The 72,089-nt window shown below is 35.8% G+C and overlaps 1 protein-coding gene and 1 long non-coding RNA gene across 2 annotated transcripts; one reads left to right on the top strand and one right to left on the bottom strand.

Moving 5' to 3' along the window:
• The first annotated feature begins 25,386 nt into the window (after positions 1-25,386).
• On the top strand, positions 25,387-27,153 carry LOC145122524 (uncharacterized). The gene has a single exon (XM_079058115.1). The coding sequence runs from the start codon at positions 25,387-25,389 to the stop codon at positions 27,151-27,153; it is 1,767 nt and encodes a 588-aa protein (XP_078914241.1).
• Positions 27,154-36,388: 9,235 nt separating this feature from the next.
• LOC145119091 (uncharacterized) lies at positions 36,389-36,915 on the bottom strand. The gene is made up of 2 exons (XR_013713669.1): positions 36,632-36,915; positions 36,389-36,513 (listed from the first exon to the last, which is right to left on the bottom strand). It is a non-coding gene; the product is annotated as an uncharacterized LOC145119091 (long non-coding RNA).
• Between the last annotated feature and the right edge of the window lie 35,174 nt (positions 36,916-72,089).

Here is a 72,089-nt window from a genome sequence, read left to right as displayed (position 1 = left end):
AACAAGGAGAGAAAATTCCTGAAGTCTGGAGAAGGGGGAAGTGAAGCAAAATGGTGTGATAAATGCAAGAAGAAACACTTAGGAAAATATGGCGAAGAGGTGATATGTTTCAAGTGTGGAAAGTCTGGCCATTACGCCAATGAGTGCACATTTAACAAGAAGGTATGCTTCGGATGTAACAAAGAAGGGCATATTTCTAGAGACTGCCCAAAGAAAAACGAAGCAGCAAGGCCAAATGCACCGCCAAAACCAAGGGCATTTCACATGATCCTCGACGAAGCAGATAACAACGCGAGGAATCAATAATGAGGACTTCACATCCGAAGATCAGTTATGTAGTAGCCATAGTATCGTATGATGTAGCCTGTTGGAGGCATAATCTAGGGTGAACTTGAACACCTATGTAATCGTTTCAAGGAATAATATAAAACCTTCGTTTTGCTATCTAATGTGTTAAGTTGTTATGTGATTTTCTTGAATGGTGACTTGGAAAACTGTGAGACAATACTTGGGACGAGTATGAGTAGGTGTGAAAGGTAGTAGATGCATATACTACCGGAAGCACAGGACTCACTCTTGGATCAGGGAAAGTCACAAGGTTACCAAGAAGCTAGTAATTGATTTCATTATTGTTCAAGTATGTCGTTACCATTGTTTCGGTAATGATTAAGAAGATGATTGTTATTTCGACCCTAGTGGTCATATCGAATTGAGTCCGACTAAGACGAGTATGTTACATGGTTCAAAGAACCAAGTCCGATGTAGCATCCGACTTAAGCTAGAAGATTGAAGTGAAAGATAGTCGAAGCATCGCAACCGTTGTTAAGATTAGAAGGTTGTACCTAGAAGTGCTAGATGATAGAATGTGATTATATCACATTAGGACATGAAGGAAGGTATATTCCATTCTGGAATTTGACTCTAAAAGACCTAAGTCTAAGCATTACATCATACGATGAGAGGTCATTAGAACATGACACATCAGTCCATTGTAGTAATAAAGGAACTTATCTTCAGAAGAAGAAGGAGTCTCCAGAGAGATTGTGACTCGAATGTCATAATTTGGAGTCTAACGAGCAGGTACAAAGATCGATTACTGCTTGCAGTCAAGGAGTCCAAGAGTTATATACTCGTTCGAAGCAAACATCAAAGTTACGGTTATTACATAGGATGAAGAGATAACGTATGGATTCATCATGTGAGCCCTGTTTCGTTGATGATTCCGGGACGTAATCATCCTAAGGGGGAGATAATTGTAACGCCCGTAGATCCGGGCTAGTCAATTTAAAGATAATAGGGTCGAAAAGGACTTTTCGACAAAAAGATTATTTAGAATAAATAATCTTAACCAAGTTGTAGAATATGTCTCAAGGTTTCCGTACATATAAAGAACGCCGAAATCCGAGTTATAACGAAGAAGTTATGACCCGTCGAAGTTTTACGGCAAAACCGGCACGGCACCGGGAGACGTAAATAGTGAATTTACGATGGAGCGACTTCTAGCCTTAGCAATCTAAACGAAAGTCATAGAAAACGTGAAACCGAGAGCGTCCATAAAAAGAACGCCCAAATCTGACTTCGTATGAGGAAGTTATGATTTTTCGAAGTTTCGGCTTAGCAGTGTACAGCCCGAAACTCGAATTTTAGTTCGAGTGGTTTTTGGCTTACGCGACCTAAATGAGAGTTGAAGATCTCATTAATAGGAACTCAACTATAAAAAGACAGACAAAAACGGAGTCCGTATGAAGGAGTTACGAATTCTTCGCGGTCATTTAACAGTCTAGTCTCTTCCTACTGTTAAATTTAAGATCGGTCGAGAATTAGCCGACGGAGTCTAAATGAAAGTTGTAAATCTTGATTTTACCTACGCGTGAAAAAATAGAACGTCGAAAACGGAGCTCGTATGCGAGAGTTATGATTTTTCTAAGTCGGGAGGCTGATACGCGAGTTTGGGTGACGTGGCACCACCAGAAAGAGGACACGTGGCACCACCAGAAGGCTGCCACATGCACCAACTCGATGAGTTTGTGTCAAGACTGGGCGAGTCCATTAGATATTTTCACTATAAATAGAGGTGCCGGGTCTTGCCATTTCTTCACACCTCCCAAACTCACTTTCTCTCTCTAGTTTCTCTCTCTAGCCTCCCAAACCCCCTAGCACCCGAAGGAAGCCCCGAGGCTCCCGAAGCCCCGAGAAAAGACCCTTTCGGCTCGGGAACGCTGCTCCGGCGAATCCCGGTTTTGAGAAAAACTTGTTGTAAGTAAGCTACGCCTACCGTATCTTTAGTATAACTTATGTTTCAATATAGTAATGTTATTAGGACCTTATAATAAGTACTTGGGCTATTATTATGGGTTATATAAGTATCGTTTAACGCTTATATAATAGTAATAATAGCTAGTCTATTAATTTGTCTTGGTGAATATTAGACTAAACTCTAGTGGTAATGATACTAGGTTTTGTCCGACGAAAATTGTTTTGAGATAACGAAGTGCTTTCCGAGTACCGAGTCACCACCTAATCAGATGAGTGCATAGTTACTTTCATCTTACACATAGATATGAAGTATTTTATATAAATTACGTGCTATGTGTGTATACTGTCTGAATACTTGTTGTCTATACTGGATGAAACGTTTTATACATGTTTTAAATGATATAAACTGTATATGTATTTTATATCTAAAAAATGTGTTGGGTAAAACATGGGTAGATTAGAGGTGAGATAAATGATGAGCGATGAAAGATGAGATAAATGATGAGCGATGAAAGATGAGATGAATGATGAGCGATGATATATGAGTGATAAAATATGGTGCGAAGCGATGAGCCAAAGCGATGACCTAAGCGATGAGCCAAACGATGACCCAAGTGATGGCCCCGTCATCTAGCAGAGTATGGATGACAACGACGGACTATTCTAGACAGTCTAGTGGAACACTAGCAGGCTCGCAACCTGTAGATGTTGTGAACGATGTGTTCACCCGGTGTACTCTAAAAACCCATTGACAGGTATTACGAGTGGACTCTTAAAAACGATGTTGTCAATAAACGAGATAAACCCTGGTGACTATGCAGACTTTGTGCCGATTCCTTAGGATACTCCTTAGGAATGAATGAACGATGAATAACTGAATCTTAGGGTAGATCCTTAAGAGTAAAGAAGATAATGGGGGATGGGTATTGTTTGATGTTTAACATAATAATTATATTATTGTGGGTTGAAAACCCTATGTACTCACCAGGTTTCCCAACCTGACCCACTCCAGCTTATTTGTATCACAGGTGTCGATATGAAGCTACTTTACACTGAGGGATTTAAAAGAGATGTAGATCACTAGTGTAAATGAATGTAAGTTCTGTTTATGCTTATGTTTCTGTATTGACGATGACACCCCAATGTTTTAAAATGAATAAAAATACATTTCTTCATAAATGCTTTGATAACGTACTTATCAAATTTTACTGGGAACAAATTCCGCAACATTTTTATCAAAAGAAGTACTCTGATTTTTATAAAGCATAAACAAAATCGGTCTTTTCTGGCCGTGAAAATGGGGATGTTACAGTTGGTATCAGAGCATTAGTTTAAGCGAACTAGGAATATGGATTTATTTCTAGACTTAAACTTAGAATGCTAAGCAATGATTGTGAGGAGTGTGTCTAATAAAATTTAGGTAATACACCTGAATAGACACAAGCACTAGCTTATTTAGGGAAAATACCTAACATGCTTTTATGTGATAAATGATTTATGATATGCATTATATGATCGGATCTATGGTCTGTTGCCGACCGGATCTGGAAACTTTATGTGTTCAAGTGTCTAAACGTTTAATTACGGTATTAGAACTGTCATATTACTTTTCGGAGTAATAGGGAGATTTACACATCGATCGTAAATAAAATCTTTCCTATCTTAATTCTCATCATTACACACCGAACGTCTGAATTGGTGTATAGATCGAAATGGCAAGAACCCGAAGTGGAGTCGGGAACGCGAACGGAAACAGGAATCAACCTCCACTGATTGAGCAAATACCTGTTGTGGTAGCCACTCCTGAGCCCATCACAATGGCCGGAGTACAGGCGATGATCCAAATGATGTTGGATCGTCAAATGGAGGAAACCAGACGTTTGCTTCAACAGAATCGAGAGGAAGCTACAATTCCGATCGTACAACCTGAACTGGTCCCCGAACAATCGGAGGAAGGAAACTACACCCGCCTTGTGAGTCAAGCTGAGACTCAAGGAGAACGAAGAAATGGCCCGGAGAGGGGAAACAACAAGGATAGGCGAATGTATAAGAACTTCTTGAGTGCAAAACCAGCGAGTCTTTCCGGAAGCCCGAAGCCGGTTGAGATTATGGACTGGATCTCCGAAATGGAGATGGTGTTTGAGAGTTGTGACTGTAGCGACGGGCAGAAAACCGTCTTTGCAGTCAGACAATTAAAGTCTGGAGTACTAAGCTGGTGGAAGCTACTAGCTAACACAATGCCCAAGGGAGAAGCAAGGAAGATGTCTTGGGAAGATTTCCTGGTGCAACTGAAAATGCAGTACTGCTCTGAGCAGGATCTTCTAGAGATCAACAATGAGTTCCAAAATCTGAAGAAAGGAAGGATGAGTGTCACTAAGTATGCTGCAAGTTTTACAGAGTAGATGAAGCTTGTTCCTTACCTAGTTCCAACTGAGCTCTCCAAGGTCAACAAGTTTGCCCATGGATTACCAGCGGACTTTAGTCCAATGGTCAAGCAAGCAACCACCTTGAAAGCCGCCATCTGGGCTGCTAAGAATGTGGAGACCCAGATAAGAGAGAAGGGTCTGGAGAGAGCTGAAGTTGGCGAGAAAAGGAAGCATGAAGGATCTTCAAGGTCCAACAAGGAGAGAAAATTCCTGAAGTCTGGAGAAGGGGGAAGTGAAGCAAAATGGTGTGATAAATGCAAGAAGAAACACTTAGGAAAATGTGGCGAAGAGGTGATATGTTTCAAGTGTGGAAAGTCTGGCCATTACGCCAATGAGTGCACATTTAACAAGAAGGTATGCTTCGGATGTAACAAAGAAGGGCATATTTCTAGAGACTGCCCAAAGAAAAACGAAGCAGCAAGGCCAAATGCACCGCCAAAACCAAGGGCATTTCACATGATCCTCGACGAAGCAGATAACAACGCGAGGAATCAATAATGAGGACTTCACATCCGAAGATCGAGTTATGTAGTAGCCATAGTATCGTATGATGTAGCCTGTTGGAGGCATAATCTAGGGTGAACTTGAACACCTATGTAATCGTTTCAAGGAATAATATAAAACCTTCGTTTTGCTATCTAATGTGTTAAGTTGTTATGTGATTTTCTTGAATGGTGACTTGGAAAACTGCGAGTGGTTTTTGGCTTAGCAGTGTACAGCCCGAAACTCGAATTTTAGTTCGAGTGGTTTTTGGCTTACGCGACCTAAATGAGAGTTGAAGATCTCATTAATAGGAACTCAACTATAAAAAGACAGACAAAAACGGAGTCCGTATGAAGGAGTTACGAATTCTTCACGGTCATTTAACAGTCTAGTCTCTTCCTACTGTTAAATTTAAGATCGGTCGAGAATTAGCCGACGGAGTCTAAATGAAAGTTGTAAATCTTGATTTTACCTACGCGTGAAAAAATAGAACGTTGAAAACGGAGCTCGTATGCGAGAGTTATGATTTTTCTAAGTCGGGAGGCTGATACGCGAGTTTGGGTGACGTGGCACCACCAGAAAGAGGACACGTGGCACCACCAGAAGGCTGCCACATGCACCAACTCGATGAGTTTGTGTCAAGAGTCGGCGAGTCCATTAGATATTTTCACTATAAATAGAGGTGCCGGGTCTTGCCATTTCTTCACACCTCCCAAACTCACTTTCTCTCTCTAGTTTCTCTCTCTAGCCTCCCAAACCCCCCCCCCCCCCTAAAGACTAGGTAAACCCCCTAGCACCCGAAGGAAGCCCCGAGGCTCCCGAAGCCCCGAGAAAAGACCCTTTCGGCTCGGGAACGCTGCTCCGGCGAATCCCGGTTTTGAGAAAAACTTGTTGTAAGTAAGCTACGCCTACCCTATCTTTAGTATAACTTATGTTTCAATATAGTAATGTTATTAGGACCTTATAATAAGTACTTGGGCTATTATTATGGGTTATATAAGTATCGTTTAACGCTTATATAATAGTAATAATAGCTAGTCTATTAATTTGTCTTGGTGAATATTAGACTAAACTCTAGTGGTAATGATACTAGGTTTTGTCCGAGGAAAATTGTTTTGAGATAACGAAGTGCTTTCCGAGTACCGAGTCACCACCTAATCAGGTGAGTGCATAGTTACTTTCATCTTACACATAGATATGAAGTATTTTATATAAATTACGTGCTATGTGTGTATACTATCTGAATACTTGCTGTCTATGCTGGATGAAACGTTTTATACATGTTTTAAATGATATAAACGGTATATGTATTTTATATCTACAAAATGTGTTGGGTAAAACATGGGTAGATTAGAGGTGAGATAAATGATGAGCGATGAAAGATGAGATAAATGATGAGCGATGAAAGATGAGATTAATGATGAGCGATGATATATGAGTGATAAAATATGGTGCGAAGCGATGAGCCAAATTGATGACCTAAGCGATGACCTAAGCGATGAGCCAAAGCGATGAGCCAAACGATGACCCAAGCGATGGCCCCGTCATCTAGCAGAGTATGGATGACAACCACAGACTATTCTAGACAGTCTAGTGGAACACTAGCAGGCTCGCAACCTGTAGGTGTTGTGAACAATGTGTTCACCCGGTGTACTCTAAAAACCCATTGACAGGTATTACGAGTGGACTCTTAAAAACGATGTTGTCAATAAACGAGATAAACCCTGGTGACTATGCATACTTAGTGCCGATTCCTTAGGATACTCCTTAGGAATGAATGAACGAGGAATAACTGCATCTTAGGGTAGATCCTTAAGAGTAAAGAAGATAATGGGGGATGGGTATTGTTTGATGTTTAACATAATAATTATATTATTGTGGGTTGAAAACCTTATGTACTCACCAGGTTTCCCAACCTGACCCACTCAAGCTTATTTGTATCACAGGCGTCGATATGAAGCTACTTTACACTGTGGGATTTAAAAGAGATGTAGATCACTAGTGTAAATGAATGTAAGTTTTGTTTATGCTTATGTTTCTGTATTGACGATGACACCCCAATGTTTCAAAATGAATAAAAATACATTTCTTCAGAAATGCTTTGATAACGTACTTATCATGTTTTACTGGGAACAAATTCCGCAACATTTTTCTCAAAAGAAGTACTCTGATTTTTATAAAGCATAAACAAAATCGGTCTTTTCTGGCCGTGAAAATGGGGATGTCACAGATACATTCAGAACTGAGACAACTTAGATTCAAATAACACTCGACTTGTAACCACTAATGACTTACCCTCCTTTCATCTTTTAAACCTTATGGCAGAAAGATGCCACCGAAGAAGTCGAACAAAAAAAAACAACGCATCACCACCGCCACCTCCTCAGTATGACTCGGTTGTCTTTCAGGCGGCAGTAACAGCCGCAGTGACTGCTGTCATGACTCAAATCAATGCAAGTGGTACTGGCGGATCGGGTAGTTGAACCAACAACTCTAACCACGGACACAAAAATGAGTGCCCATAAAAAGACTTCATGATTTGTGGACCCAAATCCTTCGATGGAAGTGGGGGAGTCATCGCCCTAATGCGATGGTTCGAAAAGACAGAATTGATTTTTGAGTTATGCGCGTGCCCAGAAGGGAGCAAAGTGAAGTTTGCTGCCTGCACATTCTCTGACAGAGCCCTTACATGGTGGAATAGCCATGTCAAGTCATTGACTCTTCCAATAGCAAACGCAATGGGCTGGGAAAATCTAAAGGAGATGATGCTGGAAGAATACTGCCCAAGGGGAGAAATACAGAAACTAGAGCATGAGTTGTGGAATCTTACCATGGCAGGCTCAGACATAGAAGCCTACACCGATAGATTTAGCGATTTAGCTGCACTATGCCCTGGTATGGTTACCCCGGAGAGAAAGAAGGTAGAGAGATACATTTGGGGACTACCTTCTCCAATCCAAGGAAACGTATTAGCAGTGAAACCTTTTACGTTTGACAGTGCCAAACGCCTGGCTCGAACATTGGTGGACTATGGGATCCGCCAAGGCATAACGGACCCCGTTCCTGAGTCAACCAAAGGAGATGATGACTAACAAAAGTCCGAGAGCGGGAAGAAGAGACAATCAACACAAGAACCCTCCGAGAGACAACAGAGGGGTACGACCTATGTTGCCACGACCCCAACCACTTCAGCACCAGGCAGTCGTTATGATGGAACCCTTCCTAAATGTAATAAGTGTAACTTCCATCATAACGGAAGATGTCAGAAATTGTATTGCGAGAACTGCCTCAGAAAGGGACACACCATTCGTTTCTGTAGGGCACCAGCACGACCAATCTCTCAGGTCCCATTTGAGGAAGTAAGCCAGACCTGCTACGAATGTGGTGAAACGGGACACTACAGGAGAGATTGTCCATTAGCCAGAAACCCTCGTGAAGAGGGAAGAGTGCTAATGATTACTGCAGGAGAGTCAACCCTGGAACCATCTGAGAAAAGCGGTACGTTTCCCAACTAGATCCTATCTACAAGAATTTTTTTTCTCGTCTAAACAAAGCACACAGTTTATGTAGAAACTAAATACTCTTTCTGGTAAGCTATAATGACTTGGTGTAAACATTAGGGCCATATATAATTAAGAACCAATAGACTTAGAGTGCGTGATTCCGCCTTATTTCCTGTTCCTTGTCTGGTTGTGGATTTAGGGCAGAGTCACTCAGTCGACTGTCTTACCAATCTTAATTATATATGACTTGTAGACACCAAGTGATGATAGAGAGACTGGATAGGGATCATAATGTCAAGTATCATTCACTAGATCAATCTTTCAGTTAGTACACCTAATACAGTACAAAACATTCACAGTAGTAATAACAAGGTCAAAACAGAAAGCACTAGAATCGTACACACGCAGATGCACTAATGTTCTAAACAACACACTCCTTCCGAATTAACTTAACACGCGATCCTAAGATGTCATCCCGCTTGGTCTGACTGAGTCTACGCTATACCAAACCAATGTGTCACCAAGGAGACCCTTCGCCTTAAACCGACCGAATAACAAAACTCTCGTCACTCATAACGACAAACTAGATGCGAACCTCTGAAATTGTCTCTCGCTTCAGACCCCCGAAGTAATCATGTGAGGAGTACGGTATCCTCCTATAACCTTCCTTAAGTATTTCCAGCAGATCACTTGGAAGATACCAATTGCGCAGCAAGTCAAGTTTAAGCTCAGAGGCTAGGGACGAATACGGTAATCCTATCAATGTTTCGGGTATGCGCGAGGGTGGTATATAATTAAGATTCTACGGGCTTAGGATGTGTGTTTACGCCCTATCTCCTATTCTTTGTCTGGTTGTGGACCTGGGGCAGAGCCACCCATCCGACCGCCTTATCAATCTTAATTATATACGACTTGTGTACGCAAGCCGACGATAGATGAACTAGGTATAAGTCCTACCATTAACTTCAGGACAAAAGCTGCTCAGGACTACGAATGAACATCCTACCAGTTGGATGAACATAGACGAGCAAGTCAATCGTACACACCCCTCACAGACCAGAACTACAGACACAACAGTGATGAGCCGTTGAAGCACCCAGCGAGGATCTGAATTCACTGAATAACGCGAGGGTTAAATGGAAACAAAGTACCCACCTCTTTTCTTGTCCCTAACCAACGAATCAGAATCTGAATTTCGGGACGAAACTCCCACTATCGGGGGGATGATGTGACAACCCGAAATCTCTAGCTATAAGTCATCTCGACCAATGAAAGTCATATTCGTTTCTGTTACCTTTTAGCCCTGTTAAAGGTCTCCTTGAGAGTTTCTGCGCCTAGGGTAATGTATGAATGAATGCTAGGATGAGTTAGCTCGAGATCGGGAGGCTAGATTCGAACCAGAAAATCACTCACAAAGTGTTCATGGCCGCAAACCTGTTCACGGCCGTGAAACACCTCCTATATATATATATATATATATATATATATATATATATATATATATATATATATATATATATATATATATATATATATATATATATATATATGGGTGACCTCATTTTTCTTCTTATTTCTCCTCCTCCCAACCGTGAACACCCCCATTCTCTCTCAAAAATCTTCGACCGTGAACCCTCCAAAGCTCCAAAAACGTAAGTGTTTCAACCTTAAACATGTTATACTTGAAAGATTACTAGATCCTAGCCTTGATTCTTCATGATTCATCATCATCTTCATGAGCTTGAAGGGATCACGACCGTGAACCGTTCATAGATTCATAGGGCCGTGAACACCTCATGAGGCCGTAAACCTCAAGAGGCCGTGAACTCTATACGGCCGCAAACCCATCCTTGGGTGGCCGTAAACCCCTTCCAAGCTTCCTTTTGTGAGCCTAACACTTCATTTAGGGTGTTTCCTACAATCTTAGGTGGTTTCCTATACTTGTTAGTAGTTATAACCACTAATTGAATACACATACATGTTAATATGTGTTTAATAGGACCGTACTGTGCTCGGGACTTCACTTAGCATACCAAGCACCCTATTTTGTCATTCATCCGAGTCATTCACAGTCAGGTGAGTTCATACCCCTATATTTTCCGAGTTTTTAATGTTTTAAGGGGGGAATACAAGTAAAAGCACAAGTAATCTTGTGTTTAAAAATATAATTTGGTTTATTATATTTTCCCGTCATTAGCATACATTGAACATAGAACTTACATAAATGGTAAACATCGTTACTACTAGACTTGAAATCAGTTTTACAAAAACATGTTGAGATACAAACGTTACAAACACATTTTTCAGAACAAAGGAAACAAACTTATGAATTATGAAATAAAATATATTATTTTATAAGGATTCATGATAATAACAAAAAGAGGTTTTCATAGTATTATTTGTGGATTCGTTGAGAGAACTATAGTGTGAGATACGACTTCTTAGGAACCAGAGTCTCCTGGAGGGAGAGCGTGAGTTTGTGTATAGATCTATACGGGACTGACAATACCGCACCCTGACTATTAGCTACAGTTAACCGAAGGTGACAAACGTCATTTTCAGTTTTTGACGTCCGAAGCACATCGTATTGGTATTCGTCCATCAGCATGGTTATAAGAACTCACAGGGGAAACAACGACTCGCTCACGTAATAATATACCTAACAAACAGATAACAAGGTTAGTAACTATGTGATGACTTAGTATGTACACTAGAGTAATATGAAATTAACATCCTACTTGCAGTGGGATGTGTGATCTCCGCCTCATTTTTTGTTCCTTGTTTGGTTGTGGGCTTAGGGCAGAGTCACCCAATCGACTATCTGTTCGATCTAGATTTCTATAACTCGTATGTACTAAGTGATCACAGGAGGGTATTAACAACACTTTCAGTTTACAGAACATACTATTCATACTGGTGGTAGCCAGGGTATTCATATAAAGGTTTTCATACAAAGGTATTCATATAAAGGTTTTCATACAAAGGTATTCATACAAAGGTTTTCATACAAAGGCTTTCATACAGAACATACTGGTTTTCAAACCGAACAATGCTTAAACAATATAAGTATGGTAGATACTTGTACTCTTCGGTTTGGAACAGATAATTCAATAACTTACACTTAGGGAAATTATGGGATTTTCCAGGGTAAACATTAGTACTCTACAAACAATCGGTTATTCGTTTCATTAATGAACATTCATTGTTAATTCTGTAACTCCTTAGTTTATGCATCCAGGCTATGTATGAAGAATATCCGATAGACCATGGAATGTGTGGTTTCCGCCTCATTTCCTTTTCCTTGTTTGGTTTTGGGCTTAGGGAAGATCCACACAATCAATCGTCTGTTCGATATTGGTTTATACCTAGCTAGTATGAGCTAAGTAGTTATAAAAATAATTGGTTAATCATGCATTCAATTGTTGTGATACTGTACATGACGTCCTCCGCCCCCGAACGTTTCCGCCGTTCCGGTTTGGGGGTGTGACAGATTAATTCCATTAGAACTAAGTCTGAACCGAATATTTCTAATCTCTTGACCAAATTCTTCAAAAGTGGAATTAATATTTCTCCATTGAGGGGAATCAGCCACATGTCTTATTTTTTTCGTCTATTTTACGATCGGCATGCCATCGTATTAATTTTGCATCTTTGGCCTTTGCAAATAAACTCTTTAATCTAGGCACAGTAGGCAAATACCATAATACTTTAGCATGTGGACCATTCTTTTTCACATTATTGGTTTCTTTTGTATGATTATTCTGCTGATATCGTGATGTACCACATGTGATACACTTATCTAGATCTGCACATTGGTTCTATATAACATCCAATCTTTTGGACATGCATGCATTCTTTCGATTTCCATTCCCATTGGACACATTAGTTTTTTCGCTAGATATTTTGAAATAGGTAACTCGTTATCTTCTGGAAGGATATCATTCAAAAGCTATAGAAGATTTGTGAAACTTGTATCACTGCAACCATTGTTTGCTTTTAGGTTAAATAGTTTCAAAACAGCAGATAGTTTGGTATACTTCATACACCCAGTATACAATGGTTTTCCGAGTTGTCAAATAATGTTGAAAATTTTCATAATCCTTTTCAGCGACATTGTCCTCCCAATCATGTAACATTCTAGATAAGTCGTCGTACTTGTCATTATTTGAATCATTGTTATAGTCATTAAACTTTGAAACAGCCTGATTACGATCAACTAATGTCTCCCCATGTCGTGACCAACATATATAATCTCTCATAAACCCACAAATTATTAAATGTTCTTGTATTGTGGCAGAATCAGTGTACATATGACAGTTCTGACAATCTACACAAGGACACGATATGTAGTTTTCTCCTTTATTCACCCGATTTTTCTCTGCGACTTTAAGAAACTGATGCAGTGAACAAACGACCAAAGATCAAAATTGTTGATTCTAGAAGAATACCCAGGATAATCTTGCCCAAACCACATTGATTCTATGAATACTGTGGGATTGGCTTCAAAATTCGGTACATACACACAAAATTTTGAGAGAAAAATGAAAGTTCTTTAAACTGGTCAATCACCATCCAAATTACATTAGAAAGACTTAAATAAGAAGCAAAATTTTAAAAGAAACCCTAAAGAGACATGGGCCAAACACAAACCCAAAAACAAAGTCCAAAAATTATGAAAAAACACAAAAATGTCCATAAGTCCAATTTAGAAAGCGATTTCTGGACTAAAAAACGGGTAAGTCCCCCTCGGAAACTTATCTAGACATGCTTCGAGCTTCGATTTGACTGGTCGTAGGCCCAAAACGGAGATCCGTAGCCAAAGTTAAGGTCGTTTCCGTGAAGCTCCTTTAGTCACAAGATCGCGGGCCTCTAGGAACGCAAATGCCCGACCCTCTATACTAGGGCCCGCATCAGAAACTCATCCAAACATGCCAAATATTCATCGCATGAACGTTTAATTTTATACATCCAGTAACTACGGTTCATCTTTTATTACATAAAAGATTTATGAATAACATGGATGTAGGATAACATATGCATTTAAAGGCATATGTAATGTACATAATACAAAGTTAATCATACAAAAATATAATCGAGTGCTTGAAAGTAATAAAAATACCTTATTTTTATTCGTTAGATAAGATGAAGAATATATTTATTACGATTTAATAATTTTCAATAAGTATTCCTATGATTCTAATATGACGTAGAATAATTTGTTTCATGTAGTGGATACAATGTCACATTATGGTCCTTTTGATGTGGTTTATATGCGTTGAAGAGATAAAAGTTTACAACTTTATGGTTTGTATGGGTTGAAGAGATAAAGTTTGCAACTTTATGGACTTCTCATAGATCTAGGAAGTTGTCATAATTTGGAAACCTTGCTTGAATTCTAGGTTATATTGCATCTTTTGACCTAAATTTGAGAAAGGACATGCATACGATATGCATGTCCATAAAGTTTGCATTTGTAGGGATCATTAGGATCCCTAAAGTCTTTCTGGAAGTTTTGGATTGAAGACTTCATGGAATAAGTACTTAATGGATTGGGTCCATTTACGTATGTTAGGATGGGCCCATTTGTATGTTAGGTTGGGCCCATTTATGTATGTTGGGTTGGGCCCATTTATATGTTGGACTGGGCCCATTTTTATATGTTGGGTTGGGCCTATATATGTATGTTGGGCTTGGCCCATTTATTTGGCGAACTCACTAAGCTTTGTGCTTACAATGTTGTGGTTAACATTTTCAGGTACTTCTAGTTCGAAAGCGAAGGGTCCGGTGTGACCACACAAACATCCTCTTATGATTTCCGCATCGATGAAAACTTTACTCTGATGTTTTTGATACATTTTTATTATGATGGTTTTGAGACACATGATGTATGGTTTTAATGATTTTAAAAATGAAAAAAAATTTATCACTATTTTTGGGTTGTTACAAATTCGTTAAATTTAAAAAAATTAAATATGACTAATATCATAATAAAGTTCGTAAATACCACCAATATCATAACAAAATAGGTTAATATGATTAATACAACAATAATCATTCCCCAAATAGTTTTTATTGAGACAAAATGTCTCAAAGTTTTAAAATTTCATCATTTGCTACTGCTTCACACTTTTTATAGACAGAGGTTGATCGCTAAGCACCTTTTAATCGGTCAGGCCGTGCCTAGGGACTCATCGAGGAATAATCGGGGACTAATCGGGATTTTTACAATAGTATTTTCAACCAACTAGGCAATCATATAATCGGGATAGGGTAAACACCTAAGTCTAGGTTGCTACCCTTAGCCCACTAAGTGTATTCCCATGTTTAATTAATAAGTTGTTAATTCATCATACAAGGAAATTACACATTAATGCTCCCTAAGTAATCATGCATAATTATTATCATCTTTTAAGAGCATATTACTTATCAAGTTACTCATTATATAGACATGCAAATTAGTTATTAGAAGTTAACCACTTTACATCAATACACAATATCATACATATATCACCACATCATCATTGTAGCATATCATCTCACTAGCATGCTTTTTCGTAATCATCATAAAAAATAATTTTAGAAATCATACTAACACTCATCAATCTTAATCAACACAAACACCCTTTCTAACATGAACCTGTCACACCCCTCACTTCAAAATACCATATAATGAAGTGTAGAAAGCAATACATTCAAAACTTCAAGTCACACATAAATACCAACCTTCAAAAAATACAAATCAACTTCAAACATGACATATGCATCCTATAGCATCCTAGGTTCATTCCAATCCCTTTAAGATGTGGAATTGTCTAACAAAGTACTTGGATTTCCACAAGGATTGATTCACCGTTGTCATGAAGATGCTTTATCCCCCTTAAAAACTCGTGAGCACTTGAGATTATCATAACACAAATAATCATATTACTATATGTTTTCAAGTTCACTACTCTCATAAATATATTTTTAGCATTACAATTAGGTGAATGCTTATTTTTATTTAATTTTTAGGATTTCCCAGATTGAGCCATGTTCAATGTTTTGATTATCAAGCAGAATCTACAATTCAAAATAGGATGTTATCTTGAGATTAGGCTCTACAACCTTCACAAAACAAACCAAAAAATCTGCCCAGATTTCAATCTTTTTCCAAAATCACCATAGTTGTGCCTAAACTCAAAAAAATAAACACATCATGCCAATTCCATGACTTCCATACAAAAAATAGGTTAAAAATAGATTAGTAACCATTGGAAATCTTGAGGAATCCTAGGAGAAATTGATTGATGTAGATCCAACTAGAATTTCACCACAAATTCTTTAAAAATACACTTCTTATTCAATTAAATAGTCCATAAAGTTCATATTTAGCCCTCTAAGTATCTTAAAATGACTTTTTAACCCATATACATGATCAAGAATCATTTTATTACACTTTACCCCCTTAACATAACATTAAACTAAGCTAAAGGTTAATTTAAGAAATAAACTTAACGGAAAACTAACCTCGATGACGGAATGGAAAATTTGGGTTGTTACATCTTATCTGATTGGATTAGTTAATAGTCAATCCCAAAATATCTTACAAAGTCGAATGACACTATCATGCTACATCAGGTCCTATGTGTTCCTAAATTGATCAAACACAATCTTATCTTAGTTCTTAAACTACTTCACAACATACATTGTGGGTAATTTTTACTATATGTTTTGTTCCATGCATGGTCCTTTATAGAGAAAAAGATTCATCATTGGAAAAAGAGTTAAAAAAATATTTACATTCAGAATTACAAGATCTTAAACAATACTAGTTTATTAGATTATTCTCTTAACAATTTTCAATCAAGTAATAAAAATGACGTTTCTAATAAGAATGGAAGATGGTTATAGGTCTGGGTTAACCCGTTGGTAACTAGCTACAACTTACCAGCAAATTTGTGGCAAATTCAATGTTAGAAAATACTTTTTTATTCTCTAGTTTTTTCACAAAGTATTTGGGTTTTGGGTAATTGGTGTACAAATATGAACCAATCACCAACAAATTAGATTTTCTCTAGAGAGTTCCTTTCTTGGTGAAAGTTATAAAAGGCAACCATGAGGAGAATGGAGTACCCGAATGAACACATAATCTTTTCTCCTGGATAATACAATTCTCTAACATCTACAGGTAATGAGCCTGCTAGTGTTCCACAATACTGTCTAGAATGGTCAGTAGTCGTCATCTTACTCCCTATGGGTTTTGATAACCAAATACAATCTTATTTTAGAAAAAACAATTTTAACGGCAAACGAAAGACTTTTAAAAATAACTAGTTTATTTTAGATCATTTTAACAAACCACCAACAGGATCTAAATACATGAACTAGAAAGATAATAATAACCGTAGGATGTTTAAGAGATAACCTTTGAAGCCTTTGATCCCGCTTGGAATTGGGGAGTTGATGAAGATAGCAAAAAACTCAAGAATAGAATTTATCTACAATGTATCCACCATCAAGAGTAACACACTTGGAATGCTAGTTCCCATCTTGTATAAAATACTTCTTAAGCCTTAAGTACTTAACACAATTAATCGATAATGGAGAGTCACTTTACATCACAGATACTTACATCTAGTCTTCAAAAGAACCAATATAGAGAGAAGGTGAAAAGATACAATTTTTAGAGAGATAAAACCAAGAAAGAAAAAGACTTGTCTTTTGCAAGAACCACTCCACTTTATATAGTCCCATGAAAGTCAAAAGCTACATAATATAAGAATATAAAGTAATAACTAGACATTAGCAACACGGGGAACTAAAAGATGGAAGGGATGTTGACAAGCAACCTCCCATGTTTCTAGATAGTTTTTGTCCATTGGGTAAAGGAAGAAAAAGACAAAATTATTATCTAGTTACTCTAACTAAATAAAGGTAACTTACTAGTAAATGTAAAATTAACCAAACACTCCAAAATTTTGTACATAACTTATTAAATTATACTATATGATATAATAACCAATTTTATTCTATTTAATTATTATTTTCACAAAAACAATAATTATTCCCTAATTTAAATACAAGAGGTGATTTTATTTATTAATAATCATATTAATAATAAATATTCAAAATGTGTCAACTTGATAAAGGTGTGACCCTATAGGATCATATGTTATTAACAATATCACTCAATAATGATTCTTTAGCATATAGATCCAACAATCTCCCACTTGCACAAGATTCATTACAGATTGACATTGATAGGAGCAGGCGTCTACCAATAGGCTACTGCCCCTAACAACATACAAAGGGTGTCATCTCATCAACAGCCAATTGCAGGAGCTCAAAGTTACAATTGTTAGTAAATGTGTGATATCAGGTATTCCTTTTCTCAGACATCATGTTGAACATGAGATATAGATCGCAATCAATCTCATGTGGTGTTCAACTTTGATTAAGGCCTAGAGGAACACATCCTATCTTGACTACATACGCCCATCATGTAGTTCATTCTATACCCAATGATTTCCCTTATAACTTCCTTTTACAAAACAACATTAAACAATGTCAAAGCACAACAATTCCTACACTGAAATCCCAAATATGTATATCAGGTCGAAGAATACAAAAATACTACCTTAATCAAAACATCACTCATGCCTACGATCCATTAAGCGATTTTGATGTGGGTCAGGTCCAGTACTTATTCTATAATCAAGTACCTATGAATTTTGTTGCAACTCATTGCATTTTCATCTCCTTGAAAAATCAACCAATCCAATCATATTAGTCTTTACTCATTGGTGCGCCCACAACTATGAACGATTATGGATATTTAGAATAACCAAGTTATTCAAGGATTAAACATGTTGATATAGAACACAACAATTATTTAATGGAAGACTATATCCAATATATCAACTCATTACAATATATGTTGCTTGTATTGTTCTAATATCCAAATACCAGATTTCAATCAAATGTATCCACATATAACAACAAGTTCCTATAGTACCAGCGTGACTTTCATTCTTTAGCTAATGAAGGCTAGTAGATTTGACTTAATTGATTTGTATCAACTTAGAATACTAACATTATTTTCAATTTTTGTATACGTAACTTGTATATAGAGAAACAATTAAGAATGTTATAGATGCTTAAATATGACTTAGATACGAATACTTGTGTAACTATAGTTAAAATATACATGGAACCAAAGTCCATGTAACTTTATCCTTCATTTAAATGAGGACACGCTCGATTGTGATTGAGAATCATCTCAATCTATTTGGAAGTTTACCATATGTGTAACAGTTTAAACACAAATTTCTTTCAAATACTATGCAGATTAGGAATATTTCTCTAGTTTTTCGTAAATACTTTAGAATGTTCCTAGAAGTCATTATATGACTTATTCTCAGAGTATTTAGTTGTCATGTTCCAAGCATACGACATATCTGGCTTTTATGCATAATCATGACATATATGATGAATCCAGTTGCAGCATCATATGTAATACAATCATACTATCTAGTTCAAACATTGTATGAGGATTATGTGGCATGCTCAAAATCATGTCATGTGGTATTGACAAGATAAACTCTCTTAGAGTCTTATATCTTAAAATCTTTAAGATCCTTGACAATTAATTCAATGCTACTTAATCTTCAAGTTTCCATGATCTATCTATATAGATCTTTATTCCAAGAATTAGTATGTTAATCACATATAAGACTAGGAATGTTACTGCACTCCCACTAGCTTTATAGAAACATCATAGTCATCTTAATTTATAATTAAATCACACTATGCAATTTTCTTGTAATAAAGAAGATTCTTACTTTGACATGTTATATCTGAAAATATTTTCATCCATATATGTTTTCTTCTTTGAAAAATCACTTACTCTTATATTCTTAATATATCGAGGAAGATTAATCAAGCTCATACTTGATAGTCATGTATGAATGAATCTCTATGTGTTCTATTAGTTTATGATCACCTATTGTGCAGGTTCAACAACTCTTGGAATGAACATGCTAGTTACAAACTATGATGTATTTAGTTTATGTATCTATAGCTCTTAAAGTTCCATATTCCTCGCACGTAGAAAAAGAATTTTCTAAGCATATGTCTTATGGAATGACAATTAGTGGGTTTATAGAAACTTCATCCTAAAAAATCATTTAGGATAGTCTACATAAATGCAATTAGTAGATTCTAGAGTGAGTTAAGCTTATTGTCTAACATAAGCTCCATAACTCTATACCATTTAGATAATGATAGAACATTTCATCCTCAGTCTAATGAAAGTATTTAATCTACTTGTTTGGTTGAAATATATATATTCAATATATAATATGTGCAGTGAGCATAACTCCAAAATTCATATAAAGGAAATAGTTCTTAAAAAAACATCATATAGCAGACTCCAAGGTCTGATTTGTCCTCTTCAAAAACATGTAGTATCGACATTCAACCAGTGGGCAGGTCACCTTATCCCACTAGAGAACACGGAATTTACCTCGAACATCATAAGACAAATCCAAGAGACCAGGTGATCCTGTGCCACAAGAACTGTGCAAATAACGAATGAGTGTTTTTGACGGAATTAGTTGTGAACCGATTCCATAACTTTTAGGATGTTCCAACAAGACTTGGTTTATAAAACTCATTTTCTTTATCACAACGAAACGTTAATGATGGTCTCATTTAGTTGTATTTCAATATTCCCTTTGAAACAATCTGAGCAAATCAAAAGTTTCGAATAAAAGTCTTTAGTGAAATTGATTAAGTATCCATCAGCAAATATATTCATGGATTGAAAAAGATTACATATATCACTTTGTATAATTCTTTCTCAAGTATTTTGTTCTTTAACTACTAACAAATAAAGACCCTTGCGAATCACTTTCCCATATAAATATGATTCACATATATCAAATGAATCAATCACCAAACAATCTTCATGAAAACAACTAAAACAAAAGAACCTGCACGAAAACATCCAACACCACACGAACTCCAAAGATACTAGCAGAAACATCAAGATTAAAGGAAACCCAATATACAAATTTGCATCATATTAAACTAATCAACCGGATCCTCCTCATTCACTTTTCCTCCCTCAAAGTCACAATGCTTGAGAAATAAGCTTTGAGAATTTGCCAAACAACAACAACATCGAAACAAAAAAAACAACAGAAAAAAATAAAGATGCGAAGCAAAACTAGAACAGAAGAAAATAAGACCAAACGAATACAAAACCTGAATCAAATACTTTTGTCAACGAAAATAGAAACGGAAGCTATAACCGGAAAATGAACAAAGAAGTTGAACCGAAACAAGAAGTGCCATAACAATACCAAATAAAATACTATGAAATCTGATCCCAACAATACTGGTAGAAACGGAGGCAGAAATTGCAACTAAATTTACGAAAACTAAGATTCATTCAAACAAGACATCTCTTTGTTTTAAAAATTTAAACCATAAAATTTGATAAATTAATAAGAAAAAAAAACACAAAATTGACTATATGAGGTAGCACAATAACAAAAGAACAAGATTTTTTGAAAAAATAAATAAATAAATAAAACCAAACGAAGCATAACATCTATATTTTTTTGTAACGCTAAGCTTAAATAGAAAAAAGCATTAAAACCCTTAACAAACCATGTTTGTAACAAGAAGGTAAGACCAAAGCATTGTTATTGCTCTTAACATAAAACGACATTCTTAAGTAAAACAAAAACTTTTTTTAATTAAGCTTTTAAATTCAATGAAAAAAGAACATGAATTAAACCAGACGCATTAAGAATAACCAGACCATGAAACTTTCAATGACCAAGGTTTTCAAGAGCTCTAGCAAAATACCAAGACGAACAAAAAATGCTTTATGAACATGCGGTGAAAAATCTACGAAACGGATAAACAACAAACCGAATCAATCCTAGTTGAACCAAGTAGAAATGTGACGCGAGAAACGGCGAAAAAATAAATCGAACAAATGAAGGCATGGAACAGATCAACCCAATATCGAAAACCTAAATCGCGGTGCAAAGAACCCAAACTTGTGTCGCGAAAAACAACAATAATCGAAATAAGAAAAGCAACAACAAACGAACAATTCAAACCATAAGGAATAAAGAAACGAATCAAAAAATCATACAGAATATTGTGTCAAGATTTACAAATTGCAACGAAAATATCGATCAAAAGGTATTTTCATGGGGTGATTTACAGATCACGGTGCGAAAATCAATGAAAAAAACCAAATAAAACCGTAAAGTGACGAAATAACAACAACAATACCCTCAAAATGACAAATTCGAACAAATGAAATCAAAAGAAATAAAGAAACGAATCAGAAAAACAAACTAAACAATCGTAAAAGATAGATCGGACATAACACTGATGCCATGTAAACTAATAAGAATCTACAGAGAAATAATTATAATATACATAGAAAATGGAAAGGGTTACATTGTCGTTGGAAAACTATTTATACAAAGAAAGCTAAATAAGACAATAGATAGGAAAACTATCTGGGCTTTACCAACCTAAAGGGCTAAACTTAACGCTCAATACAAAAAGAACCCAAATAACTTATTATGCTATCATTTTCCATGTCTACCAATAACCTAAATTCAATTTTGCAGACATTCCCTTCAAGATATGACACTTACCTTTCATCATAATCAAGTAGAAAAGTGCTAAGAATTATGATTTGTCGGTAATTCGTCGACACTAGCTTCAATAGGTATTACATTGGAAAAGTCGATAAGAAAAGGCCTTTGAAAGTTCGTTTTCTCATGTCTCCAATAACATAAACAAGTTTCTCCCCACAAATATTTTTCCTGTCAGAACAACATCCGTAAACTTTTAATGGTTTTTCCGATTGATTACCGGTGGAATTGGTTGTGGTAAAATGATGCGTTTTTATTTAGGATCTAAATGTTTCTCAGTGTTGCAAATATCAGCCTAGGCATAGGTCCTCCACCAATGATGTTTATAGGTAACCGGCCTTTCTATTCAGACGTGGTCAAAACTGGTCAAAGTCGGAGATAATCGGATCTAGGCGGACTAGGCACTCTAATCAGTCAACTCAAGTTAATGTAAATCAAAAGCATTTTAAGGTTAAAATTTTCAAAGTGTAACAACTGCTTCTAGGGTTCCTTCTAATCTACCTATTTTATCGTGTATGTTGTCAAACAAAGTTGAAATTCTCTCTCTCGACTCAAACAACGAATGAACAGGTGAATCCCCATATCTTTTTCTTCCATTCTCAACATCGACTTTAGCTCTGGACCTTTGGTACGTAGTTGCCAATGAAAGCATGTCATCGCAGTCCCCTTCCAAGCACACCGGCCTCGTCTTCCATGCACACTGGTCGCCTTTCGATGCCGTGTGCTCCTCCTCTGATGTCGTGTGCTCCTCCACCTATGCCACTAAAGCAAGATATTGCGAGTTCTGATATCTATTTGATGTGCATTTATGCTTTATTTATCTAATTGTGAGTTCCCACACTAGCCCTCCTAATATGCGAAGGTTAGTTTTCCTCCTCATCGATCTTTAAATCATCAACATCATCGCCACTATCACTGCCTTACACAACCCACCATCGCCTCTCTAACCCTATTCCGCCTTGAGTTTTTAGGTAGGAACCTGATGTTCAATTTCCTGTGAATTCGATGTTGTTTAAAAGCAAAATGATAGTGATTTTGTTTTTGTATTTTTTTGGGATTTATATGAATTTGATGTGTAGGAGTAGCCTTAAAATATGTTTTATTTGTGTGTGTATACACAACAAGAATTCGGAGTAATAGGGACGTCGCTTTTTGCGACGACATGAGCAATAGCGGCGACACCAGAGTAGACGCGCTTGGTGTTGCCGCTAAAACACCAATGTCGTCGCTAATAGAGTCGTCGCTAAAGATATCCACCGGAGATCCGTCGGAGACACGCTACTTTCAATCGTGACCCATGGTTCGGCAAATAATCTAACGGATAGGGTTTGTTCCTGCGATAAGGCATTAGAGACAACGCTATTAGCGGCGACACGTCGCCGCTAAAGGTGTCGATCCGTTGACCAACCTTAGACCAAATTCTGGCCCTACGATTCCTACCCAATCCAACGGTTGGTAATTGCCAGAAAGTGCGCGTATGATTCCCTCCAGTTTGTCGCCGCTAATAGCCCCTTGTCGCCGCTATTAGGTTCCCCTTTTTTGTTCCAGTTCGTCTTCCCCAGACTCCATTTGCTCCCGTTTCTTTCATACACAGCTCCAAGGCGATCTGTAATTTCTCCGGCGACTCCCACTGCTCTCCACCGTTGATTGGGCTCCAAACTCTTCTCCCACCGCCGATTGGATTCCAAAACCGAGTCCCACCGGTGGTATAACCTCCACAGCGACTGCCGCCTCCAATTGCTGACGGGACCTTCGATTTCGTGCTCATATCTCCGGCGAGGTTAGTTTTCAGGACCCAATTCTGTTTGCATTCTTCTGTTAACACACATTAACACCACCGATTCCTATTTGAAGTGATTTGTTTTTTTTTTGTTCCAGCACCTTCACCACGACTGCATCTTCACCACCATCTAGCTTTCTTTTTTCCGGGCAAAAACAGGTTAGCATATCTCCGGCGAGGTTAGTTTTCAGGACCCAATTCTGTTTGCATTCTTCTGTTAACACACATTAACACCACCGATTCCTATTTGAAGTGATTTGTTTTTTTTCGTTCCAGCACCTTCACCACGACTGCATCTTCACCACCATCTAGCTTTCTTTTTTCCGGGCAAAAACAGGTTAGTTTGATATGTTTCACTTGATGGAAACTCTTTGAGTGTGAACTGTGAAATTGTGATATGTAATTATTTTGAAGCTGTGAAATTGTTTATGAAGCTGTGAAATTGATTATTTTGAAGCTGTGAAATTGTTTATGAAGCTGTGAAATTGATTTTGAGTGTGAAATTGATTTTGAGTGTGAACTGTGAAATTGTGAAATTGATTATTTTGATTTCTTTCAATTGATGGAAACTGTGAAATTGTTTATTTTTTTATTTCTTTCGATTGTTTGAATGTATGTTTCACTTGATTTTGACAGTGAAATTCATGAAACTTTGAAATTGATGGAAACTGTGAAATTGATTATTTTGATTTGTTTCACTTGTTTGAATGTATGTTTCACTTGTTTGTAACTGTTAACTTTGTGTGAATGTATATGTAAAATTGATTGAAACTATTAACTGTGAAATTATTTCTTTCAATTGTTTGAATGTATGTTTCCCCGTTTTGGGACTGCTTTTTGAATACCTTATCTCATTTGATTGAGATACTCTCTTATTGTCTGGTTCTCTATTCCATCTGATTGAGCGGTTACTCTATCCTTATAAATATTCAATCCAAATTCTACTTCTTATAGAGTAAACACTAAAACCTAACTTATGTTTCAGTTGCAACATGTCTATTGATAAAACGTGGACTACTATTAAAAACCGTAACTCTACCTTGTTCCAACAAGGACTTGAATCTTTTCTCGAGAGGTCCAAACCACATGTCGATAACAAAGGTCAAATTAGATGCCCGTGTAACAAATGTAATGTCAATAAATTTATACTACTAGTCATAATGAAATTCCATATACTTCAACATGGTTTTAGTCCACATTATATTATATGGAAGTATCACGGCGAAAATACAACTCACCCGGTTGTCGAAGACATACCGCGTAGTAACGAGATGGCCGATGTTATTGATGATGTTATGGGGGGTGTGATTGAAAATGATACCAACCGCAACGAAGGGAACCCAGATACAGACGGTAGCGGTGTTGATGATGGATTTCAAAAGCTGTTAGAGGAAGTCCAATTCAAATTATATCCTGGATGTTCGTTTTCGTCCCTTGACTTTTTAGCAAAGTTGATGCATATCAAGGTGATCAACAAATGGACTGATAGTTCATTCGATCAGCTTCTTGAGTTGTTGCAAACTGCATTTCCTGAAGGAAACACGGTCCCCCCGTCACATTACGAAGCAAAAAAGACACTTAAAAAGTTCGGCTTAGGTTATGAGTCAATACACGTATGTAAAAATGACTGCTTTCTTTTCTGGAAAGAAGACGAGTTGTTGCAAAAATGTCCAGTTTGTAATGAGAGTCGGTGGTTTGATGAAAATAAAAAGGGTAAGAAGGTGGCTCATAAGGTTTTACAATACTTTCCCGTGACCCCCAGACTACAACGTTTGTACTGTTCAAGACACACAGCTAAAGATATGATTTGGCATAGTACCGGACAATCCAAAGATGGTACGATGATTCATCCCGTTGATGGTACTTCATGGAAAAAATTTGATATGAAGTATCCTGACTTCTCGAGGGAACCCCGAAACGTATGCTTAGGGCTTGCTGCTGATGGTTTTAATCCGTTTGGTAACATGTGTAATCCTCACAGCACGTGGCCTGTCATACTCACCACTTACAATCTTCCACCATGGCTATGCATGAAAGAGTCATCTTTCATGTTGACCTTGTTGATTCTCGACCCCAAAGCACCCGGGAAGGACTTGGATGTGTTCCTTAGGCCGTTGGTGGATGACTTGAAGCAGTTATGGAGTTTTGGAGTACGTACTAAAGATGCAGCGACAGATACATTCTTCAATATGAAAGCGATGTTGTTATGGACAATAAACGACTTTCCCGCTCGTAGTAGTTTATCCGGTTGGAGCGGACAAGGGTACAAAGCTTGTCCGACTTGCAACGAAGACACACCGTCATACCGAGTATCAAATAAAGTCGTATATGTTGGTCACCGCCGGTTCTTAGATGCTCACCATCCATGGAGAAAAAGTTTGGACTATAATGGCGAACATGAGACAAGAGGTCCTCCAAGACAGTTTAGTGAGGAAGAAATACAAGCGCAACACGCTCGTCTATTGTTTCGTCCACCGGGTAAAGTAGCTGCTCAACGAGCTGGTATTAAGAGAGATCGCGAGGATTTCGAGTTGAATTGGTCTAAAAAGAGCATATTCTTTGAACTTGAGTATTGGTCTTCTCTGGAGCTGAAGCACAACTTCGATCTTATGCATGTTGAAAAAAATGTGGGTGAGAGTCTTATGGGTACTTCTCTGATGAATGATAAGTCTAAAGACACATCAAATGCTCGGGCGGACTTGACAAAACTGAACATTCGGAAAAATCTATGGTTGAAAAAGAGTGGCAACAAGTTCCATAAACCCCATCCACCTTACTCGTTCACGAAACCTGACCGCATTCGTTTTTGTAAGTTTATAAGAAATGTGAAACTGCCAGATGGGTTTGGATCTAACATCGGTAAGAAAGTGAATGAAACCAATACTAACATTATTGGGTTGAAATCTCATGATTATCACATTCTTATACAACGTTTGTTACCCATTGGAGTTAAAGGTCTTTTGGGGAAAGGTGTTTATACACCAATAACAGAGCTTTGTATGTTTTTAAGCAACTTTGCTCAAGAACATTGTCGGTGAAGGATATGAAAGAAGCGAAACCAGCCATTATTAAAATATTGTGCAAATTAGAAGTGATCTATCCTCCTGCGTTTTTTGACATTATGGTTCATTTAGTTTTGCATTTACCTGATGAAGCTATTTCTGGAGGCCCAGTATGTATGAGATGGATGTATCCCTTTGAGAGGTATGTGAAAAAACTAAAAAACTATGTTAGAAACAAGGCGAGGCCGGAAGGTTCTATAGCTGAGGGTTATGTCGCTGAAGAGGCATTATCATTTTGTTCGATGTACCTTGAAGATGTTGAGACTCGATTCAATCGCCTCGAAAGAAACGAGGATGTTGTCATAGAAGAAACAAAGTTATGGGTGTTTCAGTCTAAGTGTCGACCGACTAGCGCAAAGAAAATGAAAAATCTCAGTCTAGAGGAGAGAAAACGTCTACATTGGTTTGTGCTTGATAATTGTGAGGAAGTCAGAAAGTATATTGCGTAAGTGTTCTTATCTTTTAATTCATTGTCTTTTTTTAATTTCTCATTTTTACTATATATATATATATATATATATATATATATATATATATATATATTCATCAATGTAGTGAATTCAAATCATTACATCCTGAAAGTGATGAAAAAACCGAATTCCCTAAATGGTTCCTTCATAAGGCCTATGATATGCAAAAACAAAAATCTCCAGAGTTTAATAAGGAGTTATCGGCTCTTTCAATCGGAGCGCATGTGAATGCCTTTACTTACACCGCTTGCATAGTGAATGGTTAGGTTTATGGTACATATGCGTGACGCTCAACGATCAACACAAAACTCGGGGGGTTCTAACTGAGGGAGAGAATAAGCAGAAATATTATGGTCAGCTAGAAGAGATTATCGAGTTGCATTATCCTCATAAATATTCCACCGTACTTTTTCGTTGCAAGTGGTTCGATACTGCAGGAGTTAAATCTAATAATAATTTCACCAGTATCGACCCACAACGCGAATTAAGCAGCGAAGATCAACTCATATTTGCTACGCAGGCCAAGCAAATATTTTACATCCAAGAACCTTCTCCAAGTGACGAAAATGACACCCAACGGTGGGTTGTTGAAAATGTTAATCATAGAAGAATTTAGGATCTACCGATGAATGATGTTGATCATGATCCCATTGAAAATGTCGACAATGATTCAACCGATGTCGTTCTTAGTAATGCTTCTTCTAATTTCACTCTCTCAATTGACTTTAGCCAGTACTTTCAAAATTCTCAATCGGTTGAAGATGATATTGAAGTTGACCCACCGACGAGTATCATCAATAATGTGTCTGATTGCGAGAGTGATTATGATGAGGAAGATTTTGATTATGATAGTGATGTATCGGCAGACACTGAAGTGTCTGGGGGCGAGAATGATTAAAAAAATCTTTTTGCATTTAATTAGTAAAATAAGGTTTGTATTTGTTGTAATCATATTTTATATATATATATATATATATATATATATATATATATATATATATATATATATATATATATAATTCATATTGTGTTATAATTTTTCAGGATGTCATTTTTTTGGATTGCATTGCTCCATCTCATGGCTGCTGTGATGGGTCATGGAGGCGACGGTGGTGACGAGCCACCACATCCGTTCGGTGGAGGTTTTGGTGATCACCAAAACGATGGTAATTATTTATTCTAATTCATTGTATTTCATATTGTATGTATATAAAAAATTATTCTGACTAATATTTTTTTATGCAGTGGTGCCTCCGAAACGAAGAGGCATGGCGGTAAATAAAAAAATGTACAAACTCTTTAAAGCTAACGGTGAACGGCCTCTTAAGATAGTATTCGACATAAATACTAACATGCCGATTGGGGAGGTGTATGAATGTTTCATTCGGGAGGTTGGGAGCTATATGTGGCGGGACATCGGTTTTGATAAAGATACATGGACAGAGGTTTCTGAAGCCGAAAGGGTTGGAATGTTGCAGTATGTTTCGGTAAATTATTTATAAAGTTATATATTTAATATTTTTTAATTTTGATTTATTTTTAATTTCTCTATTTTTTTTTGTAGAGATGGTTTGATTTTGACGCGATTACAAATCATCCCATGGCTTCAACTTATTGGGCGTCACTGAACAATCGGATATGTGTGCGGTATAGAGGCCGCAAAAATATTGCAAAAAACCATTTTTCTGATTTTGCAGGGAATGTGAAGGCAGCAAGGGCTCAAGCCCCTACGGGTATGGATCGGCAACGTTGGAATGCTGCTATTGACCATTTCTTAACAGAAAAACATCAAAAACGATCCGCTGGAAACAAAGAATACCGGAAAAAGCAAGTAGTGAAGAATCGTGGAGGGACGTGCAACTACGGTAGTGCTTGTTTCAAGAAAGTAAGTTACAATAATGTTTATTCAGTTATAACATATTTTTTAATGTTTATTCAAATATAACATATTTTGTAATGTTAAACAGAATTTGAATAGACTTGAAGTATTTCATCGTGCGCATGTAAATAAAAGAGGGGAATTTGTTGATCCTTTGGTTGAAAAGCAATATGTAAGCTATTATTACTTAAAAATGAAGTAGATTGTTGATTTTTTTTTTTGTTAGTTTTAACGTATATTAACAATCTTTGTGAAATACAGAATGCCTTAGTTGCTGAGGTTGCTCTACAGACTCATCACATAGCCGACTCTGGTGGTGATCCAGACACCATTGATTGGATCGCAATATTTAAGAAGGTGTTGGGTACTCGAAGGGGGCATGTGAGAGGCATTGGGCCTAAAGCTTCTTCAGCTGCGGGTACAAGTGCTCCATCCCAATGGCAGTCACAGTCACAAGCATCGCAACCAACACAGGTACTTGTTAAATTCTTAAAAAATTTGGTTGCTTTGTTATATTGTTATGAACTTAATGTATTTGTAGTAATTTTTGGTAGCTCGGTAGTTTGTTAAATTGTTAAAGACTTAATTGATTTAGCCGTTTAATAGTTTGGTAAATTGTTAATGACTTAATTCATTTGGTGCTTTGATGGTTTGATAGTTTGTTGAATTGTTTATGACTTAATGTGTTTGTGACTTAATTGTAGGATGTTGATGTGAATGCTTTTCTTCAAAACCCAGCATTTGTGACGGCCATTGGAGACATTATTCGCTTGTTTAAAAACCAAGTCAACGAGGAAAACAACGATGGGGAGGACGATGGGGAGGACGATGGGGAAGACGAAGACAACTAGTATTTCTTGTTTTATGATATGGAGGATGTTATTTTGGATTTGGAAAATAGTTTATGTATGATATATATTAGATGTTTGTTTGAGATTTATTAGATATTTTATGGAATATGGTATGTTTGATGTTTTTATATAATGTGGTATGTATTTATTTATGTATTTTTATCAAAACTGCATTTTGTAATATATATAAATTAATATTATAAAAAATATGTTTTTTCTCAAAAAAAAAATTAAAAAAAAAAAACATTAGCAGCGACGCCTTTAGGGACGACTACGATCAATTGCGACGGCGCAGACCTCCGGGGAGATTCGCCGGAAATACTCTGGCCGGTAGCCGGAACATTAATAGAGACAACGTTTTTTGCGACGACAGTGGTGTATTAGGGACGACATGTATTAGAGACGACAGTATTAGAGACGACAGGGGACTATTAGCTACGAGCCAATTGCGGCGATTTTTGTCGCCGCTAAAGGTTAGTTTTTCTGTAGTGATATTTATGTAATTCTGTGTGTGTAGGCGTATCCTTAAAATATAAATGTTAACAAAAAAAGGAATCTCTTTCATGTTTCAGGAGGAAGAAGCTAATGACGATTCAACTAAGGAAAAGAAAGAACAGGAAATTGGAGACTAAAGTTGAATTTACAGTTGAATTCGTATATGCAAGGTATAATTTTGGTAACATTCTATCACTTTTGTTTGATTTGTTCGAGATTTGTGTGTATGTTTAATATCTGATACTATTTAATTTTTGGTTTTGGTTTACAAATCTGAGAATATGAAAGAGGAAGACCGATCTCATAAATTTTTTGTTTATATTGAATGCTTATCAAAACTAGCTTATTTACTCAATTTATTAATTTCTTTATATGCTTTTAAATATGAATTGTTCATTTTGATTTAAAAGAGCCTTGAAAAATGTTTGATGCCTCATTTTCTTACACTTTCCAACGTTTTTTGGACCCAAAAAAGAAAATTTACACTTTCTCATGCTTTTTTTTTGGAGTACCCGAGAAAGAAAATTACATTGAACTTTGTGTATCTTATTTAAATATGTTTGAATAATTTTCTAAAAAATTAATGGTCCCGATTAATCTCCGTCTAGCCGGTTAATCCCTCAACCCCAATCCACCGAGTAGCTAACTTCAAGTGTTTTTTTACAACCTTGATATTTCTTCAATCAAATGAAGAGGTTTAACTGAATTTTTTGGTAAGTAGGTAGCGGATTAAAATTGAATTGCTTGAGTATTTAAACTATGGTAACAAAATTGATCTATAATGGCGGAGTAGTGACTCGTAGTTTGTGGGCTAGTTTCAAGCTCGTTTAATTCAAAAACTTCCTAGATTCTAGTGTGATTAGATACAATTTACTCATTAGGGTATGGAAGCTATTCAAAATAAGAAATTCGCAAAGCCTCTTTTTACAGAGTTGTGTTGTGAGATTATTAAAATTTACGGTTATGGGAGTTTTTAGGGTTGAGTTTGTTTATTGTTTTTCTTCTGTTCGATTTTAGGCGTAATTCAAGAAATTTGCCCAGATGGGCAGTCTTGGAAACTTTCATTTTATCATATTTGAGTTAGTCTAGGATACCATCTGTTTTAGTATAAATAAGGGTATTGTTTTATTTTTGTTTTATTAAGTTTTCGAGCAATAAAAAACTCTTGTTCATCAAGTAATCAAAGTCTTTCCCGTTTTTCTTATTCCCCTATTATCGAATCTTCTTCTTCACTCTGTAGTTTTTTCTTCTTTATTGTTCTGTTTTTTCTTAAGCATCAAGGTATCATCCAATTGATACCTTACACTAGGTATAGAGCATAGAAGAGATTTGAAAAACCGATCGATCACAACCCCACCATGGAAGGACCAAAGATTCATTATCATGTCTTGACCAGAACCAACTATGATGCATGGGAGATTAAGATGAAGGTGTTCATGCAAGTAAAGGAGGTTTGGGATGGTATTGAACCTAAGAATCCCCAGAACATGGATGGTGTCAAGATGGATAAAATGGCTATGGCAACGAGGTAACAAGTCATCCCAGGAGAAATCCTTTTGTCGATAGCGGAGAAGAAAACGGAAAAAGAGGTGTGGGAAACACTCAAGACTATGTATATGGGTGCCAATCGAGTTCGAACAACCAAATTACAATCACTGAAGGCTGAAGTCGAGATTCGTAGCATGAAACAATCCAAGAAGGTTGATGATTTTTTAGAAAAAATCAGCAACATTGGGGTGTTAGGTGATACCATGGACGAAGTGTATGTGGTCAAGAAGATTCTACAAGTCTTGCGCTCTAATTTTGTTCAAATTGCATCAACAATTAAGCAATTTGCTGATCTTGATACAATGACACTTGAAGAAGTCATTGGCAAACTTAAAGCACAAGAACTGTGTATTCAAGTACATCAAGAAGTAGACTAGAAGGAATTGATCTTAACCCATGAAGAATGGTCAGAAAGAAACAAGAAGCATTTGAACGAGCAAGAGTCAAAGAACAAACAACGGGGTAATTCAAGCAGCCATGAAAGAGGAGGAAGAGGCCGTGGAGTAGGTAATTGGAACAATTCAGTTCGTGGAAGAGGTGGAAATAGCCATAACATAGGAAGTCATGGGTAAAACCAAACTCAAAACCACAGAAAAAGCAAGATGCAATGTTATAACCGGCAAGAATACGGGCATTATATTTCTGAATGCAAGAACCCACGAAGAGAAAGGAATCAAGAAGAAAATCTAACTCGGGAAGTCAAAGATGCTGAACCAGCCTAGTTACTTGCAGCCTTGAAGAGTGAAGATGTTAAAGATGAAGTCATGTAAAATGAAGAAAGAGTAAATCCAACCCTAAGACGGAATGAAGAAGTATCCAACTAGTTAAAAGTATGGTTCCTTGACGATGGAGCTAGCAACCACATGACAAGTGAAAGAGGTTCTATGTATGGTCTGGAATATGTACATAAGAAGTAGTGAAATACAAATAGCGATTTAGCTAAAGATGTGATTGACCACAGAAGTACATCAGGTATGGCATTTTATCTCAATGAGAACCTTGTTACATGGAACTCACAAAAGCAACAAAGCAACAAAGTGTGGCACTTTCGTCCAGTGAAGCAAAATTTATGGCAGCTACAAGTGCCACATGTCAATGAGTTTGGATAAGATGATTACTTGGAGAGTTAAGAAGGATCAGCCCTATAGTGTTGTATGTTGACAACGAATCAGCTTTGGAACTGATGAAGAACCCGGTGTTCCATGGAAGAAGCAAGCATTTCGACACGAGATAAAACTTCATACGTGATCTGGTTGAAAAATGAGATGTCATTGTGCAACATGTAGTAACAACTGAACAATGGGCTGATATATTCACAAAATCTATGGCTAAACTGAAGTTTGAAGAGATAAGAAGTCTATTAGGAGTGAAGAACATCTCAGTTACTTACTGAAGTAGGAGGGAAAATGTAGGCCTAATTCACGAAATTCGTCCACATGGGCAATTTTGGAAAGTTTCCTTTTATGAGTATTTGAGTTAGTTTAGGATACCACATTTCGTATAAATAAGGTATTGTTTTAGGTTTATTTTATTAAGTTTTCCAGGAATAAAAAACTCTTATTCAGCAAGTAATCAAAGTCTCTTCCGTATTTCTTATTCCCCTGTTTCAAGAACAAAACATTAGATGATACGGTGGTACATGAAAATTTTAATATTTAATTATTAAGATGTAAGTTCTTCATAATCTTGGTTATTTTCTAGATGTAAGGTTTAATTTTTCTCATGTCGGCTGGTTAATAAACCCACAATTGGTTGCTTGTGTTGTTTAACGTCTCATGTCTAGTTACATGTTAAATATTTTCATAATAATATTTGGTGGATATTTAACATTATATATTAAATGTAAGAAAAGCTGGATAAAATTGTGACTATATTTTTCCAAATCAATCGTTCCTATAAAATAGAAAACCTGCTCTTCGTGATACATACATGAGTATTATATATGAAATGTTTTCACTCATAGTCTTGGTTTAATACTTCAATAAGAATAATTTAAAGGAATGAGATATGACAAAGTTGTGAAGAATAAAATAGTTCTGTTAAAAGTTATAAAATAAAAATATGTTCATAAAAGTTATAATTAAAAACATGTTCATATTTTAAGGAAAGCGTGGAAGTGGTCCAGAATCATGTGTCTATACATTATTTTTTTAATACTAATATTTTTTATTTGCATGCCATATTTATGTTTCTTGTCTCCTGAACAATTTTGTTGATGTAAATTTTGAAAATTATAAATTATAACATCTAGAAACCATCAGGTGTTTTTTCCAGCCTTCCAACCTTATAAATACCACTATCCACTACTAGAAAAAAGGCTTTCCTTGATAGACATTGTCTGTCGTAAATGCATATATATGACAGACAAATGTCTATCATTGAAAGCCATGTCATAAAGGATAATGACAGGCATTTGGCCTGTCATAAAGTTTACGACAGACCTTTATGACCCACAATTAAGACATACATACACGACACATGTTTTCGACATGCATTTACGATTGGCTTTGTATGTCGTAATTCGTAACATTCTTGCAATTATGACAGACATTTATGATATTCTATACGACATGATTTTTGACATATTTTTTATGTCATGGTTATATATATATATATATATATATATATATATATATATATATATATATATATATTCTAAATTTGTATCAAATATTAAACAAACTAAATTACACATTTAATGTCTAATAATGCAAAATAAGATATCATACATATACAAAAATACATTCCATTACAATAACCATAATGTCAAAAGGTTCTCTTGCAATTTTGGTTTGCATTTGAAGTTTTTGTAAGGTTTTGGTTCCGTCGGAATCATTGATTCCAATTCTGTCGTAACCGCTGATTCTGGTTCCACCTTCAGATAGAATTAAACTCCGTTTATTTGGCATTGGAATGGAATCACATATTCCAATTCCGTCGGAATCACGTATTCTAGTTCCACCCTCATACCTTTCGTATTCTTGTTGATTGTGATAAGCATGGTTTAGCAACGTGTAACCACTTTCCACAAGATCCCTCCAGATATGCACCAGATTGATAGCTTTTGCTAAGTCCTCCAAAACACAAGGCTTCTGAACCCCGCAACTTCAAACAAAATTCCATCGATTCCAACATCGATGCTAAGCCGACATCCGAACCTTCCAACCCTAAAAATAACCAAGGGTATTTTAGTAATTTCACATCACTCTAACACACACAAACACCCACACACACACCTGCAGGATATTGAAGGGCAACAGAAACACGACAAATAGAAGGAATACCAAAGGGGTCTCGGGGACTAGCTCGGTCAGTCAAAAGGTCATCATTCTTTTCTGCAACAATGACAGCATCAGGTCCCGTAGAGCCACCCATTGCCTCCAACAGTGCTTGTGGGGTTGATGGAAGCATGTAAAGGGTATTATCGTGATTTCAAAAAAAAGCCGAAACTTTCATCGATGTACTTTCATAGATTTGTTTATTATAACATCCTACTTTCTTTTCTTTTTACTACAACATTAAACTTTAATATATATGTACCCAATTAAAGGATTACTCCAAGTAAAAGTCCAAAAAAGAAAAAGTGTTAGAACGTTCAGTGCATTTGCATTTGTCCATGTCCTGTGTAATGTAACAAACGAGGCCTAAAGTCCTCCCATATAAGCACGAGTTCTTATACTAGTTTCTCATGTATGATAGTTGTAAACAAGGTAACCCAATTAGAGTGGCAATATATAATTCCTGAATCCGTCTTTTGTTGTTGCTACAAGAATAATGTTGGAATATTGTTTTTGTGCATTAACTCAACAAATAAACTCATAAATATAATCACCACCTTTGCTTACAAAACTTTAGGCAGCTTTCACATTTATCTTGAGATAAAACCCAAGTTCACAATGTATTATTATATCCCACAAATATGTATAAAAGTCTTTGTTATAATAAAAAAAACAGAATAAAAAGATAACCTTCAAGCAGAGCCTGAGATATTTCCAACTTCCACCTTAGTCTTATCATATAATGCTTTCTCTTCATCATTACTAGCAGTTTCAAACTTCTTCATTAAGCTATCCAATTATGCAATCAAACCAACCTGTATTCAGCACAAGAAAAAAAACCGCTAAATGCACTATATATATATATATATATATATATATATATATATATATATATCTTGTTTTAAGCTTAAAGTTCTAAGTTAAGGCACTAACATTGGGAGTATAGTATGTTGCCCATTTATTGTTCCCCATCATAATCTTCACCATATTTATTGTTGGGTACCACTCACACAACACCTTTATGAATCGATATAAGTGATAGAAATATATAAAAAGCAGCAGTCAAACTTCATGTAAAAGAAATGTTATTTCTAAAAAGAGCCAAACCAACCAAATGTTACGAGGGCCAGGTAGTCATCACCAACAGGTTTGCGGAAAATGGGAAGGCGATGCTCAAGTTCATGAGGAATTTTCACATCCTTAGTGCTTACTGCAGCCTTCTGTAATTATCTAAAAAGAAAACATACATAGCTTGAGTTCTCCATGAACAAGGTTTCACTTAGGCATAATTGGCATGTCAATTTACCACACAAAGACTCGTTGAGCTTGAATTATTATACACAAAAAAGATACTGAAATCGATTATCTGTACAATACAGGGATAAAGATAACAAAATAGAATTATTCACCTCCTTAGTCCTTACTGTTTTACGCTATTCTTTGTGTCATTTCATGTTCTTTTGTATCTTCTTCACATGTACTAATCAGCCTTGTTTTGATTCAACAATTTATACTTATGTAGCTAAACATGATATCTGATATATATCAACTTCTTTCTATTGAAAAAAACCATGTTTACAAAAGTTACAACCATAAAAAATTGCACTTTAAGCCACTAACAGTTTCTTTTAAGATGTCTGAAAAAACAAAAGTAATCCTTTTAAGTAAGAGAGAGTGTCAATTGTAAGTTGTCGTACTTGATTTAAAATAGCCATACTTGAATGCAATGGTGATCCGTATTAGATTGGATGGATTTTCAAGTGATAAACAACCTCTGTACTTAATTCAACTTAGCCGTATTTGATTAAGTTTTTAGCCGTATTAGATTTAAAGCTCACATTTTCTAGTACGGGATACCTACAAACCGTATTCTATCCCTGTATTAGATTAGCATTTTTCTAGTAGTGCATGAGCTAGAATCACAATACATTGAGCTTAATTTCACACAACCATTGAAGAAATTAACAGGATGCGCGGATACTGAAACACTGCTTTACACAAACAAACATCTACCGATACCGGTGAATTTGGATTAATCGGTTAAGAAGATAACCTGAACGTCATCGTAGGTCCAGCGGTTAAAAATCAAGACATCGCTGCGAGCCTTCCCGTCATCAACAATAGGTGCGAAGACCTCCATTGCTTACGATTCTTACTCAAACTGTAAAGCAAAAGCCTTTGTGCTTCACAAATCGGTGGAAGGAATGAGAATGGCGTGACTGGTGGGGTAGTGGAAAGTCGGCGAGTGGTGAACGAGGATGGAAATAGCGAGGCGACGAGTTGATTTCTTGAGCGGAGCAACCGTAATCGATCGATGCTTTCTTTGATTTGACGGAAATGGTGAGGTGATTTTGAATGGTAATACGAGATTTGAGGGTATCACCGTATCTGAGCCTTCTAGTGAATTGTTATAATAAGAAGCCCTACCAATCTTACAATGTACGATACTACCCTTTTATTTCCCTTTTATTCCCTTTTCAGTCCCTTGAGATATGATATATTCTTCAAAGGAAGATATATATAAATATGAGTTGCAAACGTGAATTTCATCATGACCAGAGTTTAGTCCTTTATTTTATAAGTCATATCTTTTTTTGGAGCATTTCTTTGTGCATTGTTAAAAGAGTTAAGTAATGTATCAATAAAAGTTCGATGTAAAAAAATATAACTTTTTATTTAGTTAACTATGTTGGATATATATTAAAGGATTTGAATATAATTTGGACAACTTATGGACCATCCTCCATTTTCATAGTACCTTTTTTCGTTTTACGTATTTTAAATAGATAGTCATTTTATCCATAGGATGACATTCTCCTTAGCTAGTCAAGATAGTAACCGAAAACTATATTTAAAACGTACAATTATATTTTTTCTTCCTTGCATCTTTTAACAAATAACGACTATATAACTTCTATCAAACTTTATCAAAAATACCCTGTATTAAAATTATCCATCTAAGATAATATCTATATAATAAATTATTCTATATTATCTTAAAAACTTTAATTATTCCTAGATTTCTTTGGTTTGAATTTAAATTTTCAAAAACATTTATCTATTAAGTTACATTATATATCCTTTTAATTTAAGATTTTTCTTATAGTATTAAATGATAAAAAGCAATTTAATTTACTTTTTAAAATACGACATAAAATTATGACAGACATTTCTGTCTGTCGTATGATATTTTACAATATATGACATAAATGTTATGACAGACTGTATGCCTGTCATAGAACTGTTGGATGTCGTAATTCGTCTGTCAAGAAAAACCTTTTTTCTAGTAGTGATCCTTACTCATATATCACCGCAACATATACAATCATCTTCTTACTTATAATTTCTTGCAAATTAGTTAATAATGTCAATCATCACCACCGAAATTGAGTTCACTTCTTCCCTTCCATCTATACTTTTCAAAGTCTATGAAGATTTCGACAACCTCACACCTAAGGTAGACCCTCAAACATTAAAATCCATTAGCATTATTGAAGGTGATGGTGGTTTCGGAAGCATCAAGAGTGTAATCTTCGGGGACGCACACTACTACAAAAAAGCTTATAGGACCCGGTTAAATCAATTAAATAACCCATTTTTGAACTGAGTCTTAAAGCCAGCGAGTTCTATGTAATAAAAGGAATAGAACCCGGTGTTAAAACCAGCTCCTACTTGACACAAAAAAACACGGTTGTTCACCACTAGAAAAAAGGTTTTCTTGACAGACGAATTACGACATATAGCAGTTCTATGACAGGCATAAAGGTCTGTCATAACATTTATGTCATATATTGTAAAATTTCAATGATTCACAACAGACAGAAATGTCTGTCATTAATTTATGTCGTATTTTAAAGAGTAAATTAAATTGCCTTTTATCATTTAATATTACAAGAAAAAGTTAAAATTAAAAGGATACATAATGTAACTTAATAGAAAAATGTTTTTGAAAATTAAAATTCAATCCAAAGATATCTAGGAATAATTAAAGTTTTTGAGATAATATATAATAATTTATTATATAGATATTATCTTAGATGGATATATAATTTTAATACAGGGTATTTTTGATAAAGTTTGATAGAAGCTATATAGTCGTTATTTTTTAAAAGATGCAAGGAAGAAAAAAAAAGTTGTACGTTTTAATTATAGTTGTCGGTGACTATCTTGACTATGTAAGGAGAATGCTACGAGTGCCATCCTATGGATAAAATGACTATCTATTTAAAATATGTAAAACAAAAAAAGGTACTATGAAAATGGAGGATGGTCCATAAGTTGTCTAAATTATATTGAAATCCTTTAATATATATCCAACACACTTAACTAAATAAAAAGTTACATTTTTTTACATCGAACCTATATTGATCCATTACTTAACTCTTTTAACAATGCACAAAGAAATGTTCCAAAAAAAAGATATGACTTATAAAATATAGGACTAAACTTGGGTCACGATGAAATTCACGTTTGCAACTCATATTTCCATATATCTTCCTTTAAAGAATATATCATATCTCAACGGACTGAAAAGGGAATAAAAGAGAAATAAAAGGGTAGTATCGTACATTGTAAGATTGGTGGGGCTTCTTATTGTATCAATTCACTGGAAGGCTCAGACACGGTGATACCCTCAAATCTCGTATTACCATTCAAAATCACCTCACCATTTCCATCAAATCAAAGAAAGCATCGATCGATTAGGGTTGCCCCGCTCAAGAAATCAACTCGTTGCCTCGCTCTTTCCATCCTCGTTCACCACTCGCCGACTTTCCACTACCCCACCGGTCACGCCATTGTCATTCCTTCCACCGATTCGTGAATCACAAAGGCTTTTGCTTTACAGTTTAAGCAAGAATCGTAAGCAATGGAGGTCGTCGCACCTATTGTTGATGACAGGAAGGCTCGCAGCGATATCTTGCTTTTTAACCGCTGGACCTACGATGACGTTCAGGTTATCTTCTTAACCAATTAATCCAAATTCACCGGTATCAGTAGATGTTTGTTTGTGTAAAGTGTTTCAGTCTCCGCGCTTCCTGTTAATTTCTTCAATGGTTGTGTGAAATTAAGCTCAATGTATTGTGATTCTAGCTCATGAACATGAATCTTGATCTGGTTGATTTAGAATAATATGTGAATTCTGTAAACAGGTTCCTGATCTTTCTGTACTGCTACTGCATCAAAGCACCCAATCTACATGCCTCACACAACTGGAAGGTACCAAGCAAGGAGGTTCAGGAAGGCTCAATGCCCAATTGTGGAGCGATTAACCAACTCTCTCATGATGCATGAGAGAAACAATGATAAAAAGCTTGTGGTTGTTCGCATATTCAAACACGCAATGGAAATCATCCATCTGTTAACCGATGCTAATCCCATTCAAATCATCATAGATGCTGTCATCAACAGGTACACAATCAATCACCTTCTATAGTTTCACTCTACTTCTTTTCAACCATCCTTACATTTCCAGTAGTATCTCGGCCTGTGATGAAGCAATGGATAATTTTTCATCTCTGATTACTCAGAAAACTCATGTTTATATGAGTAAAAGCAGAGCTAGATTGGAGATACTCCTTAATTTCGTGAATATGGATATTAGTTACTACTAACACATACTTCGTTTTGGAATATGCAATTAGTGTTTTTACTTATTAGCTTTCCTGATTTAATGCAACCTGACATTTGACATTTCTTACAGATTATGGATTTGGAGTAGTCAATTCAAAGGTGAAGATAATCCATGTGACTGGAGTAAGTGACATGGATCCTTAGTTCCTTACAAATGGTCTAAATCAAAATGGAGATGCGTAATGGTACTTCACATGTCAACCTCATAACTAGTTTTATTATTTTATACTTTCATTCTTTAAATTTCAAACCCATTTCAAGAGGTGAAATGGGATGAATATGTTGGTAACAACAATCATGAATGAATCTCTCAATGAGAGATTGATCTTTCGGGTGTATCTGTCCTACTTTTAAGCATTCATCCTTCTCTAAGATTCAAAAAACTCCAGTCCTCTGCAACTGACACAGGTCCTCTGCAACATTAAAACCAATATTTAAATTAGTGTAAACTGTTTTAATCATATTTATTATACTATTTGAAGAAGTAGGTTTTTGCAACTGACACAGGTCCTCTGCAACATTCAAATCTTTACAAAAGTGATGCCTTCTCTTTTTGATCCAAATTTTGAAGACCTCTTTATAAACACTTCATATGCATATCAAGTCAAATCTCTAAAACTTGAGATCCTTTCTTCCATTGCTATAGATGAATCAATCTTAGTTATCTTTCAAGAATTGCAAGAATTGCAGGTAGTTTTATTAATATATTTTAAAAAAAGATTGGATTGAATATAAATTGGGATCCAAAAGCATAGAGTTATGTTTGAATAGTCTATAGTGCATTGGAAATCTCAATTCTCACACTCCATTTTTGCCTTAATAGTTTCATATTCGGCTCCATAATCCCTTATTTCTTCTTCTCCATCTTAATTCTCAGCACAGAAAAGAAAATAGTACTTGTTTGGTGGCACTGGGAAGAGATGATGGTGAAGTCTTCACCATTAATGCCACTTCTGCAGAGTTAAAATGGAAATCTTCTGGACATCATCATAGGTGTGCTAGGAAAAATAATAAGATGATATGATCATAAATTTTCAGATTATTGATGGTTAAAATAACCAAATTTGGAGTAATACCTGAAGCTCAGAACTTTTCCATGTGCAGTAGAATTGCTGCTCTTTCTTTTGCAAACAAAGGGCGTAAAAGAGTTCTCACCTTAGATGGAACAACATGCGAAATGAACTCTGAAACTGGTGAACTGTTAAAAGAAATGAAAATTTCAAATAAACTTATCTCTTCATCTGTATATATTTTTCTGGCGAGTCTTCCCAACACATGGTCCTTAAATTGTCTTAACCTTTTTCTTCTAACGTTTGTTTTCTTGTAATGATAGATGATAAAATAGTAGATGGATCAAATACCAAGATCAGAGTTCTCACCTTAGATGATGGAGAAGAACTACTTAAGTTTTCCACAGATGTTGTATGTTCCTACCTTTTGTATGCACATTTTTAAAGTGATTACTGCAGTTCTGATGATTTTTTTTTACTTTTCTTTAGGGTCCTGTGAATCATATGTTTATGTTGGATGATACAAACACCATAATTACATATGTATTTGGTGACAAGAATCTGCATGTGTGGAAAAATGGATAAAATCAACAACCATTAGCTGCAAGAGACTATGCATCGAGTACAATTACTCCAACTTGTAAAGTTTTGATTGACATATCAAATGTTGCAAAAGATTTGATCGATTTATCGAAATCCCGATAATACCCTTTACATGCTTCCATCAACCCCACAAGCACTGTTGGAGGCAATGGGTGACTCTACTGGACCTGATGCTATCATTGCTACAAAAAGAATGCTGCCCTTTTGACTGCCCGAGATGGTGCCCGAGACCCCTCTGCTATTCCTTCTATTTGTCGTGTTTCTGCTGCCCTTCAATATCCTGCAGGTGTGTGTGTGTGTTTGTGTGTGTGTGTTAGAGTGAGGTGAAATTACTAAAATACCCTTGGTTAATTTTAGGGTTGGAAGGTTCGGATGCCGGCTTAGCATCGGTGTTGGAATCGATGGAATTCTGTTTGAAGTTGCGGGGTTCAGAAGCTTGTGTTTTGGAGGACTTAGCCAAAGCTATCAATCTGGTGCATAAAAGGAGGGATCTTGTGGAAAGTGCTCACGCGTTGCTAAACCATGCTTATCACATTCTACAAGAATACGAAAGGTATGAGGGTGGAACTGGAATTTGTGATTCCGGCAGAATTGGAATATGTGATTCCATTCCAATGCCAAATAAACGGAGTTTAATTCTATCTGAAGGTGGAACCAAAATCAGTGATTCTAATGGAATCGGAATCTGTGATTATGTTGGAATCAGAATCTATGATTCCATTCCACTGCTAAATCAACGGAATTTAATTATATCTGAAGGTGGAACCAGAATCAGCGATTACGACAGAATTGGAATCAGTGATTCCGACGGAACCAAAACCTTACAAAATATAAATGAAAACCAAAATTGCAAGAGAACCTTTTGACATTATGATTAGTGTAATGGAATGTATTTTTGTATATGTATGATATCTTATTTTGCATTATTAGACATTAAATGTGTAATTTAGTTTGTTTAATATTTGGTACAAATTAAGAATATATATATATATATATATATATATATATATATATATATATATATATAGCGCCATGACATACAAAATATGGCGTAAAACCATGTCAAAAATCATGTCGTATAGAATGTCATAAATGTTTGTCATAATTGCAAGAATGTTACAAATTACGACATACAAAGCCAATCGTAAATGTATGTCGAAAACGTGTGTCATGTATGTATGTCGTAATTGTGGGTCATAAATGTCTGTCGTAAAATTTATGACAGGCCAAATGTCTGTCATTATCCTTTATGACATGGCTTTCAATGACAGACATTTGTCTGTCATGTATAGGCATTTACGACAGACAATGTCTGTCAAGGAAAGCCTTTTTTCTAGTAGTGGTTCATAAAACCGGGACATATAAGAGGAACATAACGCACAATATTTGATCATATATGAAGATTAGGACGCGGACCAACCATACAAAATCGGGTCATATATGGCTAAAAAAGCCCGGTTCCAATCCTAAACATAATCGGGTCTTTTTCAGCCTTACAAAAACCAACTATAATTACAGTGGACAGCATGGTTATAAGAATTAAATTGGTAACAACTTTATTAAAATAACAATAATATAAAGAAAATAGTTGATAAAAAGCACAAACTGATACTTGCATCCAAAGCACACATTCAAAACAAAAGAAAAATTATGCATTGATGAACAAATTATATCTATATAAACATGCTAAATAACCAATCATTATAGTCATCGATAAAAACATGCTTAAGTGTTGCTAAAAACTACTTGATTTGGTCATTTCATAATACATAAACTTACATAAATAAATTCAAATAAAAAATTGTTTTCATATGCAGAGGTATTGTCCAATAATCAAGTATTGCAGCTATCCTCCAACCTCACTTAAAAACAAAACACAATAGCTATCCTTCATCCTCACTGAAAAAACAAAACACAGCTATCCTTCATCCTCACTGAAAAACAAAACACAACAAATAATTAGTTTTTTTGTCTAGCATTTTAAAAGAGTTGAATTTAGCAAACAATCATTAAACTAAAAGTAGGATGTAATAAAGATTAACAACTAACCTTATATGCACTTTTAGACAACCACATCATTCATAAATATTTTCAGAAATTCTCTGGCCCATGTAGCAACAGTTGTAACCAACGCCTTTTCCTCAAATGTAGTTTTGTCATTCCAAAGGGTACCAAACTATACAAAAATAAAATTAAAACTACTAAATAACGAAACAATTTGTTTCTTCCTTTAGAAGAAAAGATTTTTTTAATAAGTACTTACTCTATTAGGAAATCCATGTTGTCCGTTCAACACAAAATCAAAGATCCAATTCGTTACATAATGCTCACTCAGCTCACTTTCCAATACACCGTCTTGGTTGCACTAAAATTGTGATAGAAGTAAACATAAATGACAAATGAAACTACATCTAACTAGTGGGTAAATAATAAGATAAATTACCTCAGCGAGCTTCCATACAATTGAAATTGATGTGTTCTTTTCATACCTCTCAAAAGCCCTAAAAATAAACAAGCAGCAGAATTGTATTCAAACTTATAGAAATAAAGCTATTTTCATGCCATATTAAGAAATTTCTTACTTTTCTAGAAGTTTGAGCAGGTAGTAGTTGTCAACAGGATTTTTCATAGGCTTCATCAGAGAATCCAAAATGTATACAATATGATTTGAAGGGCAAATCACCAAGAGGACCCAATGCGTACTAGTAATGTTTTGAAATTTTAGTATAAATAAACAAAAAAAAACTATTAATATAGATAGCAACGTATGATACTTTTGCAGGTATGGTGCAATAAGAAATGATTTTCCATGATGAAGACGCATCACATCAACGAGATAATTGACGACATCAATCGGAGTTTCCTGACAGACTTTACCAAGAATCTTATATGGGTTTAGGAAAGCACACTTGCCCAACGTTTCCGAACCATTAAGTGTAGAAGGCTACAAACAATATTACAAAACATTTACAATCAAGTAATATCTTATAAGCAGCCTAAAAACAAAATATCATGGAAACAAATAATAGTAAAATTTGAATGCGCTTAAATCTGCCAAGTTGTTATAATGGACAAATCAGTTGTTTGTTTTTCAACAAACGATAATAATCTTCATATATAACTGAAAAATCAAATGCCCAAGCTTCTAGATTTCCAGCATCGGCTACCACATGAACCACTAGGTTGGTCTTCAAAAGGTCACGAAATGATTCTATTGGCCTTGGTTTGTTGATCTTTTGGTAGGCATGTTTTTTTTCCATAACAGCCTTTGCGGTTGATGTTCGTGCAATTGAGGTCTGAATTTGTTGTTGTGATGGCGCCTTGTTTTTTTTGTTCCTTTTAATAACTCATTTTAATTAGCGAGAACGTCATATATGCCATTCTTAAACATCAAAATATTTTATTTTTCATCCTAAATATAATATTTTGATGTTTAATAGGGGCATATAGGGAATTCTCCCATTTTCAAAAAATGTATATATGGTAGATAAAAAATTAAAGCATAATGAAGATGTACCTTACTAAGAACAATTGTGATCCGCAGCCATTGAATTAGAGTGCCAACCCCGTATCTTCTAGGATACCAACTTCATCTGTCATCATCACAGAAACATGAATACCTTTATATCTTTCATCTATGTTGTCTATCATAACCTTCAAGTGATTTTTGCGTAGGGAAGTGAGTGAACTAACCCATCATTATAAGGAAAGACCATCCCTATGGCACATTTTTTGTTCATATCACCATAAGGTTACACCAAATCACAATGAGTAATAGTCTGCAATCATATAGCATGTAGTGTATTTCATGTGTCAACATGTTAGAAAATTTTCTATAAAACATAATTTGACAGCAAAGTTCAAAGTAAAATGATATCAATAAATTCAAAAAACATAAACCTAACACATTAAAACAGAAAAATATGCTAAATATAAAAGTTTGGAACTATTTTAGTATATTTTCTATCACACATGGACCATTATTGTACATTTGCATAACGTAGGAAAGCTCCATGATATTGGGTTCCATGTTATGTGGTATTACTTTTGAACCTGACTCATTTTTATATCTTCTCCCCAACACATAATCTAATGAACGCTCGCTTTTTATCTCATAGAACCGTGACGACAGCTCACCCGATGCCTTCTCTAGTTCCCACATAGGTTTGTTGCCCCGATAACCACATGGGCCTACTTGGGCTGGATTTGTATTACACATTGAACTCATCTTTGCTTTCTCACTTATAACCTGCCAATAAAAGAAACAACCACAATTATGAAACTGCAACATAATGATTAATATTATCAAGAGACATTATATCCTACAAACCTGGAATTCCTTTGATGATATCCTTTCCTTAAATTTTTGCAATGCATTCTTCTCCAGATCTGAGTAGGTTTCAAGTGGATTTCCCTCATTCTCATTGGCCAATAAATTCTTTTTAAACCTCTTCGTGTATGATCTCCACTTGTGGTTGCAAGTCATAAGCACATATGCTTTGCGTTTTTCATCATGGATATTCCAAAGTTTCTATTTTTGTTTTTTTAAAAAGAATAACTATTAGTAACATATATTAATTAAATGAAAGCACGTGTAATGTGTATTAGATAACAAACCTTATGGTCAACCATAAGTTCTCCTTTTCATTTGTTGACACTTTCTTCCAAGTTGGATATTCAATAGAAATTAACTTTCTCGTAACAACCACGCAGTCATTGGTGAACTTATTTTGCTTATCGCCACAATGCTGACCAAGACTGTTAAATTCAACTTCTTGTGGCTCTGTTATATCCATTAGACGTGTGGCTGTTTTTTTTCCTCGGTTGTGGTTGTGGTTATGGTTGTGGTTGTGGTTGTGGTTGTGGATGTGGATGTGGATGTGGCTGTGGTACCGGTTGTTGTTGTGGCTGATCATTCATGATCTTTATTGTAGATGATAGGCAAATGGCTCAACCACCAACCTGAACAGATCACAAAAAAATTTAACATGATATCACCAATAACTCTCTTATAAAACAGTAACAAGTGAAACAAAATCATAAAAACATGAAGAAAAAAACACATCAAGTGATAAGTTTAAACTAAAAAAGAAGGCTATAGTTGTCCATTTTTGTGTGTATTTCTCCTTCCAAACATGTTTATATGTATATAAATGTACACACTACTATACATATGTTTGGTGTGTAAGTACAAGGCCATATAGAAATGCTAAGCTTACAATTTACATAGGAATTAGGAATTTAGCTCGAATTATGCATAAAAAGATAGATAAGCTAATCGTATAATTCATTATGATCTAACTAGATTTCCTATAATATACTCGACTAGTGATAATTCAGAAAAAATAAATGAGAGTTTCCTCTTTTTATCAGTTTCAAATCCTCACCGAGCACTTTACACAAATACTTAACATGTAGAATTTCAAGACTACGATTTGTAGTTAGACCCATAGCATAAAAAACTGATGTAAAAGATCACTACATGAATTAAAAAAAAAGGGTAAAAGAAGAACTTACATATCAAAATATGAAACTTCACATGTTCATCAAAACTTACTTTCAAAAAATATGAAGCCTCATTGAAGACTTTTCACAAACACTTAATATGGAATTTCAAATGTTCAATACCAACAAATTTAAATTGTAGTACGTAAACACTAAATTGAAATTTTCTCAAGAAATAAACATATCAAAGTTGAATAGATTAAAAAACAAACTCACAAACCAGATAACGAAAAAATAAGAACCTAGTATTTTCAAGGATGTATCAGTGTATTGGAATGTTAGGCACAATGGATAAAGAGCAAAAAAAAAAGAATAAACATGAAGAGATACAAAGAGAATGATATGGAATCGATTGGGAAAAAATAAGAAAAAACCAATGATTACAAACATATATCTGCTGAAAAACAGGAGGGTCATGGCCTCCCCCAGCCCCTAAAGGGTTCCGCCACTGTCATCATTGTTATTTTTTGCAGAATTGTCAAAAAACAGCAGATAAGAGCAACTAGATGCAGTATTTTCATGAATATATACATACATACTGTCACACCCCCAAACCGAAACGGCGGAAACGTTCGGAGGCGGAGGACGTCATGTACAGTATCACAATAATTGAATAATAGTAATCAAAGTAACAACAACCATTGTATTAATAGGATAATGTTTACATTACATTTGAATCATACATGATTGACTCCAAAAGTAAATAATAAGTAAAGACTCGAACTACTATGCTCCGTCTTCTTGAATCCGGGCGTGTACCTGTCTACTAAAGTCCTGAGAATACAAGTAGGTTTTGAAAGAGTATCAGCATAAAGCTGGTGAGTTCATAAGCGTTTTGTTTTGGAAAACAGTTCCTTGATCTTTCGAAAAGTTCATTATGTTTTTCCAGAAAACCTTATATTTTCTAATGTAATAAATGTATAAACCTTAAGTAAAAATGATTCTTACACGTTCCTCCTGCGAGTACTTAGTGTATACAAATCATATACAATCCAGATCGAACAAACAATCGATTGTGTAGTTCTGCCCCAAGCCCACAACCAAACAAGGAACATGAAATGGGGCGGAGGCCACACATTCCACTGGTTGACGGATCCTCATGTACATAATCCTGAAGTATTCACTAGATACTTACAAAGTTAACTGTATTGATCCTTTGATATCTGTTGAAAGTGTTTCTCAAGAAAATCCATTATTTTCTTATTGAATGCATGATTAACCAATTCCTTTTTATAACTACTTAGCTCATACTAGCTATGTATGAACCAATATCGAACAAACGATTGATTGTGTGGATCTGCCCTAAGTCCACAACCAAACAAGGAACAGGAAATGAGGCGGAAACCACACATTCCATTGTCTATCGGATATTCTTCATACATAGCTTGGATGCATAAACTAAGAAATTATAGAATTTACAATGAATATTCATAAATAAAATGATAAACCGATTATTTATAGAATGCTTATGTTTACCCTGGAAAATCCTATATTATTTAAGCATTATTCTTACTGAAAACTTGGCTACCACCAGTAAGGTATAGTAGTCTTATTACATAAATAAAACTAGTTGAAAACGTAGAGTCATATATCCTGAAAGTGTTGTTAATACCCTCCTATGATCACTTAGTACATACGAGTTATAGAAATCTAGATTGAACAAACAGTCGATTGGGTGATTCTGCCCTAAGCCCAAAACCAAACAAGGAACAAAAACCAAACAAGGAACAGGAAATGAGGCGGAAATCACACATCCCACTGCAAGTCGGATGTTAATTTCATATTACCCTGATGTACATACTAAGTCACCACAGAGTTACTAACCCAATTGACTGATTGATACGTACATTATTACGTGAACGAGTCGTTGTTTCGCCTGCGGATTATTATAATCATACTATGGACGATCAACATTTCAACGTACTCGGAACGCACGTCGATAAAAATGACGTTTGTCACCATCGGTTGACTGTAGCTAATAGTCAGGGTGTGGGATTGTCACTCCCGTATAGCTCTATACACAAACTCACGCTCTCCCACTCGGGAGACTCTGGCTACAAGGCGTCTCACACGGTTGGCTCTCTCAACGAATTCACGAATAATACTCTGAAAACCCTTTTTATTATTAACATGAATCCTTATAAAATAATATCTTTTATTTCATAATTTATAAGTTTGTTTCCTTTGTTTTGAAAACTGCTTTTGCAAAGTTTGTATCCTAACACGTTTTGTAAAACTGATTTCTATATTCGATGTATACTAATGATGGAAATATATTAAAGAAAATATTATTTTTGAACACAAGATTCCTTGTGTTTTTACTTGTATTCCCCCCTGAAAACATTAAAAACTCGGAAAATATAGGGGTATGAACTCATCGTTAATTTTGTGCAAGCGTCGAATCAGTGAACTGGAAACGAAGACCCTCGAGTTGTAGTACGTGGCACCTAACGGAATCCTAATAACAATTAAATACATATATGTATCTAAATTAGCGATTTCATTAAATAAAGTGTTGGGAAACACTTGATTTCGGTTAAGGAATGTTATCGGGACTTGAGTGAATCGAGGAAAACGGGTTTTCAGCCTAAAGTACCACTCAGGGAGTGTGTACGGCCGTGAAAGGGAGTGTACGACCGTGAACCGTGTACGACCGTAGACTGCCTTGAAGGGTGTACGGCCTTTGAAGGTGTACGGTCGTGGTCGAGTGTGCGGTCAACGAGCTTGAAGGTGTACGGCCGTGCACTCAAGAACAAAAGTGCTAGAATCGATGAATACGTGTCCTAGATGCTCCGAAATGAACTCCTAATGGTGTTTTTCGATGTTTTACGGAAGAATAAAGGTGCTTTAGAGGTGTACGGTCGAGAGTCTAGAGAGAGAAGTAGAGGGTGTTCGGCCAAAAGAGTGTAAATGAGGGGTAGGGTCTCGTATTTATAGGGGTTTTTGTGGTCGGTGGTGGGGTCCACCCGACATGGGCCGTATACGAGTGTACAGCCATACACGGGTGTACGGCCGTGAACCCAAGTCCGGCCGAGAGTGTTTGTTTTGATCGACGGAAAAACTCGAAATTTCGCGTAGCTTTGGTCCCGACTCATATATGAAGCTCAATTTTATAACAAAATGACTTTCCAAGCCAAAGGAATTTGACGGGACTCAATAAAAATCCAAATTTTATTAACGGAATTTGGATAACGGAAATGGAAAAAGGTTCGGGTTGTCACATCATCCCCCGTTAGAGGGAATTTCGTCCTGAAATTCGGATTCCGAGTGGATGGTTAAGGATAAGGAAAAGAGACGGTTACTTTGGTTCTATTCAATCCTTGCATTCTTTCAATGAATTCACATCCTCGCTGGTTGCTTCAGCGGATCATCATTGATGGGTGCGTTGTTCTAATCTGTGATGGGCGTGTAGGTTTAGTTTGCTCAACTACGTTCATCCAACTGGTAGGATGCCCATTCGTAGATCCGAGTAGCCTTTTTCCTGAAGTTCATGGTAGGACTCATACCTGGTCCATCTACCATTGTCTCGTGTACACAAGTCGTATATAATTAAGATTGATAAGACGGTCGAGTGGGTGACTATGGCCCAGGTCCACAACCAGATAAGGAACAGGAGATAGGGCGGAAACACATATCCTAAGTCCGTAGAATCTTAATTATATACCACCTTTGCATGTGCATTAAACATTGATAGGCTAACCGTATCTGTCCCTAGCCTCTGTGCTTGAACTTGACTTGCTGCGCGAGTGGTGTTTCAAGAATGGTTTGCTGAGGGTGCTTAAGGAAGGGTACGGGTGGATACCATACTCCTCGCATGAGTATTTTCAGGGTTTTGAAGCGAGAGATAATTCCGAGGTTCGCATCTAGTTTGTCGTTATGAGTGATGAGAGTTTTGTTATTCGGTCGGTTTAAGGTAAAGGGTCTCCTCGGTGACACGTGGGTTTGGTGTAGCGTGGACTCAGTTAAAACAAACGGGATGACGTCGTCGAATCACGTGTTAGGTCAGTTCGGAGAGAGCGTTTCGTTAGAATATCTGTGCATCTGAGTGTATGTTTCTGGTGCTTTCTGTTTTGATCCTAATATTACTACTACGATGATTTTGTATTGCCTTACGTTTGTATTATCTGAAAGATTGTTCTAGTGACTGATACTTGATATTATGGTCCCTATCCAGTCCCTCTATAATCGCTTGGTGTCTACAAGTCATATAATTAAGAGTGATAAGACAGTCGACTGAGTGACTCTGCCTTAAATCCACAACCAGACAAGGAACAGGAGATAAGGCGGATTCACGTGCTGTAAGTCTATTGGTTCTTAATTATATATGGCTCTAATGTTTACACCAAGTCATTATAGCTTACCAGAAATAGTATTTAGTTTCTATATAAACTATGTGCTTAGTTTAGACGAGGAAGAAACTATCATAGTTAGGATTTGGTTGGGAAACGTACCGCTGTTCTCAGGTGGTTCCGGGGTAGACTCTCCTGTAGTGATCATTAGCACTCTTCCTTCTTCACCAGGGTTCCTAACCAATGGACAATCTCTCCTGAAGTGTCCCGTTTGACCATATTCGTGGCAGGTCTGGCTTACTTCCTCAAATGGGACTTGAGAGATTGGTCGTGCAGGTGCCCTACAAAAGCGGATGGTGTGTCCCCTTCTGAGGCAGTTCTTGCAATACAACTTCCGACAGCTTCCGATATGATGGAAGTTACACTTATTTCATTTAGGAAGGGTTCCGGCGTAACAATTTTCGGGTGCTGCTGTGGCTGGGGTCGTGGCAGTATAGGTTATATATGTCTGTTGTTCCTAGGAGGGTTCTTGTGTTGATTGTCTTCTCTTTTTGCTCTCGGACCTTTGATTATCATTGCCTCCTTTGGTTGACCCATGAACGGGGTCCATTATGCCTTGGTGGATCCCATAGTCCACCAATGTTCGAGCCAGGCGTTTGGCACTGTCAAACCTAAGAGGTTTCGCTGCCAATACGTTTCCTTGGATTGGAGAAGGTAGTCCCCAAATGTATCTCTCTACCTTCGTACTCTCTGGGGTAACCATCCTTGGGCATAGTACAGCTAAGTCGCTGAATCTATCGGTGTAGGCATCTATGTCTGAGCCTGTCATGGTAAGATTCCATAGCTCATGCTCTAGTTTCTGTATTTTGCCCCTCGGGTAGTACTCTTCCAGCATCATCTCCTTTAGATTTTCCCAACCCATTGCGTTTTCTATTGGAAGAGTCAATGACTTGACATGGCTATTCCACCATGTAATTGCTCTGTCAGTGAATGTGCAGGCAGCAAACTTCACTTTGCTCCCTTCTGGGCACTCGCATAACTCGAAAATCTATTACGTCTTCTCGAACCATCGCATCAGAGCGATGACTCCCCCATTTCCATCGAAGGATTTGTGTCCACAAATCATGAAGTCCTTGTATGAGAAATCCCTTGTGTGTCCGTGATTGAAGCTGTTGGTACCACTACCCGATCGACCGGTACCACTTGCATTGATTTGAGTCATGACAGCTGTTACTGCGGCTGTTACTGCCGCCTGAAAAACAACCGAGTCATACTGAGGAGGTGGTGGCGGTGGTGTGTTGTTTTTGTTTTTGCTCAACTTCTTCGGTGGCATATTGCTGCCAAAAGATTTAAAAGACGAACGAGGGTAAGTCCTTAGATGTTACAAATCGAGTGTATTCTGAATCGAAGTTATCTTAGTTCTGAGTGTTTCATGTTCCGACGTTTGAAGCAATTCATAATAGAGGTCTATGCAACATAGACTTATGAACTTGATGGTGACTACCCTCTTAATGAAGTTATGGAATCTGGTTTACTGTTACTTAGCGGATATGATAAAGGCAATAAGCCTGACACATAGTGTGAGCAGTGTAATCACTAACTCACTAGATCATATTAGTTAGTTACTTATTAGTATGACGTATATGGTGCTCTACCACCTTGCGCGCCTCGGGAGGGGTTTCTGTTCTAGTTATGATGGTCCTGAATTCAGCTGTGAGGGTTTATTGTCTCTGAACTTTCCTATAGTTTTTCCTATTCACAGAAGCACATGCTTCGGGTTCTACCACAGATCTCCATCACCTCCCGATGGAAGATTTGCCTCCTCATATGATTCCTTCTCGGAATCCACTTTACGAACCCTCTCTTATTCCTCATTGACTTCTCTGTTCGCGGTTGGAGTGGCTATCTATATCTAGGTTGTTCGCGCAAGAATTAGGATGTCTAAAGAATCTTATGAGATTAAGTAAACATTTCTTCTTATAGTTATTGAGGATCTAAACTGGGTCTTCCTATAGTCAAGTAGCGCATGCAAGCTGTATATAACCAAGATCAAATAGACATTCGAATAAATGATCCTACTCCAAAACCACAACCAAACAAGGAACAGGTAGTAAATCGAATATCACCAATTCTAAGTCTATAAGATCCCAATTATATATAACCCTGGAAGCATCCACTTCACAACGATAGACCTGCCAGTAAAGGTCTTTTAGTTCTCATTCAAGTTTCTTGTAGTGCCTAAAATACTCCTATAGTATTTTATCTTTATGTTTTGTTCTAAGGATACTTTTGTATATGGAGTTAGCTAAGTTTTAGGCTCGTTGCAACACCACCATCACTCCCAAACACATGTTGGCCGTATCTCGAATAAATATAGTTGATCAGGTTATATTTATTCCAGATATGATTACATAATTGCTTAGGTTTGACCGTAGTGTCCAACATCTAAATACTTTTATTCGTTTTGTTCTTACTTGTTCTTATTGTGATACTTGTTCTTAGTATGTATGCTTATCAGTATACTTATCATAAAATACTTATATTTTAAAAGTATACTTTTAGTCAGAGAACTCCCGCCCCACTGTATTTATAGTTGTACATCTTTTACTGGTTGATATACTAAGTTCACTATAGACAATGCTCTGATACCAATCTGTCGCACCCCCAAACCGAAACGACGGAAACGTTCGGGGGCGGAGGACGTCATGTGCAGTATCACAACAATTGAATAATAGTAATCAAAGCAACAACAACCATTGTATTAATAGGATAATGTTTTCATTATATTTGAATCATACATGATTGACTCCAAAAGTAAATAACAAGTAAAGACTCGAACTACTATGCTCCATCTTCTTGAATCCGGGCATGTACATGTCTACTAAAGTCCTGAGAATACAAGTTGGTTTTGAAAGAGTATCAGCATAAAGCTGGTGAGTTCATAAGCGTTTTGTTTTGGAAAACAGTTCCTTGATCTTTCGAAAAGTACATTATGTTTCTCCAAAAAACCTTATATTTTCTAATGTAATAAATGTATAAACCTTAAGTAAAAATGATTCTTAGAAGTTCCTCCTGTGAGTACTTAGTGTATACAAATCATATACAATCCAGATCGAACAAACAATCGATTGTGTAGTTCTGCCCCAAGCCCACAAACAAACAAGGAACAGGAAATGGGGCGGAGGCCATACATTCCACTGGTTGTCGGATCCTCATGTACATAATCCTGAAGTATTCACTATATACTTACAAAGTGAACTGTATTGATCCTTTGATATCTGTTGAAAGTGTTTCTCAAGAAAATCCATTATTTTCTTATTGAATCCATGATTAACCAATTCCTTTTTATAACTACTTAGCTCATACTAGCTATGTATGAACCAATATTGAATAGACGATTGATTTTGTGGATCTGCCCTAAGTCCACAACCAAACAAGGAAAAGGAAATGAGGCGGAAACCACACATTCCATTGTCTATCGGATATTCTTCAGACATAGCCTGGATGCATAAACTAAGAAGTTACAGAATTAACAATGAATATTCATAAATAAAATGATAAACCGATTATTTATAGAATGCTTATGTTTACCCTGGAAAATCCTATATTTTCCCTAAAAGTATGTTATTGAATTATCCTTGTTCTAAATCGAAGAGTACAAGTATCTACCATACTTATATTATTTAAGCATTATTCTTACTGAAAACCCTGACCACCAGTAAGGTATAGTAGTCTTATTACATAAATAAAACTAGTTGAAAACGTAGAGTCCTATATCCTGAAAGTGTTGTTAATACCCTCCTATGATCACTTAGTACATACGAGTTATAGAAATCCAGATCGAACAAACAGTCGATTGGGTGATTCTGCCCTAAGCCCACAACCAAACAAGGAACAGGAAATGAGGCGGAAATCACACATCCCACTGCAAGTCGGATGTTAATTTCATATTACCCTGATGTACATACTAAGTCATCACATAGTTACTAACCCAGTTGACTGATTGATACGTACATTATTACGTGAACGAGTCGTTGTTTCGCCTGCGGATTCTTATAACCATACTATGGACGATCAACATTTCGACGTACGTCGATAAAAATGACGTTTGTCACCCTCGGTTGACTGTAGCTAATAGTCAAGGTGCGGGATTGTCACTCCCGTATAGTTCTATACATAAACTCACGCTCTCCCACTCGGGAGACTTTGGCTACAAGGCATCTCACACGGTTGGCTCTCTCAACGAATTCACGAATAATACTCTGAAAACCCTTTTTATTATTAACATGAATCCTTATAAAATAATATCTTTTATTTCACAATTTATAAGTTTGTTTCCTTTGTTTTGAAAGCTGCTTTTGCAAAGTTTGTATCCTAACACGTTTTGTAAAACTGATTTCTATATTCGATGTATACTAATGATGGAAATATATTAAAGAAAATAATATTTTTAAACACAAGATTACTTGTGTTTTTACTTGTATTCCCCCCTGAAAACATTAAAAACTCGGAAAATATAGGGGTATGAACTCACCGTTAATTGTGTGCAAGCGTCGAATCAGTGAACAGGAAACGAAGACCCTCGAGTTGTTGTACGTGGCACCTAACGGAATCCTAATAACAATTAAATACATATATGTATCTAAATTAGCGATTTCATTAAATAAAGTGTTGGAAAACACTTGCTTTCGGTTAGGGAATGTTACCAGGACTTGAGTGAATTGAGGAAAACGGGTTTTCAGCCTAAAGTACCACCCATGGAGTGTGTACGGCCGTGAAAGGGAGTGTACGACCGTGAACCGTGTACGGCCGTAGATTGCCTTGAAGGGTGTACGACCTTTGAAGGTGTACGGCCGTGGACGAGTGTGCGGTCAACGAGCTTGAAGGTGTACGACCGTACACTCAAGAATAAAAGTGTGGAATCGATGAATACATGTCCTAGATGCTCCGAAATGAACTCCCAATGGTGTTTTTCGATGTTTTACGGAAGAATAAAGGTGCTTTAGGGGTGTACGGTCGAGAGTCTAGAGAGAGAAGTAGAGGGTGTTCGTCTAGAAGAGTCTAAATGAGGGGTAGGGTCTCGTATTTATAGGGGTTTTGTGGTCGGTGGTGGGGTCCACCCGACATGGGCCGTATATGAGTGTACGGCCGTATATGAGTGTACGGCCGTACACGGGTGTACGACCGTGAACCCAAGTCCGGCCGAGAGTGTTTGTTTTGATCGACGGAAAAACTCGAAATTTCGCGTAGGTTTGGTCCCGACTCATATATGAAGCTCAATTTTATAACAAAATCACTTTCCAAGCCAAAGGAATTTGACGGGACTCAATAAAAATCCAAATTTTATTAACGGAATTTGGATAACGGAAATGGAAAAAGGAGGAATCGTCTGTTAAGGCACAACCTGATGGTGTGGTAGCTAGTCAAATCGCCGGTTGGTTGATGCGATGAAGAAGAATGGGAGGTGTAAGGAGTGAAAACGTGTTTGGGGTTTTGATTTTAGGGTTTAGGTCATTTTTGGTCACTTAACTTTTGGTTTTGTGTTCATTTGGTCACTTAACTCTTTTTACGTTTTAAAAGGTCATCAAATTTTTGACTTTGTGCTCATTTAGTCACTTAACTTTTGGTTTGGTCACTTAACTTTTATATTTGTGCTCATTTAGTCACCTAACATTAAAAATTGTGCTCATTTAGTCACTAAACTTTTGAAAAAATTTAAAAGTTTAGTGACTAAATGAGAACAATTTTAAAAGTTAGGTGACTAAATGTGACCAAACCAAAAGTTAAGTGTCGAAATGAGCACAAAGCCAAAAGTTTGATGACCTTTTATTACTTAAAAAGAGTTTAGTGACCAAATGAGCAGAAAACCATAAGTTAAGTGACAAAAAATGACCTAAATGCTTGATTTTACTCAAAATTTGTGGCGGGTTATACAATTTCCATGACAGGATATCCAAAAAACTTTACCAAAACTTATATCAGGCCAAATCTAAAAAGTAAATGGTTGATTTTTTTACGGTATATATTTCATTATCTTAAGTAACTTAAAATTTTCAAGCTTGTCCTTTATATTTGTATATAAGTTTTAATTGATACGTTTTGCTTATTAAACTTCTAATATGTATCATTATAAAAATAATGTATTGATTTGACAAAAAAAACATGTAATATTTATTTTTTTGAAAACTCGTCGTACATGTCTCCAACAAGATTGGGAACCGGTCGAATGAGAACGAAGAACTGGGAACCGGTCCATTGAGTAAAAAACTTGGTCGGATCTGACGTCAGTACGATAGGGTCAGTTCGATGGATCCAAATGCTCATTCCTAATATAAAATAAATATATAACTCAGCTCAATTAGCCGTAAACGAACTCAAATTTCAACTTAGGACTTTTTTTTGTATAAAATGGACGTTGAAAATATTAAGATTTCCTTCTTGAAACAACATTAAAAGTAGGCCTGTCAATCATGTCGTGTTCGGGTTGGCGGTTCGCGGGTTGGCGGGTCAAATCTACCAACCTGAACACCGTTCGACCCAGTTAACTATACATGTCACGGGTTGGGGGGTCACGGCTTGAGATGACGGTGCCGTGGTAAAAGTCGTTGGTTGTTGCAGTGGAGTAGAAGAGGAGGGTAAGGAGTGACAACATGGTATGGGGTCTGATTCTACCTCAAAATTTGTGGCGGTATATTAAATTTTCACACGGGTTAACTCAAAAAGTTTCAACGAAAACCACTTTAATTTTTATATATTTTTGGCGTAAAATTATGTTTTATGTTTAAGGGGCGACTGATAGCTTACCAAATTAGAGCTCATGCCTTTTTTTTGTTCCTAATTATTGTGTATTATTTTGTTTCTAACTCTAACTATCAGTATAATATGAATTTAAAAGGAAACTCTAACATAAAGATATAATATTTATTTATTAAGATACAAGAAAAAAATACATTGACAACATATTTAATTTCAATCTTATAAATATTTTTTCAAACATGCATTTTTAATAAGTATTTTTAACTATACTATAATTTTATAACTTACGACATGTTGAAGTTAATTAACGAATCCTGCAAGACTTAAGATACCCAAAAGGTTGACGAATTTCATTTTGATGATCAATGTAATAATATAATTCATATTAGGGATGAGATTTTTAACTAAAAAACGAACCGGGCCGAATAATGTAGTGAGTTTTCAAAATATAATTAGTTTATACTAGATTAGTGCAATTTTACAAACATATTCATGTTTCTTATTGAACAACTTGTTTTATTTTCCAAAGTATGTGGGTGATAGGTACGAGATTCGGTCCCTAGGGTTAGAACCGATAGACCTTAATTCGAGAACAATCCAAAATAGTCTTTCACTAGCTTTATTAATTGTATAAAAATAAGAATAAATGGTGCACCATATTTTATAGAGACCTGCTAAACAACCTTAAACAAGATCCTGTAAATTATGAATAAGTATTCTAGTATAAACATATAACTAAACAACTCGATGACAGTCCTTGTTTATATAAAATAATCAAAATAAATTTCCTATTTTAGTACATAGCCTTGAAGCTACCTTACTTCTGCCTTTGATTGATCTGACCAAACTGTCCATGATTATCAATAGGTTAGGATATCCATAATCCTTCATTGTGATCTGACCGTAAGTAAGTGGTGTCATCAACATCATCATTTGAAGATGTAATGCCGATAGAAAATGGGGGTAGTTCATCAAATTGATCGTACTCTTCCTCATCCACAACATCATCAACACCAAGTATATGTCGTTTTCTATGCATGACGATGTGCTTTCCCGGTTCCTTTGGGTCCTAAACATAGAATACCTGGGTAGCTTGTTTAGCTAGAATGAATGGTTCTGATACATAACCATTTGTGGAAAGGTCAACAACTATAAAACCATCATTGTCAACTTTAATACCTCATTAGTTGTCAACCCATTTGCACTTTAACATAGGTATAATGATGGAATCATATTTCAATTGCCATATTTCCTGAATGACCCCATAATATGATTCTTTGGCGATCCTCGCCCTTGTATCATGATTATCTTCATATACTTCGGTTGAGGCTATTAGTGTTACATCATTATTTTGAAGTGTACTTTTTCCATCTTGTTGATTAGTGTAAAATGTATAACCATTAATGTCATATCCTTGGTATGTTGCCACAAGATCTTCAGGACCATTCCCTAGATGTACTGCAACTTGATCCACATTATCCATGCCATAACTTGCTTTCACTTTGCCTTTTAACCATTGTGAGAATGTTTTGTTATGTTCCGTAATCAACCATCTTTTGCTCTTACCACGATTCGACATCTCTAGTGTTCTTTTGTGCTCGTTTATATATGGAGCAATGATTGTCATATGTTGTAGGACTGTAAAATGTGCAAGTTTGAAGTCTTCTCGATTTGGAATGATCTTTTTTAATCCAATTGTCCCACTCCCTACAAGTCTACCCTCATGTTGAGATTTTGGAATGCCAATACTATTGACACCTTGTAGATAGTCAGTACAATATTCAATTACCTCCTCTGTTGCGTATCCTTCAACAATATCACCCTGTGGTCGATGTCTATTCCTTACATACCCTTTTAAGACGCCCATATATCTCTCAAATGGATACATGTATCATAAGAATACTGGCCCACGATACTTTATCCCTCTAACAATATCAGATGTCTGACATCAAAATATGAAGGTGGGAAATACATCTCGAGTTGGCATAACGTCAAGATAATATCACTTTACCATGAATCTAATACCTCTGGATCAATAACATTAGAATGAATCATGTTGAAAAACAAGCATAACTTTGTGATTGGGTGTCGAATGCAGTCTGGTAGTATTCCACGAATTGCAATGGGAATCATATGTGCCATTAAAACATGACAATCATGGGACTTCAAAACAAATAGTTTTTAGTTCTTTCATTGAAACTAACTTCTTAATGTTAGCGGAATAGCCTGATGGAACGTTTACACCATGTAGGCATTTACAAAATTTTGTTTTCTCATCCTTTGACATGGTATAAAAGCTACTGGCAGATACGTATACTTTCCAGGATTCGTAATAGGAGCAAGCTCAGGGCGAATTCCCATTTCAACCATGTCGTCTCAAACATTAATCTCGTCTTTTGACTTTCCATTGATGTTCAACAATAAGGCTATCAAGCTTTAACAAACATTTTTTTCAACATGCATAACATCAAGACAATGTCGAACCTGCAAGTGCTTCCAGTATGGCAACTCCCAAAATATAGATCTTTTCTTCCAAATAATTATGGGAGGAGTTGTACCTGTATGTTTACGTTTTCCTTTACCGTTACCTTTGAATTTTCCAAATGTAACTTTTAGATTTTCAACACGATAAAATACAGTTTCTCCTCGTAATGGTTTCCTTGCTGTCCTCTCCTTAGTTTTACCATTGAACACCTTTTTTTCTTGCGATATGCGTGATTTTTTGGAAGATATCTTCGATGATCTATATATACATTTTTCTTGCAATTTGTCAACCATAACGACTGTGTGTCATCTTCACAAATTGGACATGCATTTTATCCTTTTGTGTTGTATCCAGACAAATTCCCATATGCTAGAAAATCATTTATGGTGCAATAAATCATGGCCTGAAGTTGGAAATTTTCCCCACTATATGCATCATACACTTCGACACCCCGACTCCACAACTTTTTCATGTCCTCAATTAATGGAGCTAAATAATCATCGATATCATTTCCCAGCTATTTTGGACCTTGAATTAGTAATGACATAATGATGAATCTTCTTTTCATGTATAACCAAGGTGGGAGATTGTAGATACAAAGAAGAACTGGCCATGTACTATGACGACTACTTAGGCTTCCCAATGGATTAATTCCATTAGAACTAAGTACTAACTGAATATTTCTAACCTCTTGACCAAATTCTTCAAAAATGGAATTAATATTTCTCCATTGAGGGGAATTAGCCACATGCCTTATTTTTTTCGTTTATTTTACGATCGGCATGCCATCGTATAAATTTTGCATCTTTGGCCTTTGCAAATAACCGCTTTAATCTAGGCACAATAGGTATATACCATAATACTTTAGCAGGTGGACCATTCTTTTTCACATTATTGGTTTCTTCTTATGATTATTCTGCTGATATCGTGATGTACCACATGTGATACACTTATCTAGATCTGCACATTGGTTCTATATAACATCCAATATTTTGGACATGCATGTATTCTTTCGATTTCTATTCCCATTGGACACATTAGTTTTTTTCGCTTGATATGTTGAAATAGGTAACTCGTTATCTTCTGGAAGCATATCATTCAAAAGCTTTAGAAGATTTGTGAAGCTTGTATCACTGCAACCATTGTTTGCTTTTAGGTTAAATAGTTTCAAAACAGCAAATAGTTTGGTATACTTCATACACCCAGTATACAATGGTTTTTCCGAGTTGTCAAATAATTGTTGAAAATTTTCATAATCCTTTTCAGCGATATTGTCCTCCCAATCATGTAACATTCTAGATAAGTCATCGTACTTGTCATTGTTTGAATCATTGTTATCGTCATTAAACTTTGAAACAGCCTCATTACGATCAACCAATGTCTCCCCATGTCATGACCAACATATATAATATCTCATAAATCCACAAACTATTAAATGTTCTTGTATTGTGGCAGAATCAGTGCACATACGACAGTTCTGACAATCTACACAAGGACACGATATGTAGCTTTCTCCTTTATTCACCCGATTTTCCTCTGCGACTTTAAGAAACCCATCCAAACATGCCAAATATTCATCGCATGAACGTTTAATTATATACATCCAGTAACTACGGTTCATCTGTTATTACATAAAAGATTTATAAATAACATGCATGTAGGATAACATATGCATTTAAAGGCATATGTAATGTACATAATACAAAGTTAATCATACAAAAATATAATCAAGTACTTGAAAGTAATAAAAATACCTTATTTTTATTCGTTAGATAAGATGAAGAATATATTTATTATGATTCAATAATTTTAAATAAGTATTCCTATGATGCAAATATGACGTAGAATAATTTGTTTGATGTAGTGGATACAATGAATCGACTAATAAAATGAATTAAATAATGGAACAATTTATTATTATTATTATTATATAAAACAAGGGATAAAAGAGAATAGTGTGATAAGAAGTATGTTGTAGAATGAAATTAGTATGCATACGATAAAAATAATATTTTATTAATTATAGATAAATTTCCTGTATTCAGCCCCTTCATTTTCCAATTAAATTATCATTTCTCCCTTAATGATGTGATGTTTTGTTATATATATATATATATATATATATATATATATATATATATATATATATATATATATATATATATATATATATAGGTTTAGGTTCTATGGAAAACAAAAAAAACCCTAAAAATCATAAAAATGCATAAAAAAAATACTTAGAGATCACAAAAAATATTTTTGAATTTTTTTTTTATTAAAAATTGCAGGTTTTTGTTAAAATTCGCTGAAAAAAATAAAAAATAATTTTTTTTTAAAAAAAATTTTTCACCGATTTTGTATAAAAAGTTGCGATTTTTTCAAAAAAGTTTTCAAAAAAAAATTTTGTGATCTCTAAGTATTTTGTTTATGCATTTTTATGATTTTTAGGGTTTTTTTGTTTTCCAAATAACCCTTCCCTATATATATATATATATATATATATATATATATATATATATATATATATATATATATATATATATATATATATATATATATATATATATATTTTGATGATTTAAAAAAAAACCAACATACTTAACTATAAAACATAAGGAGTTATTATAGATTTCATAGCTTCACAAATCTCATAAAAACCCATTCGATACATGAAGGCGGGACTTTTACCGGAAGGCGGGACTTTTTCCGCCAAATATTTCATATCTTTAATCCTTTATGCTAATGATGATGTCGCCGCTAATGCTATGTGTCGCCGCTAATACTCTTGTCGCCGCTAATGCCCAATATCGCCACTAATAGTGTCGCCGCTATTGCCTTTTTTTATTTTTTTTAAAAGCAGCCATTTTCGGCTGTCCCAAAACCGATACAAAAACCGATACGTTAAATGCAGAAAAACGATTACATAACATCCAAGTTTTATAATACCATACGTAAACCAAAATAAATAACAAAATTCTTATAAATTTATATCATACTACAATCTCTAATAAAAGATAAATCTAATACGACGTGTCATCATCCCCGCCACCGTTGTTCCCTCCTATAAGTTCCACAGTAGACTCCGGATCGTTGTTCCCGCCACCTATTAACTTAAACCAAACTTAAAATTATCAAATTAACAAACCACCTAACTAACATTAACCTTTTAAGTTAAACCAACAATCAAACTAACAAACCAACAAACTAATAATTACCAATTTATCTACAAATACACATTACATAGGAACTATTATAGTAATTTACTTTAAATAACATTTTCAATAATAGCATCCTACTTGTTTTTTGTTTCTTTTTTCCATTATGACATTCTACTTTACACATTGTATACAATACACTCCAAATTGCATTCAAATACACACATACATACATTATACACAAATATATACTTTTTATACACATAAAACAACCATCAACACACTCCAAATTGCACATAAATACACACATACATACATTATACACAAATATATACTTTTTATACACATAAAACAACCATCAACACACTCCAAATTGCACATAAATACACACATACATACATTATACACAAATATACATACTTTTTATACACATAAAACAACTATGAACACCATCCAAATTGCATACAAATACATACATACATACATACATTATACACATATACGTATTTTTTTACTCACACATATATGAAATACACACAATTTTCACACACATATATATGAAATACATACACATATAACATATTTCACACACATATATGAAATACACACATATATACAAAATACACACACGAATGCACACATATAAAACAAATTACAAAAAAAATGCACATGTGGTTCCCAAAACTTTTCCCTCTTTCAACTGGAGTCTTCGGTGCTGCAACAATGGTGGTGGTAGTTGATGCAGGTGATAGCAACTGCCGACGGTAGTGATGGTGACCAGAGAGGAAAAGAGATTTTTGAAAACAAAAATGCAATTAATCACAAACTCTTATGGAAATCGACATTAAAGTAGAAAGAAAGGAAGAGATGAGGAAGGAAACACGAACCCGGGAGAAGGAAATCGACAGCAGCAAAAGTGCCGGTGGCCAGAGAGGGGAAGTTTTCGGTGGCCGGCGGTATCTCTTCTACTATATGTTGTTAAATGAGGGAGAATTGTTGGAGGAAAGGAGAATCGTCGGAGAAAATGTTGGAACAAAATGAGAGCAGATTGAAGCAGAAAGAGGAAGCAAGTGGGAGTAATCTGCGTCGACCTTTAGCGGCGACACCCAATAGCGGCGACAAAAGAATCAATACTGGCGACATCCAACCTTTAGCGGCGACATACAAAGAGGGAAAAAAGGCGCATTTTTTTCGACCTTTAGCGGCGAGTTTCTCAGCCATTAGATTAGAAAAATGATCAAACGGTTGGTGTTCACCAGAATGAGAAAACGCGGATTCGGGTAGGTAGGCATTACCGGCGACACCAATAGCGGCGACAACCCCATTAGCTTCTATCTTTTTTTCACTTGATTTTCTGTCGTCGCTATTAGTGTCGCCGCTATTAGTGTTGCCGGTAATGGCTGCATTTCTTGTAGTGAAATCAGCTTCTATCTTTTTTTCACTTGATTTTCTGCGTATGCTAATTGATGAACAATGCAACTCTATTCATGTGGCGTCTCTGATTTTTATGTGTGTGTAAATGGAAGAATAAATAGAAACTAATTAGATAATCATATGAATCAGTAATAGTTATCTTTCAGAATTTTTTTTATCAATATCTATAAATTTAAAATTTAAACTTTTATTCATGACTGGTTAATCTTTTGAGTGTACCTTATCTATTTTCTTTGTAGAGTGCATAAATTTCGTAACAATTATCTTTGAGATGAGTTTCAAAATCCTATTGAGGTTTACATGTTGATAATTTTAATAACTTAATCTATGAATGCGGAAGCTTTTTAAGGCCAGGCCTTCAAACTCGAATCTGAATAAAAGAATAATAAGAGAAGGAGATTGTGTACCTGCTTCCATTGAAGCTTTTGGATCTGAAGAACAAGCTTGGTTTTCCAGTTGATCTCAAGACAACTCCAAGACCCCTTAGGAATAAAAAAACGAATTTGTGAATTAATTTCGTCCTCTTGGATTTGCTCCTCATCACATATATTTATAGATGGAGATAAATCCTAATGTGAGAGATGGAAGGGATCTTGAGGATCTTGAGTCAAACCGGGAACTCAAGCCACAAATGGTAAGTGAATATCGGTCCATCAACAATCTTATACACTTGCCATAATAAATTGGATTTAAATGATAACAATATATATGTTCGTTTATAGAATGGTCCATGATTTTCTAACAATCTCCCACTGGACCATGAATTTATAAATGTACATATAACCATATTAGCGCTTTAATGTTTGTTATCATGATATTGGTACCCTTAAACAGTCTTGTCCATTAATCATAATTGTATAGGATCAATGCGGTCTTTGTTACAATTTACGTAACTAAACCATCAATGGTCACATATATAAGTATAACTAACGACATAGATTAAACATAATGCGTGGTCACAAAATCAAAATTGATTTCTGACGAGTTCCTCTTTAACTTGAAATGAGATCAAACTTCAAATAAGTGCAACTAATAATGGAATTAACCGAATTCTTAAGTCTGTACAGAAAAACATAATTGTTCTTAAACCAAAATAAAGCACCCAAAAATAAATTGTAAAACTCCCACTAAAACAAAATATCATCAATATTTATCACACCCATGTGTGTAGTATGCTCATGAAAGACCTTGGGAGGTAATCCCTTCGTGAGCGGATCCGCTATCATGGAGTTTGTCCCGATGTGCTCTATTGTGATTTTTCCATTTTGCACTCTTTCTTTAACAATCAAAAACTTAATGTCAATGTGCCTTGACTTTGTAGAACTTCTGTTGTTGTTGGAATACAACACTGCCGACTTATTGTCACAATACAACTTTAGTGGTCTTTCAACACCAATAATACGCAGCCCCGTGACTAAGTTCCGCAGCCATATTGCATGATCCGATGCCTCGAAACATGCTACAAATTCTGCCGCCATGGTGGAAGAAGTTACTAAAGTTTGTTTAGCACTCTTCCATGAAATAGCTCCTCCTGCTAATAGGTAAATGTAGCATGATGTGGATCGATAACTGTCTTGGCATCCAGCAAAATCAGAATCAGAATACCCAATGATCTCCAAAACATCTGATTTCCTATATGTGAGCATGTAGTCTTTTGTTCTCTGTAGATATCTCAAAACCCGTTTGGCTGCTTTCCAATGGTCAATACCTGGGTTGCTTAGATATCTTCCCAACATCCCTACAATGAAAGATATGTCGGGACGTGTACACACTTGAGCATACATAAGACTCCCAACAACCGATGCATAAGGAATCTTCTGCATCTCTTTAAATTCAAGGTCATTTTTAGGGCATTGATCGAGACTGAATTTGTCTCCTTTCGAAATAGGGGTGTCTCCTGGTTTGCAGTTTTGCATGCCAAATCTTTCAAGGATCTTTTCAATATAGTTCTTTTGTGATAATCCTAGAATTCCACGAGATCTGTCTCGTTGAATTTGGATTCCTAATACAAATGAGGCGTCCCCAAGATCTTTCATCTCAAAATGCTTTGAAAGAAATTTCTTGGTCTCATATAAGACCCCTAAATCATTGGTGGCAAGTAATATATCATCAACATACAAGACTAGAAAGATGTATTTACTCCCACTGAACTTGTGATATACACAATCATCTACTATATTTGCCTCAAAACCAAATGAGACAACGATTTGATGAAACTTGTGGTACCACTGACGGGAGGCTTGCTTGAGTCCATAGATAGATTTATTTAGTTTGCAAACCATTTCCTTTGAGTCTTTCGATACGAAGTTTTCTGGTTGCACCATATATATAGTTTCATCAATGTCACCATTGAGAAATGCTGTCTTAACATCCATCTGATGTAACTCAAGATTGTAATGTGCGACTAGTGCCATGATCAACCTAAAAGAATCTTTTGATGAAACCGGAGAGAATGTCTCTTTAAAATCAATTCCTTCCTTTTAAGTATAGCCCTTAGCTACAAGACGTGCCTTATGTCTTTCCACATTACCTTTTGAATCCCTTTTGGTCTTAAAAATCCATTTGCAACCAATAGGCTTTGTACCTTCAGGTAATGGAACAAGTTCCCAAACTTTATTGTCTTGCATGGACTTACATCAATCCACTTTTGAGAATTTGAACTTTGCATGGCCTGAGAGAAGTTGATTGGATCATTTTCAATCATTCCATCTGGTTCTTCAATTTCTTGGAGATATACATGGAAATCCGAAGGGATTGCACTTCTCCTTTCTCTAGTGGATCTCCTAAGTTGAGGTTGTTGATGTTGTTCATTATGAACAGGAGAGTGAATAACATTGTCTTGTTGAGGTTCCTGAATTACTTCTTCTCCGACAGGCACATTAATTTGTGTATCGTCAAAAGTAACAGTAGGAATCGAGATTGATTCCTCCTCAAAGACAATGTCTCTAACCTTATTTCTCCCCCCAAACTCAACATCCTCAAAAAACATTGCAGTTCCTGTTTCAAAAATTGATTTTGTTGCAGGATCATAAAACTTATAACCCCTGGATCGTTCAGAATAGCCAATGAAGTAGCTGCTAACGGTTTTGGAGTCCAATTTCTTTTCATTTGACCTATAAGGCCTTGCCTCAGCTGGACATCCCCAAATACGAAGATGAGTTAAACAAGGCTTTTTCCCTGTCCAAAGCTCATAAGGTGTTTTAACAGCTGCTTTAGTTGGTACTCTATTAAGAATGTAAGCTGCAGTCTTAAGTGCTTCACCCCAGATTGACTCTGGTAAAGTAGAATGACTTATCATACTCCTTACCATATCCTTAAGAGTTCTGTTGCGTCTTTCAGATACACCATTCATGCTAGGCGAACCTGGCATTGTGTATTGTGGGACGATTCCACATTCCTCTAGGAATTTAGCAAAAGGTCCTCGACGTTGTTCACCCGATCCGTCATATCTACCATAGTACTCACCACCACGGTCAGATCTAACACATTTAATCTTTTTATTAAGTTGGTTCTCAACTTCAAGTTTAAAAGATTTGAACACTTCCAGTGACTGAGATTTTTCATGAATAAGATATAGATACCCATAACATGAGTAATCGTCTATGAATGATATAAAATATTGTTGACCATTCCAAGAAGCCGAAGGGAATGGTCCACAAATATCTGTATGTATCAATTCTAAGACATCTAAAGACCTGGTGGCATCTAATCTTTTGGTTTTTGTCTGTTTTCCTTTGATGCATTCAACACAAATTTTCAAATCTGTGAAGTTGAGGTTACTTAACACTCCATCTGACACAAGCCTATCAATTCTCATTAAGCGTGTGTGCCATAGTGTTGCTGAATTTTCATTATTTAATTTTCGCTTAGTACCACGTGAATCCACGTGCAAGGTTTCATTATATGAAGTAACAATATCAAGCATATATAACTTATCACAATACGTTAGAGAACCAGTACCGATAACATTTGAATTTAAAGACAAACTAAATTCACCATTTCCAAAAGAACAATAATAACCAGATTTATCCAATTTAGAAACAGAAACCAAATTGCATCTAAAAGACGGTACAATGCAAGTGTCTTGAAAATCCAAATAAAAACCAGTATCTAGTAATAAACGAAATGTGCCAACTGCTTTGACTTCAACCTGCTTGCCATCACCCACATAGATGTATCTTTCAGCATCATTTGGTTTTCGGTAGTTCAGGCAACCCTGCATAGAAATACTTACGTGAGTAGTAGCACCAGAGTCTATCCACCAAGTATTTCTAGGTACAGAAACTAAATTAATTTCAGAACAGACCAAAGCATGAATTGTACCTTTCTTAACTCGCCAAGCGTGATATTTTGGACAATCCGACTTCAAATGACCAGGTTCTTGACAAAAGAAGCATTTAGGAGGTCCCGATTCCTTTTTCTTTTGATCATTACCTAAATGTTGTTTCTTTTGCACTGGTCCCTTAGTAGCAGCTTCTTTTCTCTTTCTTTTGCCCTTACCTTTAGAGGTACTAGCAAAATGAGCACTCTCAGTTGTTTCCTGCTTCATCCTTTCTTCTTCTTGCACACAAAAGGAAATGAGCTCATTAAGAGTCCATTTGTCCCTTTGGCAGTTGTAACTGACCTTAAACTGGTTAAATTGTGCAGGAAGAGAAAGCAACACCAAATGAACTAGAAATCATCAGAATTTTCTAGTTTCAATGCCTTAAGTTTTGAAGCAAGATGAGACATTTCCATGATGTGCTCCCTTATGTTTCCTTTGCCTTTATACTTCATTGAAATCATCTTTTGCAAAAAAGTACTTGTTTCAGCCTTATCATTTTTTGCAAAACGTTGTTCAATTTCAGCAAGAAAATCTTTAGCGTTAATAGACTGTTAATTTGCACCTCTAAAAGCTTTTGGAACGCCGCGCTTAATGATCATTAGACTCATGCGATTTGAGCGATCCCATTTTTCAGCATCCCTTTTGTTCTCCACTGAACTTATGGCAGTAAGGATGGGTTGTCCAATCCGAAGTGCAAGGTCAAGATCCATGCAGCCGAGAACTAACATAATGTTCTCTTTCCATTCCTTAAAGTTAGTCCCATTAAGGACTGGAATGTGATTCAAGTTGGAAGATATTATGCCACAATTAGCATTTGCTGTATTTCAGAACAAAATATTAATTAGTTTTCATGCTTATTAAACCATAATTATAATCAATAAAATTCAAATTATGACATCACAAGATATCAACACAACATTAATATCAAGTCTTTGGACAACAATATTAACTTGTAAGAGATATCTTGTTTAAGTAGTAAAAAAATATTGACAATAAAATATGTTAATCAATAAGCCCCTCTTTGGATTGACTGATTAATCACATGAAACCCAAAAATTATCATATATTTACCACTATATATATATATATATATATATATATATATATATATATATATATATCCGACCAAATATTAACCTACCTTTGGGTCGATTAATATCCGCATTGACAAACACATAAACCATAAAAAAATTTAATAA

The sequence above is a fragment of the Lactuca virosa genome, chromosome 6 (assembly GCF_052849685.1).
Source record: "Lactuca virosa cultivar CGN04683 chromosome 6, Lactuca_virosa_CGN04683_v6, whole genome shotgun sequence".
In the NCBI taxonomy this organism is placed as follows: Eukaryota; Viridiplantae; Streptophyta; class Magnoliopsida; order Asterales; family Asteraceae; genus Lactuca; species Lactuca virosa.
The sequence above is the reverse complement of the archived record's forward strand: the minus strand, read 5'-3'. Positions and strand labels throughout refer to the sequence as shown.

Coding starts and splice junctions, on each gene's coding strand:
- LOC145122524 (XM_079058115.1), top strand. CDS start 25,387: ATGGCCGATGTTATTGATGATGTTATGGGGGGTGTGATTGAAAATGAT.